Consider the following 72089-nt stretch of genomic DNA (forward strand, 5'->3'; position numbering starts at 1 on the left):
CTGAAGCATGTCTTCCCTGTCATTGAAGAAGTTCTTGCTCTGAGTCACTGGAATTAAACTTTATAAGAAGGCTTGGCTCAGCTTTTCCTTCTCAGAATGAAGGTCATTTCCTAAAGTCTGTCACTCCATAACCAAGCCACAGAAGACCTGGGTATGACAAATAAAGAAAGAAGAGTAAGCATAGTATATTATAATGATTTTTAAAACTTTTTTAGAATTTGAATTTCTTTTATCAACATAAATGCATATTAAAATATTTTTTAAAAGAGATAATCAGTTGTCTTGATTGTAGTTTCACACGTCTGTTCAGCTACCTCCTACCCTCTCCAGCTCTTCTCCTGCCTTAATCCCTGAGATACCAGCAGAATTCTGCACTTTGGATCATGGTTCACACAAAACTGGTGTAGAAAAAACATCCAAGGCTTTAGAAGAGCCTTTGACCTGCAGTCTCCTCAACTGCAAAGTGAGACTTGTCCCACCTACAGGGTGGCACTCTCCTGACATTTAATTTTAGGAAATTCATTGACATATGCTCAATTCAAATTAGTCTTTTGATTCCTATTTCTCATATTCTGATATACATGGTATTCTCAAGAATGCTGCCATATTCTGCATTAAGTTACTATAAAAAATATTTCCTTGGCCAACACATTGAGTATTGATTCCAGGCATTAGTTACCTCTTGCAGCTCAATGTCCAGGTTGCCTACATGAGAAGAGGAGCTTTAGCTTATACAAGTATCATATCTTCCTGCTTCCCTATTCTCTACTTCCAGATATGGCATCTCAGTCCCTGGCTTTCTGTGGATCCAAGAATGCCTGTTGACACCCACATGAAAGTTCATGCTACAATCTTGAAAACACACTTTTTATTACTTTGAATTGACTCGAGGGGGAAATGCCAATAATAAGGAGATTATCAGACCTCAGATTTGAAATTCAGAAACTTAGATATGTTCATGTTCTGGTGATCTATAAAGGAAATAGACGAATGTACAGAGAGAGGGCTTAGAAATCAGGGAGAAGTGGGTTTGAACTCAGGGTGTGTGAGTTACTAACTGTGTGACTATGTCAAGACACTGACTTTCCAAAGATTTAATCTCTTCCTGTTAAAACAGGGAACTCACTCCCACCTCATCAGAGTGTTTTAGGATCAAATGAGATAAAATATATGAACTCTGTTGGTTAATGGTAAACTATACACACATATACATGCACATATTATTATTCATAATAACAATATTATACATATACATATACATAATATGTATAATATACATATTATTTATTCATAAATATTATTCTCACACAATAACAGAAGTGATAATTAGTTTGTCTTAAGTGGTGTAACTTTGGTATATTACTTAGAGATGAAAATATAGATATAATAACCATTGTCTCATCTGAAGCAGTAATGACTTCCACAAATTAAACTGGACAAATATTTATTAATTTTACTGTTTGTCACTTACAACAAAATACAAAGATAAGTACACTTTAGGTCATATTCTCAAGAGTAACAGTCTAATAAGGGGGAATAAACACTGAAATATGGATAGTAAAGTGAGTGCTGTGGGAATTCAAAGAAGGAAAATAACATATCTGGATAGGATTCTCACAGAAGCTTCCTAAAGGTAGTAGCATTTCAGATGGGCATTGGAAGATGGATAAGATGTTAACAAGTAGATATAGGGAAAATATTTTAGGTGGAAGACACAAGAGGATGCTCAGGAAACAGTGAGCTCTACCAGAGTATAATTGAAAATAAAATAAAACATTCAGAGAAGACCATGCCTCAAGGGTGTTGTATAGTAAGTAGAATTTTGTGGTTGATACAGAAGGCAATTGGGAGTCACCGACGAATTTTGGAGTGGAAGGACAAGATCAGAGAAATGCTTTCAAGTGATTAATCAGGAAATGTGGTGAAAAAGTATCTGCTGTGAGTGAGGGTCAGTGCTGTGGTTAGGGTTTAGAGGTACATTCTTATGGTATAGGGTGGTGGCTACATGAAGTAGGACTCAAAAGAAGATGATTAAAATATCATAGGAAAAAAACTGAGGACCCAAGGGCAGTTAAAGCTACACTTTAATCAATAGGCAGCTCCAGAGTAATGAATAAAGAGAAGTAGAGTGCTCATGGAAGGAGAACATCAAAGCAATAATGATGGTAGAAGAGAGCAGGTTATCACAGTGTTTTGTTGGAATGGCTGAGAAGTACAAGAAGCTAAGATGCTGAAGAGAGAGAAAACTAATGGGCCAAAGAACCAGAGGCATAAGGAGGGAAAACAGGAGAAAAAGGACACACAGATGTGAACAGAAGAGAATTGTAGACATGAAAAAATGTTAATGATATGTGGAAAGTAAAATTTGTACCTACAGGGGCCGGCCTGGTGACATAGTGGTTAAGTTTGCATGCTCCACTCCAGTGGCCCGGGGTTCACTGGTTCAGATCCTGGGCATGGACCTGTGCACTGCTCATCAAGTCATGCTGTGGCAACACCCCACATAGAGGAACTAGAAGGACTTACAACTAGGATATACAACTATGTACTGGGGCTTTGGGGAGAAAAAAAGAAAGATTATGATGGGTAATAGATTAACATCTATTACTAATGCTCAGGGCCAATCTTCCTCACCAAAAAGTATACCTCAGAAAAAAAGAAAAAGAAAAACTTGTACCTACAAAATAGATATTATTGTCTAGTACTTTCAAATCACTTAAAATCTCCTTATGACTCCATTTGATTCTTAAAAAATACTGAGTCTAATGCTAAAATGAGCTCATCTGAATCTCTTGTCAAGAGTCAAATCACCTGTTCTGAGGACTAAACCCTTTTAGGTCAGCTTGGCTGCCCAGAACCACTGGGCAAATCCTCAGTGTGTCAGGTCAATAGAATTTCCAAGCATTTGAGTGACAACTATTTCCCCTACTTGCCTCTCTACCTTTCACCTCCCAAAACCCAAAAGTTCAAGCTTTTCAAACACAGAGGGCATATGACCACTGTTCCCTGATATGGTCCTCATCTGCTGTTCCAGTTCCTTCTTCATTATTGCTGGGCTGACTCTGGTTTTCTAGAAGAGTTCATTCTCTCAAAACCAGCCTCATGGTCACTGTCAAATGTGGAAGTGCAGCATTAGAAGATCCTTCCTGGACTTCATCCTAGAGACCCTTTTGATCCTGTCCAGTCACAAAATGATGAGGAAACTGAAACTGAATGACGGTAATTAGCCCAAGGCCACCCCATCAGTAAAGACAGAGACAAAGAGAGATCGTAGGTACCCCAATTTCACAACCCTTTCTCCTCCTATTTGCCTTACCTAATCATCTATTTCTTGTCCCAAGTCGTTTTCCTCTCCATCAGTCTCCTCACAGCATTTTTCACTTCAGCATTCTTGAAGGAGTAATTGCTGGGGTTTAAGAGAGGTGTGACCACCAAGTAAAACACAGCCATGATGGTGTCTGTGGGGAGAGTGGCACTGGGCCTCATGTAGAGAAAGGAACATGGAATGAAAGCCCACAACTGCAATGTAAGAAAGAGGAAAAATATAAATGGATGGTGGAGAACAAGAAGAAGAAATTTTATCATTGGTAGAAGAGAAAGTAGATCACCAAGAAACAACTCTGCTCCCACCCAGTGCCCTAAGTCGCCTCACCTTGCATTAGGAAACAAAGTTATCCAGCTCTTGTAATTTATTTGCAAGTTCAGTCCAGGAAAGTCAATGTAGTGCCTGAAACAGACATTCTCCACCAAGGAACTACATATTTATCAGAAGCGATCTGATAATTAATATGTATATAAAACTATTTTTGCATGCTGAATTAACATCTCACTTTTTTCAAATTCATTTCCATTTACTTTGTTAACTCATGTTAGTAAAAAGATACATATTAAGGAATACAATTTATTGAAACAATTTTTCTCACCAAGAATACCTTTTATACACTGAGCCCTGTGTTTGCCACTTTACCTATGTCATATCTTTGAGTTCAAATGACCGTTTCATTAGGTGGGTATTAATAATGCCATTTCATAGAAGAGAAAGCTGAAAGTCACAGAAGTTAGGAAGCTTGCCTAAGTTATACATATAGTGATTCTAGTGTTGACAATGACTGTTTCATTCCACGGTTTGTCTTCCTTCTACACATTTTCCTTACACTACCCTAAACTGAAAAGCAGAGAGTAGTATAAAGTGATGATAATGAAAAACATTTCTAATAGCTAAGTAATGGCATCTCATGTTGAGGTGCCTAGAATTTATGGTAAAATACTGAGGACGAGTTGAAATTCAGGTAGCCATAAGATTTATAGGTGAAAATTTTCAGTAGATAGGTTTCTTTTTTAAAATATGAATTTCAAGTTAGGACTGTAGAACTAGATTTGTGAATCATTACTGGTAAATGACAGCTTAAATCATGTGGTTGGGGAGAAACAGGGAGTTTAGAGAAGTGGACCAAGTACCAAAGGTAGGGTTACACCAACTTTAAAAAAAAATCCCAGAATGGCCTCAAAATGAATGTTCAAAAGTCATGCATAAAATCATGAAAGAGTAGTGATATGGTACCCAAAGGAATGGACTTTCCAATCTATGGGAGAGGGTCCTGCCTGAGAAGGCCACATGAGTAGTAGTGGCTAAAACACACACACAAATTCTGACTAAACAGATCAGTGACTAGAGAAATTCAAAATAGAAAAATATTGCATACAGGCTGGAAAATAGGTGTTTCATTTTTATTCCTCAGGCTCTCAGCCAGTTCTGTAAACGGTGGGAACTCACAGAGGACAGAGATCATGAGTGTCTTGTTTTCCTCCATATCTTTATCACAGTAAGTATTGAGCAAACAATGTTTTATAGCATGCAATTAGTAGTCAATTGTTTAGTAAGTGAATGAATGAATAAAGCAAATTAAACTCAATTAAAAAAGAAATTGAGTAACAGTTTATTATTATGTTTTACAAAATTATCTAGATAGTGGTAAATGAAATAAAATAAATTATTTTGAACTATCAAGACCACAAATTTGGAAGGATGGCACAGAGAAGTGAGGTCAGGTCTTGGGACACAACAAGTGGTCTTCTAGGAACACCTTACTTGGGTGTGACTTGAGTAGTTAGAATAACAGCACTGGGAGACAACAACAAATGGAACATTGAAAATGACAGGTTGTCTCTTCAACAGCATGCATATTTTTCATGATGTGGTGAGGAATGCGACATCAAGGAGGATACAGTCAACATTGGAGGACATCTGCTGTTTTGCTGCACAAATCTAAAAAGATTTTCAGACACATCTGCCCTGATTCATAATGATGGTTAAACATGAGATGCAGAAGCTGCCTTAGTGGGCCCTGATTGTTCATCCCTGAGAGGAGTCTATTTTCCTTCTTCAATAACTGAATCTTGATTTTCCTCTGAGAAAGTACAACTTCTCCACTTTTCAGTATATAAGGTGTAGGTGGAGTTATCTCACAAGGTTGAAATATGAGTTTGTCTAGATAGTTTGATCAGAAACATTTCCCCGAGGCTGTAATTGTGTCAGGGATCTGTTGGCAGATGAAACACAGTCATTACTTTTGTTTGGACTATTAAACAGAGTCATTCTTTTTTTTCCTAAAAGAGTCTTTGAGAGAACAGATCTGGATCTCCTGCTCACCATAAGTGGAGAAAACCAGCAAGAAGGAAGTGCTAACAGATAAGCAGAAAAAAAAAAAAAGTTTTATAGTAAAATTTTACTTGTAGAATTCACTAATATCCAAGTTATTTTTACCACATTTTATTTTACTCATTTTATATTTTATTCTTCTACATTTATTTAACTAATATCACTACTTGTAAATTTGCCAATCATCACAAGAAATAAAATATTACCCATAAGTACATCTATTTCTGAGCACCTTCTCTACCCTGCCCCTGCCTCAATTTTAAGATAACAGGTATCCTGATGTTTTTAGAGATCAGTTTTAGTTTTAAAGCAGAATGAATGAAAATTGTACTAAGTTCCCACAGTCCAGTGTCATAGTGTTATCAACATCTTGCATTATGTTATATAATGTTTTAAGTTATTGCTGAATCTAGGTTGACACATCATTATCACCCAAAGTCCACAGTTTCCATTAGAATTGACTCCTGTTGTTGCATAGTCTATGGGTTTTGACAAACATATGATGACAGGTATCCGCCATTACAGTATTATATAGAATAGATTCACCCTTCTAAAAATCCCCTGTGCTGTGTTTTATCATCCCCATTCCTTCCTCCTTCCCAACTCTTGGCAAACACTAATCTCCTTACTGTATCCATTGTTTTTTATGTCCTAAATACCATGCATTTGTGATCTTAAAGTTTGTGGACTTTCAGATTGTCTTCTTTCATTTAGCAATAGGCATTGAATGTTCCATCCTGTTGTTTTGTTTTTTGATACTTCATTTTTTATTGCTGAATAATATTCCACTCTATGGGTGTTTTGCAGTTTGCTTCTCCAGTCATCTATTGAAAGACAGAGTGTATTTTTAGCAGAGTCCTAAGCTTTCAATTCATTTGGGTAATACCTAGGAACACAATGCTGGATCACATGGTAAGTCTACATTTGACTTTGTAAGAAACTGCCAAACTATATTCAAAGTGACTGTATCATTTTGCATTCCCACTAGAGATGAATGAGTGTTCCTGTGTCTCCATATCCTCACCAACATTTGGTGATGTCAGTATTTGGGATTTAGTCAGTCTAATAAGTTTGTGTGGTATTTCATTCTCTAATGACATATGATAATAATCTTTTCATATGCTTATTTTCCATCAATATAACTTCTTCAGTGAATGTTTGTTCACATAGTTTGCCCGTTTTATTTATCGGGTTGCTTGTTTTCTTAATGTTGATCTTAAGTGTTCTTTGTACATTTTGGATATAAGTCCTTTGTCAGATATGTGCTTTGCAAATAATTTCTCCTAGTCTGTGCTAGTCTTTTCATTGTCTTAACAGTGTCTTTCACAGAACAGACAATTTTAATTTTAATCAGGTTCAAAACTTAACAGTTTTTCAATTCTTGATGCAAACATAACATTTGCAATAGACTATTTTTCAGAGGAGTTTTAGGTTCACAGCAAATTGGAGTGAAAAACAGAGTTCCCATATACTATCTGTGCCACACCCACCACACATATACTGCCTCCTTCTTTACTAATATCCTTCTCTAGAGATGTACATTTGTTACAATCAAGGAATCTGACACATCATTATCACCTCAAGTCCATAGTTTACACTAGGATTTACCCCTAGCCTGGTGCATTGTATGGGTTTTGACCTATGTATAATGACATTATCCACCATTATAATATTATACACAATAATTTCACTGTCTTAAAATCTTTTGTGCTCTGCCTATTCATCCTTTCCTTTCTCCACCCTCTGTCAACCACTGATATTTTTTATTTTCTCCATTTTTTGCCTTTTCCATAACATTATGTAATTGGAATCATACAATATGTGGCCTTTCAAATTGTCTTCTTTCACTTAGTAATATGTATCTAAGGTTCCTCCATATTCTTTCATTATTAGATAACACATTTAATTTTAGTTCTGAATAACATTCCATTATGGATATAAGACAATCTCCTCATTCACCTACTGAAGAACATCTTGATTGATTCCAAGGTTTGGAAATTATGAGTTATAGCTGCTATAAACATCTGTGTGCAGGTTTTGGTTTTTAGTTTTGTAAAAAACCAACAGATGTCTTGCTATGTGGTTTACCATTTTGCATTCCCATGGGCAATGAAGGAGAGTTCCTGTGCTTTACATCCTTGCCAGCATTTATTGTTGTCAGTGTTTTGGGTTTGGCTTCTGATAGGTGCATAGTGACATCTTATCATTGCTTTAACTGTAATTCTTTACTGACATATCATGTTGATCATCTTTTGTATGGTATTTGTCATCTGTATATCTTCGTTTTTATATTTTACTACTTTTATTATTTTTTGAGATAAAGCAATTCTTTTAAAATTTTTATTTATTTTTGTAATATTTTTATTGTGGTAAGAACATAACATGAGACCTACTCTCTTAACAAACTTTAAGTACACAATGTAGTATTGCTAACTATAGGCACAATGTTTTACAGCACACTCCTGGAAATTATTTATCTTGCATAAGTGAAAGTTATACTCATCAAAAAGCAACTCCTTGTTTCCACCTTCTCCAAGCACTAGAAGCTACCATTCTACTTTCTATTTCTAAGTTTTACTATTATACATACCTCATACAAATGAAATCAGGTAGTATTTGTGCCTCTATGTACAGACGTTATTAATGTCCTCCTGGTTCATCCGAGTTATTGCATATGAGAGGATTTCCTTCTTTTTCAAGACTGAATAATATTCCATTGTATGTAAACACCAAATTTTCTTATCAATTTGTTTGTCAAGGGTTGTTTTCATATCTTGGCTATTGTGAATAATGCTATAATGAACATGAGAGTGCAAATACCCTTTTGAGGTCCTGATATCAGTACTTGTGAATATGCAGACCCTGAAATAGAAAGCTGAATCACATGTAATTCTATTTTCAATTTTTTAAAGAGAAATCATCCTATTTTTCTTGGGGGTTGCTTAGTTTTACATTCTGACCATCAGTGTACGAGCATTCCAATTTCTCTATGTCTTCACCAACACTTCTTATCTTTGTTATTTTGATAAATCCATCTTAACAGTATGAGATGATATCTCATTGTGGTTTTGATGTGTATTTCTCCAATGATTAGTGATGTTGATTGTTCATATATCAGTGGGCAGTTTTCGTGTCTTCTTTGGAGGAATGTCTGTTGAAATCCTTTGACCATATATTGTTATTAGTTATTTGCTATTGAGTTGTAGTATTTTTGTATATTTTCAATATTAATCTGTTATCATTTATATATGGTTTACAAATGGTTGCTCCCATTATGAAAATTATTTTTTCACTCTTGTTTATTGTTTCCTTTGCTGTGCTTAGTGATGTTGTCTCACTTTCATTATTTTGATTCTGTTGCTTGTACTTTTGTGTCTTTTTCAGAAATTGTTGTCAAGCCTAATGTCATGAAACTTTTCACCTAAGTTTTATTCGAGCAGTTTTATGGCACTAGGTCCTACATTACAGTCTTTAACCCATTTGAATTGATTTGGTGTATGGTATAAGATCAGTGTCCAATTTCTTACATACGGTTTGGTTATCCAGTTTCTCAACATATTTGTTGAAGAGACTATCCTTTCCCCATTGTATATTCTTCTTACTCTTGTCAAAGAGCTATTTATAGGATATGCATGGGTGAGTCTGTAGTCTCTATTCTGTGACATTGGCCTATGCATCTGTTTTAATGCCGATATCATGCTGTTTTAATTACTATAGCTTTGTAATATATTTTGAAATCAGGAAGTCTGATGACTCCAGTTTTATTTTTATTTCTCAATACTCTTTTGGCCAATTGGAGATTTGTAGTTCCATGTGAATTTTAGGATTTTTAAAAAATTATGTTAGAGATTCCATTGGAATTTTGATAGGGACTGCATAAAATCTGTAAAGCACTTTGAATAGTATTAACATTTTAACAATATTGTCTTCCAATCCATGAACACATCCTGTATTTCCATTTGTTTTTAATTTCTTTCATCAATGGTTTGTCTTTTTAAGTGTAATAATCTTTCACTTCACTTGATAGGTTTATTCATAACTATTTTATTATTTTTATACTATTGTAATGGAATTTCTTAATTTTATTTTCAGAGAATTAGTTGTTAGTGTATATCAAAACAATTGTATGTGGTTTTGTAATCTGCAGCTTTACTGTATTCCTTTGCTATTTCTATCAGATTTTTATGGAATCTTTAGGATTTCTACATTAAAAATCATGTCATTTGCAAACAGAGATGATTTTACATTTTTCTTTGTGGTTTGGATGGCTTTTATTTCTTTTTATTGTCTAATTGCTCTGGCTTGGACTTCCAGTATAATATTGAACGGAAATAGAGAAAATGAGCATCCTTCCCTTGTTCCTGATCTTAGAAGAAAAGTTTTCAGTTTTTCACTCTTGAGTATGATGTTAGCTGTGGGCTTTTCATACATGGACTTTATTATGGTGAGGTCAGTTATTTCTATTTGTTGAGAGTTTTTATTATAAAAACATGTTGAATTCTGTTGAATGCTTTTTCTGCATCTATTGAGATGATAATGAGATTTTTAACCTCATTCTGTCAGTGTGGAGTATCACATTAATTAATTCGCCTATCACAAACCAGTCTTGCATCCCAGAGATTAGTCCCACTTGATCACGGTGTATGAGTTTTTTAATGTGCTGTTTATTTCAGTTTGCTAATATTTTGTTTAGGCTTTTTGTAATTAATTTCATCAGGGATATAAGCTTTTGGTTTCCTTTTTTAATGATGCCTTTGTCCGCCTTTGGAATCAGGATAATGCTGTCCTCATGAAAAACAGTTAGGAATCATTCCCTCCTCTGTTTTTGAAAGAGTTTAAATAGGATTTATAGTAATTCTTCTTTAAGTGTTTGGTAGAATTCATCTGTGAAGCCAGCTGGTGCTGGGCTGTTGTTTGTCAGAAAGTTTTAATTAGTGATTCAATTTCCTGTTTGCTATTGTTTTGTTCAGTCTGTTGATTTCTTCCTGATTCATTCTGGGTATGTTGTATATTCCAGGAATTTATCCATTTTTTCTACATTATCTATTTGTTGGTTTATACCTGTTCATAACAGTCCCTTATGATTTTTTAAAAAATTTCTGTAGCATTGTCTATGATGTCTCATCTTTCTTTTTAACTTTTATCCATTTGATTCTTATCTCTTTTTAAATTTGTTCATCTCCCTAAAGTTTTGTTGATTTACTTGTCTTTTCAAAGAACTCATTCTTGATTTCAGTGATTTTTTTATATTGTTTTACACCATTGTGATTGGAGAGCATGCTCTGTATTATTTTAATTCTTTCAACTTCATCAACAAGTTTTATGGCCTACCATATGGTCTTTCCTGGTATATGTATGGTAGGCACTTGAAAAAGAAATATATATTGTTGCTGTTAGATGGAGTGTTCTAAAGTGTCAATAGTAGATTGTGATATCCTTCTTTATCCTTGCTGATTTTCTGTATACATCTATTAATTTTTAAGAGAGGAGTTTTGATTTGTCTATTTCTGCTTTCAATTCCCTTACTTGTTACTTTTTCATATTTTGCAGTAAATTGTTTGGTGCACACGCATTGAGGATTGCTATGTTTTCTGGGTAGATTGACTCTTTTATCAGTATAGTGTTCCTCTCTGTTTCTGGTAGTTTTCTTTGTTCTGGAGTCTGCCTTACCTGATATTAATAAAGCCACTCTTAATTTTCTTTTATTAATACTTCTATAGTATATATTTGCCATCCTTCTACTTTATACCAACTTTATAACAACAATATGGTTATATGTCAAGAAAGTTTCTTGTAGAGAGCAGAAAGTTTTGTCATGTTTTTAAACCATTCTGACAATATCTATCATTATTTAGATATTTAAAGTTAAATTTATATTTAAAATCACATTTAATGTGATTATTGATTATTACTTTTAATGTAATTATTGATATTAATGATATATTAGGCTTTAAATAACTTCATTTCAGTGATGGAGACATCCTGTTTGGATATGATTTTATTTGCTGTGCTGAGTGTAATGACTGGCTAGTAACTTAGAATGAACTCGTTCCTGTAGGAAATAGTACCAGAATTGAAACTTGAAGGATTAATAGAACTTAAGAAAATGGAGAAATATTGAAAAGACACTCCTTACAGAGTGACCAAATCATGTCAGCATCATTGCTGATATTCTGTCTGCCCCTGGTTCATTTGCAAACATCTGATAATGGCTTATTGAGGCTTCATCTCTTAAATCCACATTTGCTCTCTTGGGCAAAACTTTCTCTTTAAGTTAATTCTTTTTCTCTTCTTTCTCCCTTGGAACTCAGGATTTGGTCTCTTTCTACCTTTCCACGTATCTTTCCTGGCACCTAGGGAACAAGTCTGCTTAGTGTCACAGTCTATAATACGGGCAGGGCTGACTGTTTATCTGGGAACTTGACTTCTTCTTCTCATTGTTTCATGTTTGTGGAGGTCACCTTTACTATCTTTGTCTTCCAAGTTCCAGTCGAGGCCAAAGGGCGAGGTATACTTTGGTCATTTAAAATAAGATATCAGAGAGTTATTGGGTCTAATATGGATAAGTATGAAAAGAATCATTGTTAATATCTAGTGAACCTCAGGTTCTGTTGAATATAATTAACTGAATGAGATGCTATCATCTAAATGATTATAAATGTGGAAAAAATCTCTTCTCACAAAGTTGTTCAGTAAAATAAAAAATACAACTCAACATAAAATTCAAGCAGTAAAAGAATGGCTAAAATACTGTTGTGCTTGGTAAGAGGAAACACTATACGTCTATTAAAAACAATGCCCTATGAAGGGTATATAATAACTGGGGGTAATGGTGTATTGTGATAGAAAAGTGAAAAATAAACAGAATAGATAATTGCTCCCATCAAAGGATAGTACTGCATGAAAATGCAATAAAAATTATTGGAAGCAAACACAATAAAAGCCACCTTTTTTTCACAGAAATAAAACAAAACAAAACTAACAAAATAAAATGGCTAGTACTATTGGATACTCAAGAAAATTTATTTCCCCAACGTATTATTATAAAATTTTTCAAACATTTAACATTTACAAATGAATACACCTGTATAACCTGGTACTTATCAAGATCTAGAAATTTTTCTTTACCCCAGAAATTTCCCTCATGCTGTCTTCTAGACAATACCCGCTCCCTCACCCCATATAGGCAATTGTTGTTTTATTTTACTTTTCCATCAAAGATTACTTTGCCTGTTTTAGACCTTAATATAAATGAAACCATAAAAAAATTCTCTTTTAAATAAGACTTTAACTCAGAAAAATGTTTGCAATTCATCAATGGTGTTGTGTGTATCAGTAGTTAATTCCTTTTTATTGTTAAGGAAGATTCAATTGTATGTATATACTGCAATTTATGCTTCTTTTTATTAATGCACACTTGGGTTATTTAAAGTTCTTGACTACCATGTACCAAGCTGCTGTGAACATTATAGTACAAGGCATTTGAGAACATATTATTTCTCCTGGATAAATAGCTAAGAATGGAATTGTTGGGGCATGTGATAAGTGTATGTTTAATTTATGATAACCATGTAGAACATTACCCAAAGTGGATGTACCATGTTACATTCTCATCAACAATGAAAACCGTATCCATAAGCAGACTTCTTCTCACCATATATTGCTACTCACTTGGTCTAAACTATCATAATCTCTTTTCTAGATTATTGCACTTTCTTCCTAATATCCAAGTTTTCACTTACAATGCTCAATAAGTCATTCAAAATTATCCTATGAAAACATAACTCATATCATGCCACAAATACTGTTTTCCTGTTTCACTCCAGATAAAATCCTGTAGTCCTATAAAATGAACTTCCCCACGATATTTTTGGTGTCATCCTCAAGTATTGTCTTTCTTATTCCCTTTCTCTAGACAGACTGGGATATTTGATTTTCTTTGTCTATAATAAGCATATCCTACTTATGTTTCCTGTTTCATCTACCCAGAACTCTCTCCCTGCTGATAGATTTAAGAATTGTTCATATTGGTCAGAGGCTCCCATATTTGGCACAATTGACATTTTCAGTATGATAGTTCATTGTTATAAGGATTTTTCCTGTGTGGTGTTGGTTGTTCAACAGGATCATTGAACTCTACGCGCCAGACGATAGTGGCAGTGCCCATCCCCCACTCCTATCGTTTTGGCAAACAGTAACAAGTCTAGACTTTGACAACTGTACTCTGTGGGGCAAAATGTCCCCTGGTTGAGAAGCACTAATTTTGGTCTTATTTGAAAAAGTCAACTAATCATTTGGACCTTCCTTGACCATCCTATCCTAAAATGTATGCATCTTTACCCCTAACTTTGCCACCATCACACTCTTCAATTACCTTGCTTTATGTTAACTCAAGGCATTATTTAAATCCCTAGTATATTAAATATTCATCTTTTTTTATTATCCATCTTCAGTACATCACACTGTAAACTCCATGATACCATGAATATTGTTTTTTCTTCACTATCATATTTTTAACTTCTAGAATATTGCATAGCAATAAGAAGGTGGTAGAATATACATGTTTTTGCTTTCATTTTGTATAAAATATTTTTCTAGTAAATTAAAAATTTAGTTTTAGACTCTAAGCTTTCTCAGACACTTTTAGAATGCAAAATCCTGCCTGAGGCTTTGAAAGCATAAGTTTTACATTTACTTCCTTTCAGAATATAAGATAAATCTAGATAGGATAAATTTGTAGTAAAAACTCAAACTCTTTTTGTTATTATTGGAGATTTAAACTATTTAAAAAATTATGTCATATTCTGTGTTTATTAACTGTAACATGTCCATGAATTTAGTATGTTGAAAAAGATAAAAAATAAATAAAATAGAGAAAAACTCCTTTTAGACATGTAACTATAAAGTATTAATGACTATCCTGTGTAATACAGATAGCTAAAGCCTTGTAATGCAAATTATTCCTGATCTGCAACAGCATTCAAACTAATGCATGCAAATTTAAAATAATACTCCTCAAGTTAAAAAAAATAATATGTCCCACAGAAAATATAATATTGTGTACTCATTAATGATATTTGTATAGCATACTAGGATAAACTGTAAAGGATTTGAGAGTATCAATATGTGGCTTAATAAAGTATGTAATTATATAATGAATTGTATATATATTCAAATAAAATATTTTAAACATGGTAGTGAATACTTGAACTTTCTGTTGCAAGTATAACTTTTTAAATAGATTTTATTTTTTAGTTCGGTTTTGATTTAGAGTAAGTTATGCAAAAAATGCAGAGTTCCCATGTACTCACTCTGCCTGCCTCACAGTTTCCCAGTTTCTGATATCTTGCATTTGTGCAGGACATTTGTTACAACTGGTAAACAAATATTGATACATTTTTACTAAAGTCTATAATTTTTATTAGAGTTTCCTCTTTGTGTTGTATAGTTTTATGTGTTTTGACATATACAATACATCATGTATCAACCATTAGGGAATAAAATACAGTAGTTCCCCTTCTCAAATATTCCCCTGTGTTCCACCTATTCATCCCATTACTTCTCCCTCTGAAACCCTGGCAACCATTATTATTTTTTTTCTGTTTCCACAGGGTTTTTTTTCCCCCAAAAGATAAATTCACAGTTCATATCTGTGATACAAATGTTTCTGTCTCAAGGTCTAAATATCCTCCTCTGAGCTATTTCATTCATTGTTCTAATCTACTAATATTCTGAAATACACTAACACCAACTGGTTACACTGTCTTCTTCCAGCCCATATAAATATATTATCCTTAATTTGGACCATCTATGCTACAATCATAACCTGATACTATTAAAAAATTACCATAATTGGTATGATTCAAGAGAAACCTTAATACCATCCCCCAAATTAGAAATAATTAAGTTAGAAGCATCAAAGTAGATTTTATTAATGATAGTATTCTGAGTATAAACCTAACAGTCAAAACCTTACTAAGATCAAAGATCTGTCTCAGAAGGATGAATTTCCTCTCTATGTTCCGTCATTTTCCTAGAAGGATCTAGGTAAACACATGGTAAGAATTTGGAGTAAATGCCCAATATTTTAAAAGGAGATTAGTAGATTATATATATCGTCCTTTACCACATGGAGCTTCTACAGTTATTTGAATCTGGTACTAGTCAGAAAGAACAACTAAGTTGAAAGTCCATGATCAAATGTGATGAGACAATTGTTTAATAAATGAAAAGGTTTGGAAGACTTAAAAGTTACAAGGCTGTGTAATATGCATAAAAGGTGAGAGTATCTGGAAGCAGAAACACCAGAGGCAGCATAAGAAAGGCAGGGAACACACTAGATGAAATCCACAGTGAGGCTAAGCAAGCGAGAGAGGCAGAAGCACAGCGGTGAGCAACATCTAAGGTAATGGGCTGTACAACTTGTTTATACTTCACGGTATATTTTCCTCTACATAAAATTGACTCAATACTAACTAGTATATGTGTTCACATTACTTACAGTCTTGAAGGAACTAGCTCTCATAGCCTGAGACGGTATTATATTAACTCCACAACAAGAAGATAATATTCTCTAGGGACTTCTTCTAGGTCAATTCAGACTATGAAGAAAACTGAGAAACTTCTAACCGTCTTTTGTCATCTGAGATCAACTTCTGCTCCATAACTTCCACACAGCGTTTTTCACTTCAGCATTCCTCAGTGTATAAATCAGAGGGTTGAACAAAGGTGTTCCAATTGAATAAAACACAGCTATCAACTTGTCCATGGGGAGCGTTGTTGCAGGGCGTGTGTATATAAATATGCAAGGACCAAAGAACAAGATGACCACGGTGATGTGGGAAACGCAGGTGGAGAGGGCTTTTCTCCTCCCTTCAGCACTGTGGTTTCTCAGAGAATGCAAGATGATAACATAGGAGAACATCAGCATGACAAAACTCACCGTACAGATGGCCCCGCTGTTGGACACCAAGAGCAGATTGACCACATAGGTGTCTGTACAGGCAAGTTTCAACAAAGGCTGCAAGTCACAGAAATAGTGATCAATCACATTGGGACCACAAAAAGGTAAATTCAAGGCCAGAAAAATCTGAGCTGAAGAATGCACACAGGACCCCACCCAGGCCACAGCCACCAATGCACCACAAACTCGATGATTCATGATGGTCATGTAGTGCAGGGGCTTACAGATGGCCACATAGCGGTCAACGGCCATAATAATTAGGATAAAGATCTCCAGACAGCCAAAGAAATGGAATGTAAAGACTTGGATCATGCATTCACTGAAAGAGATAGTGGTCTTCTTCAAAAGGGCATCCACAATCATTCTAGGAGCTGTGGAAGTAGAGAAGCAGGTATCAGATAAGGATAAGTGGAAAAGGAAGAAATACATTGGACTCCTAAGTACCTGGCTGGTCTTGATGGTGGCAATAATCAGCAAGTTACCCAACAAGGTCCCCAAATAGAAAATCAAGAAAATGATGAACACTATTTTCTTCCTAACTGGATCCTGGGTCAACCCAAGCAGAATGAACTCAGTCACATTATTATTCAGCCGCATGATTTCATGAATGAAGAGAAAGGATGAGTGTAAAATGGTTCATCTGCAAAAAATGAGGGATTAATTTATGATGTGTTAGGCAATGTTATGGAACATTTGAAGGAAAAATAAATATTCCTCTTGGAGGACATCCTATCTGTGATTTTTTTAATAATTCATGCTAATACTTTGTTCCTTAATTTTTAACAAACACTTTCAGAACTGTTATAAGGAGTTTCAAATAAGCTTATGATGTGATTTTTTCCTACAGGACTTTTGAAAGAAAAGTCTTTGTTAGCTTTGATATGATTTTGATTAACTTTGCCAATTTATTTAATGTATAATTGAGAGGGAGAGCTGTGTTTTGTTATTTCCTTCTTTTTTGTGTTATTAAAAAACCTCAGGGCCCATGTTTTGCATGGTGTGTCACTTGGCATTTAGGAAATATTTGAGTGCCCTTGGAGGTTTGTGATAGAAATATTGAGTCATACACCACTCTTAAACCCATAAACAATGTCTTATTTATACATATATTTATGTATGATGCATTTATTACACATATATAATCCAAAATGTATATTATATATATATACATATATGTATAAATTTAATATGTTCCAACTCTTCCCGAACACTTACTCTCAGACATTATAGCTTGAAAAAAGGAACTGGAAACACTTACAGCTTTTAGTAATCTGCTATACCTTCAAGAATGTTTCTGACGTTTTTTAATCAACAAATATCAATGAACAAAAATGAATATTCTTTCATATTTGACAATATATCACATTTCCCCATTTCTATATTTCTTTTTACAATTTCTGAAAATTTCCCTTTAGCACAGAGTCCCTGAAGTTACATTTCTAAAGAAAGGAGGGTGGTTATTACTCTATAGTATCTGTTTTCTGCTTAAGCATCTCAGATCTGGGATGATTGTTTGCAGGTTGTTTTACTAAGTGGTTAGTGTAGGGCGCAATCATAGTTGTATTCCAAATAGTGTTTGTATTTTTCAAGTATCTGCAAGACATGATTCCCAGAACAGAGCAAAGAAGGCAAAGAGGGTGGGAGATGTAGTTTTAAAAAAAAAGAGGTATAGTGTATAGAGTCAGTTACTGACTTCTTCATTTAATTTACTTTTTTTATGGCAAAGACATTGATTATTTAACTTGGGAATGTCACTTCTTTCAATGATTTTTTTTTCACATTTGAAAAAAATTATTCTCATGGGTTTCACTTCCAGAAACAAAACTTTTCTCTAGATCTTTCAAGTGAAGCTGATGCTGGAAGTGACAAAAATATAAACTGAAATATCATATATTTAAATATAATCTGGAAGACATTTATTCTATTCTGCTCCTCCTCAGTCCCATTCAATCTTCAAAACATTGTCTTGAAAGTTGTAAGTAGGAAAAGCACAGACTATGATAGACTAAATAGACATAAAATTTGCCTTACACATTTTTTCTTCTCCCTTGGTCAATTTTCTTCTCCTCAACAGAGCAGAAATATCACTTATTCCTGCAAATCCAAAACAATTCTAGGGAAACTCTTTCATGACATTGTTCAGTTTGGTTTTACAAAGCTTAAAAAAAAGATCTCTTTGCACTGTGAGATTTTGAGTAAAATCTTAAAATATAAGGGAACTGAGTCTTGGTATCTTAATTATTACAATAAGTTCACTGTTTCCTTTCTTCATTTAAAAGAGTGATGTATTGTAAAACATTGGCCCTTGAAAATATGGTAGGCATTGAGAGCAAGATGATGTGAAAGTCTCTGTCACTTCAATGTTCCATGATATTGACCACCGTTTTGGGTGTACAGTTTTGAATCCTATTCGCCTATTTTCTAGGACAAGCTTATTTATTCCTTTCCATTTGGACAAATATATTTAAGATAAATTGAGAATAATAAATATATGTGATTACTTAACTTGTTAATAATTTTGTGCTAATCAAATATTTAATCAATAATTTCAGATGACTTTAAAATTCTCCACCCATATCTGCAGCTGTAAAGCCAATTTCTATCCATTCGTGTTACAAACAATGCAGACTAGTTTAGCTACATATTTAGAAATTTCTTTGGAAAACCTGTTGTGTGCCCTCAAGTATATTTCAGTGATTTTCTTTGTATCTTGAACAAAGGGATGCATTTTGTAATCTATAATACTCCACCATCTAGAAAAGGGAGACTATACTTCCCAAGTCAACAAATATTTGTTGTAGTCTATGTATAGTCAGGATATGTTAATGAGGCAATTTGAGCATATAAAGATTAGTAAATGCATCAAGTGAAATGTCTATAATGGAATTAAAGTGGAAGCCAAAGATTAAAAATAAATAAGTGCAGCATATCCAAGCTCATCTTGCCTTCTCCTTTCTTTCTGGAACACCTTTCCATTTCTAGCTACTTCAATCTTCTGGTAATTTAAGGACAAAACTGCTGAGAAACATCCTCTAGCTGGCCTTCAATGATTGCCTGTGAGAAGGGAAAGTCACTCTTCTGCTCTCTGAAGTCTTTCTTTATAGCCCTTGCTATATTATTACATATTATTGCTTACAATGCAAGAATGTGTGTATTTATTTTAGCTTCTTTCCTGGATGGAAGTCTTATTACAAAATATAGTAGCATCATTAATTTACTGGGATCGTCTATCTATCATGTATAGTATCCCATTCTATAAAACCAAAAAAGAAAAAGAAAACAACCCTGAGATAAATTTTAAATAACTTAGTGAATCAGCTCCATGGCCTACTATATAAGATGTTATATTCTGAATAGCACTGCATAGCCGTATAAGACATTGGACTCTGATAGAATGATCTTAAAGCATTTTTTAAAAAATGAATCCTTGGCCCTTAGGGCATGCAAAAATAATCTTACATTCTTTGTATCATCCTATATTAATTCTTATTTTATGTAAGTTTAGGAGGATGAACATATGTCCGTTTTTTTTCTCCAGAGGAGAGTTAACAACTTTCATCAGGTTCTCTATGAATCTAATGCTAAAATGGTTACAAGAATATGGAGATAAAACTACACTAATCATACAGAAGACCTTCTAAAAACTACTGTGTTTACCTCAATTCTTTTGATAAGATAAGCCAACTTTAGAATGACTAAATTTGTCAAACTATAATAAACAGATAATCTCTTGATATTGATGGAGCAGAGAAGAGCCAAAAGACAGGCAGGCAAAGATGGAGAATAGATGAGGATGGAATGCAAGGATTGATAGATCTTCATATGCTTAAATAATCTGTTTTATTGCAGAGGTCACAGTGAGAAGCATTGCTTTCCACAAGGACTGTCTCATAAACTATCCATCCCTCCCTAATTCAGTTACAATTCTCCCTTTCTTTTGGAGAAATTCTATGCTACTTTATGTATATGCAGAATTTCACATTCTTTGTGAGAAGGATAACAGCTTGTCCCAAGATTTTTAACCCTCAAAAGCTCAATTAAAAGAGTGTATAATCCACTTTCCTTGAGTTCCTCATCCTGTGTAAATGAATCTCATATTTCCTGCTTCCCTGGTTCACAGATGCCCTAGAAAACAGCCTGCCTGCAATGAAAATGTCACCATAAAACTTAACACCCATTACCATATCTGGCTGCCCTATATATCTGGTAGTTAATATTTATTTATTTTCTTTCCAAATAGAGCAGGAACCTGGTGAAGGGAGGAGGATTGATATGATCACTTGTGTGAGAATTTGGGGCAGGAGAATTAATGATAAAAAAGGGAAGACTTTTACCCCCAAATTTTCAGGAACTCTCCTCCCCCATATATAGCGTGTGATCTCTCAACTTCATTACTTAGTTTCAAGCCTCCTCACTGCCATGTTTTGAGAAGTATTCAACTTTCCAAATTAAATTTCTGAAGTGTGCCAAATGCAAATTATATTCTTATTATATCCTTTTGGAAGAATACAAGAAGTAATATTTCTACACTGTAGTGTAGAATATTCTGTTCAAAGCCATTACGTGGAGATGGAAAAGCTAGCATTCTCCAGAAGCTATGTGAAGATCACTACCTCCATTAACTTTTTCTATAATTTCTAACCAGACATAATCTCTTCTAACTTTCTAGTACCTCGATCTTAGTGAGTACATATCTTGCCAACTACTTCACAGGAAATTATTTGTGAACTTTTCTACACTCTGCTCTCTCAAGAAACTGTAATAAATATGAAAATATGGACTGGATCCTTTTATCTAGTACTCATAAAATATTTGTTAAGTACTAGATCATTTTTCCTCAATGCTTATATTTTATTCTATTTCTTGTGTTAACAGTGAGCCTCTGAATACTTTTAGGTAGTTCATTTTTTTTCCACTCCTTTGTCAGAGAACATGGGAGCTTTGAATCACAATAAATATGGAAACAGAAAACCAAGTAGGATTATTTTGTAAAGATGCTTTTGTGAGTACAGAAATGGAAATAATCTGTCACTTACCTGTTGGAAGACTCTGAATTAGTGTCAAGTCTTCCTCTTTCAAGGCTTTTGATAGCAGTCATCTCAGAACACCGAAAAAAATATTTTCTCCAAATTCCAGGGGGAATACTTGACACAATGATGTAAGATTTAGCATCCTAGAGGATATTATTCTCCAAAGTTTCCCTTCCTTTGCTAATTAGAACTTCCTAGATGTTGCAACAAATTCAAAATTTGGTTCTTCTATTTAGCTTATTGCATAGAAAGTTAATCTTCCTCATATTCAGTAACCAGATACAAACAAAGATACCTGGAAGAAAGATGAAAAATACAAATAGATGAAGAGGATGATGCTCCTCCACTAAAGAACTATAGATTTATCATGAGTTGTTTTTGGATTAATATGTATGCCTAGTCTTTTTGCAAACTGAATTGATCACTCATATTTTTTCAAATTTATTTCCATTTTTTATGATAACATTAGTAATAAGATACATATTAAGGAATGCAATTTATTGACATATTTTTTCACACCAAATATTTATTTAATACCATTTGTACACTCTGCTTTGAGTCTGTCTCTTTACAATGTTATATCTTTTAATTCAGATAACTATTCCATGAGATAGGAGTTAACAATGATATTTCATATGAAAGACAACTGACTCAATGAAGTTAAAATAGCTTTTACAGATTACATACGTAGCAATTCCAATACTGGCATTGGTAGTAATAACTATTTTATTTTATTGTGTGTTTTGACCTTTTTCTAAACATTTTCCTTCTACTAGCCTAAATTGAAATCAAGGAGTCCTACAAAGTGATGATGCTGCAAGACATTTCTAACGATATCTCACGTTGAGGTCCTAAGGATGAATAGTGAGACCATGAGGACAGATTGAAATTCAGGTAGGAATAGGATACACGAGGGAAAATGATCAATAAAAAGTTCGATTTTTTAGAGTGTGACTTTCAAATCAGGACTGTAAGTCTAGATTTGGGGATGTTTACTTGTAAATAACAGCTTAAATCATGAGACTGGGGGAAGTAACCCAAGAAAACAGGGAGATTAAAGAAGTGAGCCAATTACAAATTGCAGTGTTACAGCAACACTAAAAAAATTGCAGAATGGTCTGCAAAACCATGTTCAAAAATCATGAGAATCTAATGACTAACTTCTCCCAATGGAAAAGACTTTCTTAAAGGTGTGAGAAAGTGTCCTGCATAACAAGGCCACACAAGCACTGTGTCCAAAACTCAGACGTATGCAAATCATGATTGAAATGATCAATGCCTAGAGAAATTTAGGAAGACTTTGCATAAGGGCTAGAAACCAAGAGTTTCATTTGTATTCTTCAAACTCTTAGCCAGTTCTGTAAGCTGTAAGAACACACTAAGGACAGAGACCATGATCCTATTGTTCTCCACCATATCTTTATCATGGTAAGTATTTAGCAAACAGCAGTTTATGGCATGCAATTAATAGTAAATTGTCTACTAAGTGAATGAATGAATAAAAGAAATTAAAGTTGAAAAAAAAATTGAGTAATACTTTATCATCTTTTTCAAAATTACCTATGTAGTGGTAAATTAGATACATAGAAGAAAATTTTTTGAACTATATTAAGACGACTAATTTAGAAGGACAGAGACAGAAGTGAAGTCAGGTCTTGGGACTACTCTTCTATCTAGGGTCTAATAATTTTCTGTGTAGAATGTCTGCCTATTTTTGTAAGTGAAATATCAACATCTCCTACTCTTATTGCATTCCTATTTATTTATCTCTTCATTTTGTCAATATTCACTTTACATGTTTTGATGCACTGATGCTGGATGCATATATATTAATATTTATTATAATTTCCAATATAAATGTCCTTTTTTCATATGTAATGACCATCCTTGTCTCTTTTGCCTATTTTTTGTCTGATACTGGTGTAGTCATCCTGCCCTCTATTGGTTACCGTTTGCATGGAATGTCTTTTTTCATACTTTCGCATTCAGCCTATATGTACCCTTAAATTTAAAATGGGTGTCCTGTAGACTGCATATAGTTATATTTTTTAAAATAATGTTTTACAGCATGGAGTTTCCTCAAAAATTAAAAATAGAACAGCTTTATCATCCAGCAATTCCACTTCTGGGTATTTATCCATAAAACACCACCAAAACACTAATTTGAAAAGATATATGCACATTCATGTTCATTGAAGCATTACTTATGATAACCAAGACATAGAAACAACCTAACCAATCGAATGGATAAAGAAAATGTGTAAATATATGTCTATACACACACACACATAAACACACACAGTGGAAAACTATTCAGCAATAAAGAGTGAAATCTTGTCCTTTGCAACATGGCTGGACCTTAGGCGCATTATACTAAGTGAAGTAAGTCAGACAGGAAAAGACAAGTACCATATGATCTCACTTACGTGGAATCAAAAACAAGCAAACAAAAAAGTTTCATGGATACAGAAAATAGACTGGTGGTTGCTGAAGGTGGGAGACTGGGAGGTGGGCAAAATGGGTGAAGGGGGTCAGGAAAAAAAATATTTTGTTATTGGTGACAAACTATTTTAAAAAATCATATCCTCTTCTGTGTTTATTGAAATGAAAATGTCCAAGAAGGTGATACATTAAAAAGAGAAATAAAATAATGAAAAGAATAAGAGAAAAATACTTTTTAGATATGTAGACATATAGTATTAAAGACTATCCTGTGGAATATAGCTAAAGTCTTTTAATGAAAATTCTTCATGATCGGTAACATCTTTTAAATTAATGCTTGCAACTTTATAATAATATCTCAGTTAAAAATTGTTTTCACACAGAAAATATGATCTTGTATATTCATTAATGATATTTGTATAGCATATAAGAGCAAACTGTAGAAAACTTGAGGATATCAATAAGTGGGTTAGTAATAGATATATTTATATTATATAATGAATTAGCATCAAAATTAAAATAAAATATTGTTAACCCTGCTAGTAAAAAGTTAAACTTTTTCTTGTTAATAGAATTTTTTAAAATAAACTTTGTTGGGGCCGGCCTGGTGGCTCAGCGGTTAAGTTTGCACATTCTGCTTCTACAGCCCGGGGTTCACTGGTTTGGATCCCGGGTGCGGACATGGCACTGCTTGACAAGCCATGTTGTGGCGGGCGTCCCACATACGAAATAGAGGAAGATGGGCACAGATGTTAGTTCAGGGCCAGTCTTCCTCAGCAAAAAGAGGAGACCTGCTGAAATATGAATTCAGTTATAGGTCTAAAGAAAAAGAAGGTGGTGGGTGTTGGTCCTGAGAGGAACCAGCATTGCCTTTTGTGGCACCTGCCTCAGGAGAGGCCGTTGCAGTTTCCTCAGGCTATGCAGGGTTAATCCTTCAGATAACTGGGGAGATGCTGTTTGCACAGCGGGTGGAGAGGTTCTTACACTAACAAAGAAGATCCATCTCTTTGCTTCATCTTCTCAGTTTCCTCATCCATCCAGCGATTTAAGCCAGAACATGGATTCTTTTCATAGAATATTAAGTTCTTTTGTTGATAATTCCTAAATATTTCTTTATTCTTTCTCTATTTCTCCATGGTAGTTTGTGTACCTAAATGCAGAAGTTTTTCTGAAAATGATTTATAATGAGAAGGAGTTGAGAGAAGCTGACTATGGTAGGGGGAAAAAGATATGGTCTCAGCTAGAGTTTGGCTTCAGGCTGGAGCCACAGGAGCTCGGGGATATACATCATACTACAGAACTGATCCCACCTTGAGGCAAGGAGACCGGCCTGTTTTACCCCGTGCCAGTCAGTCATTGATCACTGGTAGACACTGGGATGGTGGGCGTAGTACTTGAGGTGAGACAGCTTAATTTTCTCAGGTATGATTCTCAAGAGAAGGGTGGGGCTGTGAGCTCTTAGCTGCCTAAACACACAGCAGCTGGGGCCTGGATGCACTGGAGCACTGAAAGGAATTTGCGCTGACTGCAGCAGTGTCCACAACATAACTGCATCCTCACTAGCACCACTCGAGTTCAGACCTCTATCCTTTCACACCAAAATCATTACAGTAACCTCCTAAATGCTCTTCTGCTGTCAGTCTTGTCCCCTTCAATGCATTTCCCATACTGTAGCTAAAGTTATCATTCTAAAACTCAAATATAACTGCATCACTTACTAGTTTGAGAGACCTTTCAATGTTTTCCCCATGGTGCTTAGCTTTAAGCTTTGAAACACTTATGATACCCTTCTTGATCATTCCTATTCCTATCTCTCCAGTTTCATATCTTGCTATTCAGCCTTTTAGCAACTCAGTATTCAGAACTTTGCCTGGCACACAGTGGAGATTCAATAAATAATCATTGAATGAAAGGATGAATTAATAGCCACAGACATACTGAATTGATTTGGTTTCCTGCATACTCTTTTTCAGCTCCTGGGCTTTGCTATGTATTGCCTCTCCGAGGAATGTTCTCATCCCAGTTAATGCCTCTTAGCTGTGCTGGTTCATTTACATCCTTTGGGTCTATATTTTTTATGTATTTTCATCTATGGAGCTTTTCCTGATGCCCCAGGTTTGTTGTGTGTCCCTCAAACATGCTTTCATAACATACTGTGCTTCCACTATCATATTATTTATAATGTTGTGTTGTAATTGTCTGCTCTTTTCTGGCAATCTCTCTGTGGGTCTTAAGCTCTGAAAAAGCCTGACCTGGTGTCTCTTCATGCATCACTGAAGCAATGTACCTGATATATTCCTTGGGCTCAAAAATATTTATTGATTAATGAATGAAGGATAGAATGAATGGATGGAATAAATTTATCCTGAAATACTTTATGCATAGATGTGTCTATATTTTTAAAAAACAAACTTTTCATAATGAAATGTTACCAAAAAGTAAACTGATCAACAGAGAAATACAGCATAAACAGCCCACATTCACAAGATGATGAAATCTTCCTGAGAGGAGGGAGGATATCAAAGTAAACTACTTGTTCATTAGATGACAATCTCAATTTCAATTTCTTTCACATTCCTCAGTGTAAGCAAGAATAAAAACCAGTTGTGATTTCCCAAATAATAATTCTCAGAGTCTGAAACAGATAAAAGTGGAAAGAAATACTCCCTAGTCTCCAGTACTATTCATTTTCTCTATATTTTAATGACTTTATTCATCTTTCCTTATACCTTTATTCTTTCACTCGATATCAGGAGTGCACCAGACATTGTGCTGCCTTGTAGATACTATTGTTAGTCAGCAGGCAAGCACTTTACAGAGAATGACTGTTTACTCAATAAATAGACATTGCTATCTGAAATTTTAATATTCTTTTATTTGAGTCATCACTCTTTCCAGTGGTTTGGCAGCTTAATAATGGTGATATGAACAAAACAAAATGACTCTGAAGCATACAAGGAAATTTGGAACCATGGAGTAATCTTTGTTAATTACCCCTCAGAAGCTAAATGGCCCATTGCTTTTATAGCCCTACAGTAGTTACACAAAATAATAGTACAAGAAACATATTACTATCAGCTATGATGTATAAAAATGAGCAGAATTATTAATAAAAAATTATTATACTTTAGTTATAGACAATGAACTAATATATACAGTATGCTTACCATAGTCTGTGGCACAATAAGTAATGACTAGTTTAATTATCTTACTTTTCTATCAACATTACCTGGCCATGTATCAACATTTAAGAGCAAGGTCTAAGACATCAGTTAGGTTCTGGCTACTGGCTCTTCAATATAGCTGTTTTGATGCCTTCTCCTATCAGTCAGTTTTCTCCCTTACAAAGTGGGGATAGTAACAGTGCCTACCTTTATTAGTTGTTACAGTGGTTGTGGTTTAATACCAATATATTTTATTATTTCAAAAATGATCTTTTGACTGATGACTCAGTTGAACAAATGTCAGGCTCCAGGCAAATTTATATCTCACCTGAAATAGCTTCTCTGCTACACAATTTTTTAATGGCATTTTTCATCTGATCATTTCTCAAGGTATAGATCAAGGGATTTAACATGGGGGTTATCATAGTATAGAATACAGCAACTGCCTTATCAATTGGTAACGTAGCTGCAGGTCTCATGTACACAAAAATGCATGGCACAAAGAATAAGATGACCACTGTGATGTGGGAGACACAGGTGGACAGTGCTTTGCGCCTTGCCTCTGAGCTGTAGGTCTTTAGGGAGCGCAGGATAACCACATAGGAGACCAACAAGAAGAGGAAGTTTAACACACAGATTAATCCACTGTTGGCAGCAACAAAGAGCCCTAGAGTGTGGGTATCAGTGCAGGCAAGATTGAGCAAAGGATTCAGATCACACATAAAGTGATCTATGACATTAGGACCACAGAATGGTAATTGGAAGATGAAGAGCATCTGTATGTTCGAGTGAACAAATGCTGCAACCCACACCACTCTCATTAGCAGGCCACACATCCGCCAGTTCATGATGGATGTATAGCGCAAGGGCTTGCAGATGGCCACATAGCGGTCATAGGCCATCACAGTGAGCAGGATGATCTCAGCAGCTCCAAAGAAATGTTCCCCAAAGATTTGGGTCATACACCCATTGAATAGGATGGTCTTCTTTTCACAGAGTGAATCTACAATCAATTTGGGGGTACTGACAGAGGAATAGCAGGCATCAATAAAAGAGAGATAGGCCAGAAAAAGGTACATGGGAGACCCTAATAATGGGCTGGCAGTGATGGTGACCACTATGAGCACATTTCCTGCCATAGAAATGATGTAGATGACAAAAAACACAGCAAATATGATTTTCTGCATCTTTGGATTCTCTGTGAGCCCCAGTAGAACAAATTCTGTCACATTGTTCATGTTCTCCATGTATTTCATTTCATTGTGTTAATTGCATTACCTGAAAAAAATAACTTTTTATTTTTATTAATGTAATCTAAATTAATTGAACTTATCCATTCTAAAAAATATTAAATGTGTGAATCCCATTGAGTTGTAAATTCTTCTGATTTTTTTGAGATAGAAAGAAAAGTTTCTGAATGTGGGAAGTTTACTCAAATTGACTCCTGGTTTAAGATTCTGTTAAGAGTATAGACTTGAGGATCTTTTTTAAACACATAGGAGACCATTTGTGCACACTTAGTCATCTGAGATGACTAAGAACAAAATGTGAAGTAGTATATCACATACAGAGTGGCAGCTAAGCAAGAAAAGAGAGGTAGAAGATGCATGTAAAGGATATGAATGGAAAGTTAAGGGATTTGCCCTTTATCCTTAGAAAAAGGGGAACCACGGAAGATAATCGAGAATGTGAGTGTAAGAACGAAGAAGAATTTGAGGAAGGAGGAATCATGGCCATTGCTCTAGTAAAAGATCTTTTTGTGTTTTGGATGAAGTGGACTGAGTTTCAGTAAGAAGGTAGAAGCCAGGCACAGGAATCCCAGGTAGGAGATGATTTATAATAGTTGACATAAGCAGTAAAAGGTCATTGATGATGGGAATGTAGAGAAAGTATACAGGAGCTTTTATAAAAGAATTCATATGCTTTTTGACTAAGTCTAATAAATTTATGATAACTAAAAAATATACTTTTTAACAATTAATTGCTATCTACATGACATAGTAGCAGTGCTTTGCACACATGAGCCCATTTAATACTGATAACAGCCAGTGTGTTTGGTATGCATTTCATCCATTTGGAAGATGAGGAAGTAACCTCAGAGACTTATGTCGACATTATAATAATTATAAAACTGAACACAGTGTTTTTAAAGACATCTGCTGATTTAGTCCCTACCACAAACCTACAAGATGATTACCATTATAATTTTTATGCTTAACTTGCACATTAGGAAATAGAAGCATAAAGAAATTAAGGACCCCACCAAAGATTAAACAGCTAATAAAGGGTAAGGCCAAGATCAGGTTAACTATTTTCCCCTTCGTATTCTAAATCCGTTCCCTATATTGTTATAACTAATAACATTGAACTAGTAATCTCTTTTTTATATCATTCTAGTAATTATAAGTACTTTAATATTACTTCAGAGGCAAGTGTATATGAAACATTTTTAGCAGACACACACATGCAAAGACACACAGACAGATGCACACACAGTGACATGTTTGATCTTGCAAATATCAAGTACAATGTGGTGCTGCATTTGTTGAAAACATTTTTATCTTGACTTCTCCCTCAGATACAGTTCACCCTTTTCCAATCCCCCTGCAGACATGGGCGCTCAGACTCCTGCAAAATATTGAAAATGACTACCACAGTGGTTAAGTGTTTTGGTTTAAGAATCAGAAAGAACAGACCAGAATCCTAATTCTTCCACTTACAGCTTCTTTTATCTGGGGTACATTTTTTTGGCACCTTACCTTCATGTTTCCTAACCTATAAAGCAAGAATAACAATATCCACTTCTTGGATTTTTATGAGAATAAATAAGGAAACATACATGAACATATTCTCTTCACACAGCTGTAGACACACATAAGCCTTTCATCTATTTTTATGACTCTGTATGCACAGATAAGAAGAATTGACATTTTGAGCCATAATACAGAGAAATATTTAACCATAAGTAAGCTCGGCAAGAATCATCTCTAATTTTACTGTTAGAGAAGCCACAGAGACTCATATTGTCTATAGCAACTGATCCCAGGAAGGAGGCTCCATGTTCGTGCTTGGAGTAAACAGTTGATATTTTATGGCATTCAAATTTGTTATTTATGTAACACCTTTGAGAATTGTATTTAAATTTCATTTCATTGTCCTACTTAGTGTTGATTGCTAAAGGAGATGTCTTACGGCAAAAGCATGGTGGCTGGTGTCAGAGAGCTGGTCCTACTATCTGCTTAATCTTTATGACCCTCAAATTTTGTACCTGTCCAATTAGTTTACCGATATTTACCAACTATCTTTTGAAGAGTGTGTCGAGGATGAAATGCTCTGTTACTATATTTAAAAAGTGTTGAAACATATGATTACTATATATGGAAAGTAACAATCTTTGATAAGTATCATCACTGTTTAAAAACTTACCTTATAGCGTTAGATGATCTTAATAATATTTAGGGGTGTTCAAAACATTCCCATATTCAAAGTGACTTCCTCTTGTAATAAGTCCTCTTTCAATATGAAACAGAGGACATACTAAGAACGAGACTTTTCAGAAAATACAATATCAAATAAACAGTTGTTATAAAAGTTTTTATAATTGCAAATTTTTCCATCTTGATTAAACCCTCAAAGAATTTTCACATGAAATCTGGGACTGAATTTAGAATGGATTCATTTTAAAATTATGGGGAATTAGTCATCTATAGCTGGCTCTGGTCACGTAGGCAAGAGGCAGAAAGTGTGGAGGAAACATATTCAAACAGGTCAATCCACACATGATGAATCTTGCTGTGGAGATGTAAACAACAAGACACTTTCACCTTACACTGCATGGATATTAAAAGAGGTTCCCATGAAGGTTCATTGACCTATTCTTGTATCTGCTATTTTCTCTCCTAGGAGTTAATTATCTCCTTTGATGGAAAGGTTTTGTCTTAGAAGCAGGTATTCTGGAGAGACATGTTTGAGAAACATCCACTCATGAATGGGGAATTTGATTCCCTGCCCTTGGGAACCAAACATGTGAAAGTCCTCTTTCTCTACCCAAATCTTGATTTCTAAGAAAGCTGAATGCCATGTGGAATAGCAAAGTGGCATAATTCCAGTGTGGGGATGTGTGATATAGTTTCCTTGTTGACTCTTGTAAGAGACAGGACTTTTGTCTTCTCATCAACATTAAACATTTTCTGGAAAACCACTCTTGATTGCTTGAGAATTAGAGCAGTGAAAGCATAAAATTAATGGCATCTAATTTAAAGTACTTGACTCTAAAAGCCATTTTTGACATTCCTCAGAGGGGTATGGAAGTAGACAGAGACTCTGAAAGATTCCTGATTAGTTATCTCTGGGACTTGTGATGGCCAGTATGGAATAACAGGCAGCATTAAAATGAGGAGAGATATCTAAACACAAGAAGAGTGTTCAGTTGTTCCACATCTTTGTTACTTTGTATAGTTACTTATTTTCTTTTTCGCCATTCTAAGATCTATGTAGTGATAAATTATTGTGGTTTTAATTTACTTGCCCTGATCACTAGTGATCTTGTTTTTTAAAATTTCCTTGTTAATATTGGCCTTTTATATATCTTCCTTTGTGAAATTCCGGTTCAGGTCCTTTGTACAATTTAAAAATAGTCTGGAGTTTCCTTTTTTTTTTTAGGAAGATTAGCCCTGAGCTAACCTCTGTTGCCAATCCTCCTCTTTTTGCTGAGGAAGACTGGCCCTGAGCTAACATCCGTGCCCATCTTCCTCCACTTTATATGTGGGACACGTACCACAGCATGGTTTGGCAAGTGGTGCCATGTCCTCACCCGTGATCCCAACCGGCGAACCTGGGCCACCGAAGCGGAAGGTGCGAACTTAACCACTTCGCCACCGGGCTGGCCCCTGGAGTTTCTTATTACTAAGTTGTAAATGTTCTTAAAATATTATAGATATAAGTCTTTCATCATATCTATATAAATATCTATAATATATTTCATACATAATTTTTATATAATGTATATTTTATGTATACAAATATATAAATTTGCTATATACTTTAAAATTTTATATGTAAAATTTCTCGTAGTCCATGAAATATATTTTAACTTAAAAATTGTGACATCTGAGGAGTAGAAGTTTTAAAAATTCGAAAATGTACGATTTATTATTTTCATTGTTCATACTAAATATGTCATATCAAATGAATAGTGATCTATACCAAGGTCCAAAAAAGTTTCCTCTAGAATTTTTGTAGATTTAGCTTTAACATGTAGATTTTTAAGTCTCTTACTCATTTTGAGTTAATTTTTTTATATGATGTGATATAGTTAGTGGTTGAGGTTCACTTTTTTCTCACATGCATAGTCAATGGAGCCAGCATGATTTGTTGAAAAGTCTATTCTTTAGCCACTGAATTATCTTAACATCTTTGTATAAACTTCATATATTGAGATCTTTCTGGGTGTTCTATTATTTCTCAGCAATCTATATGTTTATCCTTATGTCAATGAGTAAAGCATTGATTACGGAAGCTTTATAGTAAATCTTAAATTTAGGTAGAATAAGTCCTCAAGCTGTGTTCTTTTTTTGAGAGTGATTTCCTTCTCCAGCTTCCTTTAAATCTGTATATTAATTTCAGAATATGATTGTCTATTTCTCCAAATATCCCATTGGGATTTTTGTTGGAATTGAATTGAAATTGTAAAATTGAAATGGTAAAATATTGTCATTTAATCCATCAACATGCATATCTCTCCATTTCTTTATATTTTTAATTTATCTCACCAATGCTTTTTGGCTTCATATATAGGCTGTTAACTGGTTTTTGAAATGTATCCTTCAAATTTCATTATTAGTATTTTAAATAGCATTATTTTCTATTTTCAATTTCCACTTGTTGCTCTTATAGGCATACATTTGACTTTTTTGTAGTGACAGTGTCTCCTGTAACCTTGCTAAATTCAATGATTAGTTCTATTAGATTTTTTGTAGAGCACTTAACATTTTCTACCAACACACTCATGCTATCTGCATACACATATATTTTTACAATTTTTCTTTTTCCTTTATAGTCTGTATTTCTCTTATTTTTTTTTCTTAACTTATTGAAATGTCTACAAGCTAGGGTACAATGCAGAACATAAATGGTGAGTGGACAGCCCTGTCTCATTTCCAATCATTGAGAGAGATTATTTACTATTAAGCATGATGATACTTTTAGGTTTTATACAGATGTTCTTTATTGGGTCGAGAAAGTTCCTTTATTTTCACCATTTGCTGAAAGATTTTTCTAAAATATCATAGGTCTAAATTAAATCTTATAGATTTTTATGCATCTCTTGACATGATTGTGTGATTCTTCTCCTTTATTTTGTTAATTTATTGAATTACGTTGATTTTTGAATGGTAAACCAGCCTTTTTTTTTCCTGGAATAAACTGGAAATGGTCATGGTGAGTTATTTTTTAAAAATGAATGAGATTTCATTTACTTGTATCTTGTTTAATATCTTTATACCTATGTCCATAAGGGATATTTGTCATTTTCTTCCTTATAATGTGACTTAGCCTTTAGGCAATGCTGGCTTCAAATAATGAATGGGGTAGAGTCCTCTCCTCTCGTTTCTGAAAAAAGTTATATAATTTATTTTTAAAGTATTTTGTGGAATTCAAAAGTAAATTAATTGGACCTGGAGTTATTTTGGGGAAGGATTTAACTACAAATTTAATTTCTTTAACTGATATAAAACTATTCTGGTTTTCTTTTCTCTTTCTGTCAGGTTTTAAATATTTTTACAAACAATTGGTTTGTAAGTTGCAAAATTTGTTGGCTTGAATTTGTTCATAATATTTCTTACTGTCCTGGTAATGTATAGAATCTGTAATGCTGTAGGCTCTTTCATTCTTTTTTTTTTTTTTTTTGAGGAAGATTAGCCCTGAGCTAACTACTGCCAGTCCCCTTTTTGCTGAGGAAGCCTGGCTCTGAGCTAACATCTGTGCCCATCTTCCTCTACTTTATATGTGGGACGCCTACCACAGCATGGCATGCCAAGCGGTGCCATTTCCGCACCCAGGATCCGAACCGGTGAACCCCGGGCCGCTAAGAAGCGGAAAGTACGAACTTAACTGCTGCACCACCGGGCCGACCCCTTCACCAGTGATTTTATTACCTGGTTTTTAAATATTTTGTGTGATAATTTTCTTATCCCTGTTTGTGGACTCCTCTTTCCCACCTAAATAAATCCCTTCAGCATTTCTTGTAGAACTGGTTTTTTTGTGATAAATTTCTTTAATTTTTGCTTGTCTAGGAAGCTTGTTGTCTCTCCCTCTATTTTCAATGATAACCTTGCTGTATAGAGTATTCTTGACTGTAGGTTTTTTCCTTTCAGCACTTTAAATATGTCATACCACTCTCTTCCAGCCTATAGGGTTTCAGCTGAGAAGTCCACCAATAGGCTTATGGGTTTTCCTCTATATGTCACTTGTTGCAGTTCTCTTTCCACTTCTAGGATTTTCTCTTTATCTTCCATTGTGGACATTTTAACTTTAATGTGTCTTAGTGTGGGCCTCTTGGTGTTCACCTTGTTTCATGCTCTCTGTGCTTCTTGTACTTGGATGCCTGTTTCCTTCCTTAGTTAGGAAAGATTTCAGCTATTATTTCTTTAAATAGATTCGCTGCTCCTCTGTCTTTCCCTTCTTCTTCTGGGACCCCTATGATATGAATTTTAGTGCACTTGATATTGACCCAGAGTTCCCTTAGACTGTTTCTCATTCTGTCTAATTCTTTTGTCTTTTATCTGTTCAGCTTGGGTGATTTCCTCTGGTCTTTCTTCCAGCTTGCTGATCCATTCTTCTATATCATCTAAACTGCTATTGAGTCCCTCTAGTGAATTTTTCATTTTCAGTATTGTATTCTTCATTTCTGATTGATACATTTTTATATTTTCAAATTCTTTGTTGATGTTCTCACTGCATTCATCATGTCTTCTCCCAATATTTGTGAGCATCCTTATGAGTTTTTTTACTCTTTGTCAGATAAATTTCTTATTTCTGTTTCATTTAGTTCTTTTTCTGGGTTTTTTTTTTTTCCTGTTCCTTTGCTTGGGATGTATTTCTTTGACTGCTCATTATGCCTCTTTCTCTGTGCTTGTACCTATGTATTAAGTGAGTCAGCTATGTCTTCTGATCTTGGAGAAGTGGCCTTATGTAAGAGATGCCTTTTGATGCTCAGCAGTTTGCTTCCCTCTCATCACCAGGCCAAATGATCCAGGAGTGACCCCTGTTTGGGCCACCTGTGTCCTTCTGCTGTGGCAGGGTTGCTCTTATCAGAGGTATCGAGGAAGTCTAGTCTTTCTTTCCCTGGACAGCTGTTTGTAAACTGGGTTTGGGGTGCCCAGCACCATTGGCTGCAAGGTCTAATAGCACACTCCTCTTACTGTTTTCCTGTTAATTTAGTATGTACCCAGTGTAGCTGGTTGCTAGGCTGAGGGGCTTACAGTTGCTATAGGTCTCAGGCCTGCAAGGCTGTTGTCAGCTCTCTTAGGATTGCAGCTGAGTGGGGCTGGCCTTCTCACAGGAGCACCCAATTGTTTCAGGCTTTGGAAGGTGGGGCTGATCATTTTTGGGTTTGATTGTAAATCACAGGTTCTGCTGCTGATAAGCCCCAACTCTTACAGGTCCAGACACACAGTCAACACAATCCTGGTCCCTGCAAAATTACCGACCCCTTGGAGTATACCCAGTTGCCCCACTGCAGAGGTTCCCACCTCTCCAATAATGTCCCCCACTGGCCCTGCCCCACAGAGGTGGGCATACCCACCTGCCTGTAGAGGATCAAGGCATCTAGTGTATGCAGGCCAACAAGTAGCCTTAGGGCTTGATGTTGGATGTGGCCAGTCTCTAGGGTGGGCTTCCTGCCCTGACTGAACTGGATTAAATCTGTGCTCTAGAGGGTGTGGCAGACCCCTGGGCTATCAGGCCAAGGGAAGAACTTCAGTGGTGTCTGCCAGCATCTGTGTCAGCATGCCTGTACTAGGTCACAACAATGGCCATCACCAAAGTTTCAGTCTCTGGAGTGGTCTCACTTCTCACTGAGATGCACCAAGAGCCTACCAGGTGAGTCTCTTTTCACCAAATGACAGTGCAGCTGTCTTTTTGGTGATTTTAGATTGCATTCTGAGACAGGTTAACTTGTGCATGGGCCCTTTAAAGGCCAAGCTTTTTCGGCTTTCCTCTGATGGCTTTTCTGGGGCCATTCCATGTTGCATTTAATAGCCAGTGAAGCTAGACAGTAGGACACTCATCTCAGTTGTCCTGAGTCTGAAGGATGCTTATAGCAGTAATGTGCCCCCTGCTATGGTCCCTACTTCTCCAGGGAGGGCTGTGTATCTTAGAATGGCTCCCACCTAGCCAGCTGTGAAGTTCTGCTACTCATGATGTTGGCTTTTTTCACTCCAGAACTAATTTCTGCCTCTTCTGCCTCAGTCAGGACTGTCCCTTGTTGTGTGGGTTCTTTTTATCCAGTTTTCACTTTTCTCTCTAGGGTAATTTTTCCAAGAATAATTGTAACCTGTTTGTGTTTGTGGGTGAAGGTGAGTTCAGAATCTACCTAAGTTGCCATCTTGATGAGATCCACAGTTGATTTTTTTGTGTCAACATTGTATCCTGTGACCCTGCTAAATTAATGATTTTTTTCTATGAGATTTTATGTAGAGCACTTATATTTTCTACCTATATTATCACACCATATGCACATAAATATAGTTTTAGAATTTGGCTTCTTCTTTTCCAATGTTGTATGTCTTTTATTTCTTTTTCTTACCTTATTTCAATGGCTAGAACCTAGGGTACAGTACAGAACGGAAATGGGGAGTATGCATCCTTGTCTTGTTGGTCCAATCTTAGAAGGAAAATATTAACCTTTAAATAATATGGCAGTCGTAGGTTTTATATGGATCCAATTTATCTTTGAGCAAGTTCTTTTCTAGTCTTCATTTGTTAAAGAATTTTTGTAATGCAAATTGAAATAAATTCTACATAACCCTGGTAAATTATTATTAAAAGAACAATAATGGGGGCCAGCTCAGTGGTGCAGCATTTAAATTTGCACATTCCACTTTGGCAGCTGGTGGTTCACCAGTTCAGATCCCAAGTGCAGACCTAGGCACTGCTTATCAAGCCATGCTGTGACAGGCATCCCACATATAAAGCAGAGGAAGATGAGTATGGATGTTAGCTCAGGGCCAGTCTTCCTCAAAAAAAGAGGAGGATTGGCTGCAGATGTTAGCTCAGGGCTAATCTTCCTCAAAAAAGAAAAAGAGATGGATTTGCTTACCAGTATTTTATTTAGTATCTTTGTGCATATATTCATAAAGGATAGTTGTCATTTTCTTTATTGTAATGTGATTTGGCATTTAGGCAATGCTGGCTTCATAATTAAATGTATATATAGTGATCTTCTACTTTCTGAAAGAATTTGTGTAGAATTTGCATTATTTTTTAAATATTTTGTGAAATTCAAATTGAAATAATTGGCTACGCAGCAATTTTTGAGAATGGTACTAACTACAAATTTAATTTCTTTAACTGATATAGGGCAATTCTGGTTTTCTATTTCTTCTTGTATCAGATTTCATAATATTTTTTAGAAATCCTTTTTAAGTTGTCAAATTTATTTAATTTGTTCATAATATTTCCTGCTATTTGTTAATGTCTATAGAACTTGAAATGCTGTATGCTCTTTCATTCTTGGCATGAGTAATTACCTCTTTTCTTTCTCTCTTGTTCTTTCTCACCTTTCCTCCCTCCTTATCCCCCTTCTCAATATTCTAAAAAATCTGATAAGCTTTATCAGTTTTATTAATCTTTTCAAAGAATCAGTGTTTTGTTTCATTGTTTCTAGTTTTTAAATCACTGAATTTTTTATTATCCTTATTATTTCCTGTCTTCTATTTACTTTGTGTTTAATTTCTTTTCATTTTTCTAGCTGTATAAGTCAAATCTTTTATAATTGGTTTTAGATATTGCTTCTTTTTCTAATATGTATATTCAAGTTTTCCTCTAGGGTCTTTAATGACATCCCAGAAATTCAGATATGTCATGAATTAAATTTCATTCATTTAAAAAAGTTGTATTTCTTGTTGTTTTCTTTTTTTTAATTCAGGTAAATTCACATGACATTATATTCACCATTTTAACCAGTTAAAATATAAAATACATTGGCTTTTGGTGTATTCAACAATGTTGTGCAATCATTGCAACTATCTGACTTCAGTAAATTTTCATCACCCTTCTTCAATTAATCAGTCAATTACCATTTTCCCCTTCACTTAGCATCTGGAAACCACTAATCTATTTTCTATTTCTATGGATTTGCTTATTCTGAACAATTCACAAACATAGAACCATAAGTGTATGGCCTTACATGTCTTTTTTCACCTAACATGTTTTCAAGGTTCATCCATATTGTAGCATCTATCAGTACTTCATTCCTTTCTATGGCGGAATAATGTTCTATTGTATGAGTATACCACAATTGGTTATCCATTCATCAGTTGACAAAAATTTGGGTTGTTTTGGCTATTATGAATAGTACTGCTAGGACCATTTGTATACAAGCTCATCTGAACATCTAAAATCCTACATCAAGAAATTTCTTGAGTCACTTTTGGTAACAAATTTTTCTAGATGTATTTTTTTTGGTCTGTGTTTTCAAAATTGTTGGCATTTAGTTGCTGATAACATTTTATAGTTTTATTTTGATTTCGTCTTTTATAAATAGTTATGTCCTTCATTAATATGAGTAGTAGTTTTTCTTTTATGTTGATCCATTTTACTGAAAGTTTCTTTATGTTGATGGTGTTTTCCTAAGACATAACTTTTGAATTTGTGGCTCTTTCTTTTTTATTCTCTTTCATTAATTTTCACTATCATTTTTGTTGTATTTTTTCTTTTTATTTCTCTATAATCTGTCTTCTAAAGACAGAGTTCTTTTCAGCTTTTCTTTTCTTCTAATGTAAATATTAAGGTTATGTATATTTTTAAAGTGCCACAATTCCTGCATCTTATAAAGTTTGATAAGTATTATCTTCCTTAAAGTTCAATTATAGGTAGTTTAAAAATTTTCCAGTATGATTTTTTTTAACTTACTTATTTTGCCAGGTATAGTTTTGTTTTGTTTTTTGAGGAAGATTAGCCCTGAGCTAACTACTGCCAATCCTCCTCTTTTTGCTGAGGAAGACTGGCTCTGAGCTAACATACATACCCGTCTTCCTCTACTTTATGCATGGGATGCCTACCACAGCATGGCTTTTGCCAACCAGTGCCATGTTCACACCCGGGATCTGAACCGGCAAACTCCAGGCCACTGAGAAGCAGAACGTGTGCACTTAACCACTGTGCCACTGGGCCAGCCCCAAGCAAGGTATAGTTTTATGGGTATATTGTTATATATATATAGTTTTATATCTAGAGATAGATTTAGATAAATAATTTTTTGTTCTCAGATCTCTGAGTATAACCACTTCTTTAATATATCTTGAGCCTTCTTTTCAGATATAACGTTTAATTTTGCAAATATCCCATGTATGCATACAAAGAATATGTGTTCTTTGGTAAATAATTTTATACATGCCTCTACGTATATTTAAAATGTTTTGTCCAGATATTTTATATTCTTCCCGACTTATTGCCTGCCTTACTCATCAATAATGAAAAAGAGCATTAAAATCTTCCATTGTGAACGAAGATTGATAGTTTTCTTTGTGTGGATTTATTTACCTTTGTTTCAAGTCTTTTGAGGCAATATTTTTAAGTGCATGTATAAGCCAGGGTAATGGAGGAAGGAGAAGCTGAGTCAAATGCCATAACTTAATGGGAACATTGTAAAATATTATTTTCAATATCTGGACAGCTGTAGGAAAACCACTAGGTGTACAAAACTCTGGGGCTAGTAAGACTTGAATATATCAGAATACAGTGGATGTCTAGAGGAGTAAACAGAGTGGGAATAAGCAAATAAAAGAGCATAAAAATATTATAAAGTAAAAGAAACTTTGGAGATACATTGCATGGACCCATGAAGATCATTTGCTATGAACTAAGGACTATAATTTACACAAACTGTTACCTTTAGGTTCTCCTGGCACTCCTCTCCCTGTCTCATGCCAGTAGGGGAAAAAAACAAAACAAAGCTAGTCAAAGGCAAACTAAAATACAGGGGAAAATATGCATTGTGGCATTTCCTAATTCTAACCAATATCTTAATATTATATGATATCTAGTAACATAAAACAGTGTACATGGCTTCTATGTTTCCAATGGGTATAATTAAATATTAAGAAATTATTTCCAGGAGGAAGAGCCAAGATGGCACCATGAGTAGTCCTCTTTGTCTCTCGCCCTTCGAGTCTACAATTATTTGGACACTTATCGCTTGACAAAGGATATCCAGACAGCATCTCAGGACGTCTGAGACACCCACGCGACTATACATCGGAAGGCGGATGGACTTTCCTCCGGGAGGATGTGGAAATAGGTGAAAAATCTCCGACCCCGATGGGAAGCCTAGTACCCGCAAGCGGCTTTCTTCCAACGGACGCCCCCAGAGGATCCACACACATCTAGGGCAGGAGCGAGAACACAACAGAGGAGCGACGGTGGAAACAGGTGACCAGAACCCTACCTAAACCCCCTGCAATAACTCCTAAACGCAGAGGGAAACTTTGGAGTTGCACACCTGAGCCCGCGGGGAGAGTCTCTCCCCGCCATTGGCGGGGAGACCCAGCCTGGTGCTCGGGGCACCTGGAGGGTCCCAGAGAGAGACACAGAGGGCACAGAGATCTCCCAGCTGCCGTGGCCCGCCCCGTGGGACTAGGGATTGCCGGAGATCTCGGAGAGGACCGGGGCCGGGGGAACTTTCAAAGGCCGGTTCTGCGACCCGGAGGGGAAGCGCCGGAGCTCTGCCCGGGCAGCAGACAAGGCTCTCTGTCTGCCGTTAGCAGAGGGGCCACGCTGAGCATTCACGGCTCCGGGAGAGGCCCGGAGAGAATCCCAGAGGGCGGGGCGACCCCCAGCTGCCGTTGCCCACCCCGTGGGGCTAGGGATTGCCAGAGATCTCGGAGAGGACCGGGGCGGGGGGAACTTTCAAAGGCCGGTCCTGCGACCCGGAGGGGAAGCGCCGGAGCTCTGCCAGGCAGCAGACAAAACTCTCTGTCTGCCATTAGCAGAGGGGCCACGCCCAGCATTCATGGCTGCGGGAGAGGCCCGGAGAGAATCCCAGAGGGCGGGGCGACCCCCAGCTGCCGTTGCCCACCCCGTGAGGCTAGGGATTGCCGGAGATCTCAGAGAGGACTGGGGCTGGAAAGAGTTCCAGAGACCCAGCTTAGTAGCCTAGGGGGAAACCCTACAGGCTCACAGCAGCCTTAGGGAAAGCCTCTGCACAGCACCAGTAGAAGGCACCCAGCCGCCAGCCACAAGGCTGGAAGACCCCAGGTCAAAAGCAGCATAGCTAGGTGTACTAACCACAGACTGTAGAAGATGCCAATAGCTCTCCTGCGACCCATAGAGGACAAGTGAGATTTGGTGGGTGCCGACAGCAACGGAGCGACAAATATAAGTGATCCCACCCCTGGCCGCTGGAAAAGCCCATAACACCGTTGCAGACCCCAAGGAGAGAGCACATCTAGGTGGGCTGCAACAGTAGGCACCTGCAGCCTGAAGCCCCCCTGTGACGGCCCCCATGGCAGAGGAGGGAATCCAAAGGGCCACTGTGGCTACGAAGAGGGGCCCAGGCCCAGTTAGCAACTACAGACAGGGTTCCTGGTTGGTGAAGTATAAACAGCTGCTCCCCCCACCGCAGCAGCTGAAACAAGTGAAAGGAGCAACTAAACTCTATCTCCATGCGGAGGCACAAATCAACAACATCAAGCAATATGAAAAAATACATTAAATCTCCAGAACAGAAAGAAAGCAACAAATACACAGAAAACAATCCCAAAGAAAATGAGATATATAACCTAAATGATCATGACTTCAAAACAGCCATCATTAAGATTCTCAATGAGTTAAGAGAGAATTCTGACCGACAACTCAACGAGTTCAGGAGCTATGTCACAAAAGAGTTTGATACGATAAAGAAGAACCAAACAGAAATATTGGAAATGAAGAACACAATAGAGGAGATTAAGAAAAATCTAGATGCGCTGAACAGTAGGGCCGATAATATGGAGGAAAAATTAGCAATTTGGAAGATGGCAATATAGAATTGTTGCAGGCAGAGGAGGAGAGAGAAGCAAGACTTAAAAGATATGAAGAAACTCTCCAAGAATTATCAGACACAATTAGGAGATGCAACGTAAGGATTATAGGTATACCAGAGGGAGAAGAGAAGGAGAAAGGGGCAGAAAACCTATTCAAAGAAATAATGGCTGAGAACTTCCCAAATCTGGTGAGGGAGATGGATCTTCAGGTGACAGAAGCCAATAGATCTCCAAACTTTATCAATGCAAGAAGACCAACTCCACGGCATATAGTATTGAAGCTAGCAAAAGTCAACGACAAGGAGAAAATATTAAGGACAGCCAGGCAAAAGAAACTAACCTACAAAGGAACCCACATCAGGCTATCAGCAGATTTCTCAGCAGAAACTTTACAGGCTAGAAGAGAGTGGAATGATATATTCAAAAATCTGAAGGACAAAAATCTACAGCCGAGAATTCTATACCCAGCGAATATATCCTTCAAATACGATGGAGAAATAAAAACTTTCCCAGATAAACAAAAATTAAGGGAGTTCATTGCCACAAAACCTCCTCTTCAGGAAATCTTCAGGAAAACCCTCATTCCTGAAAAATCCAAAAAAGGAAAGGGGCTACAAAACCAAGAGCAGAGGAGATAAGTAGAAGGACAACAACAGAGAGTAGCAGCTCTACATCAGAACAGATTAAACCATGGGACGAGAAACAAAGGAAACTGAAGAAAACCGGAAAACAAGACACAAAATGGGAGTGGTAGGCCCCCACGTCTCAACAATCACTCTAAATGTAAATGGACTGAACTCCCCAATCAAAAGACACAGAGTGGCAGGATGGATCAAAGAACAAGATCCAACAATATGCTGCTTCCAGGAAACACACCTCAGCCCCAAAGACAAACACAGACTCAGAGTGAAGGGATGGAGAACAATACTCCAAGCTAATAATGAACAAAAGAAAGCAGGTGTCGCTATACTAATATCAGACAAGGTAGATTTCAAAGCAAAACAGATAAAGAAAGATAAAGAGGGACAGTATATAATGATAAAAGGGACTCTCCACCAAGAAGACATAACACTTATAAATATATACGCACCCAACACAGGAGCACCAAAATTTGTAAAGCAACTCTTAATAGAACTAAAAGAAGACATCAACAACAATACAATAATAGTAGGGGACCTCAACACACCATTAACACCAATGGACAGAACATCCAGACAGAAAATCAACAAGGAAATAATAGAATTAAATGAAAAATTAGACCAGATGGACTTAATAGATATATATAGAACACTTCATCCAAAAACAGCAGGTTACACATTCTTCTCAAGTGCACATGGAACATTCTCAAGGATTGACCATATTTTGGGAACCAAAGCAAACATCAATAAATACAAGAGAGTTGAAATAATATCAAGCATCTTTTCTGATCATAACGCTATTAAACTAGAAATCAACTACAAGAAAAAAGCAGAGAAAGGTGCAAAAATGTGGAGACTAAACAACACGCTTCTCAACAAACAATGGATCATTGAAGAAATTAAAGAAGAAATCAAATATTATCTGGAGACAAATGAAAATGAGAACACGACATACCAAATCGTTTGGGATGCAGCAAAAGCAGTCCTAAGAGGGAAATTCATTGCAATACAGGCTCACCTCACTAAACAAGAAAAAGCTCATGTAAGCAACCTCAAACGACACCTAACGGAACTAGAAAAAGAAGAACAAACAAAGCCCAGAGTCAGTAGAAGGAGGGAAATAATAAAAATAAGAGCAGAAATAAACGATATTGAAACAAAAAAGACAATAGAAAGGATCAATGAAACAAAGAGTTGGTTCTTCGAAAGAATTAACAAAATTGACAAACCCCTAGCCAGACTCACCAAGAAAAGAAGAGAGAAAGCGCAAATTAATAAAATCAGGAATGACAGAGGAGAAATCACAACAGATACCAATGAAATACAAGAGATCATAAGAGAATACTATGAAAAACTATATGCCAACAAATTGAACAACTTGGAAGAAATGGACAAATTCCTAGACTCCTACAATCTCCCCAAACTGAATCAGGAAGAAATGGAGAATCTGAATAGACCAATCACAAGTAAGGAAATAGAAACGGTAATCAAAAACCTCCCCAAAAACAAGAGTCCAGGACCAGACGGCTTCTCTGGAGAATTCTACCAAACATTCAAAGAAGACTTAATACCTATTCTCCTCAAACTGTTCCAGAAAATTGAGAAAGATGGAGAACTCCCTAACACATTCTATGAAGCCAACATCACTCTGATCCCCAAACCTGACAAGGACAACACAAAGAAGGAGAACTACAGGCCGATATCACTGATGAACATAGATGCAAAAATCCTCAACAAAATTTTGGCAAACCGATTACAGCAATACATCAAAAAGATTATACACCAGGATCAAGTGGGATTTATACCAGGGACACAGGGATGGTTCAACATCCGCAAGTCAATCAACGTGATACACTACATCAACAAAATGAAAAACAAAAACCACATGATCATCTCAATAGACGCAGAGAAAGCATTCGACAAGATCCAACACCCATTTATGATAAAAACCCTCAGTAAAATGGGTATAGAAGGAAAGTACCTCAACATAATAAAGGCCATATATGATAGACCCACAGCCAACATCATACTCAATGGACAAAAGCTGAAAACCATCCCTCTGAGGACAGGAACAAGACAAGGGTGCCCACTTTCACCACTCCTATTCAACATAGTACTGGAGGTGCTGGCCAGAGCAATTCGGCAGGAAAAAAAAATAAAAGGAATCCAAATAGGTAACGAAGAAGTAAAACTCGCGTTGTTTGCAGACGACATGATCTTATACATAGAAAACCCCAAAGAATCCACAGAAAAACTATTAGAAATAATCAACAACTACAGCAAAGTAGCAGGGTATAAAATTAACGTGCATAAATCAGTAGCATTTCTATACACTAACAATAAACCAACAGAAAAAGAACTCAAGAACTCTATCCCATTCACAATCGCAACGAAAAGAATAAAATACCTTGGGATAAACTTAACCAAGGAAGTGAAGGATCTATACAATGAAAACTACAAGACTTTCTTGAAAGAAATAGGCGATGACATAAAAAGATGGAAAAACATTCCTTGCACATGGATTGGAAGAATAAACATAGTTAAAATGTCCATACTACCTAAAGCAATATACAGATTCAATGCTATCCCAATCAGAATCCCAAGAACATTCTTCACAGAAATTGAACAAACAATCCTAAAATTCATATGGGGGAACAAAAGACCACGAATTGCTAAAGCAATCCTGAGCAAGAAAAACAAAGCCGGCGGAATCACAATCCCCGATTTCAAAACATACTACAAAGCTACAGTGATCAAAACAGCATGGTACTGGTACAAAAACAGGTCCACAGATCAATGGAACAGAATTGAAAGCCCAGAGATAAAACCACACATCTATGGACAGCTAATCTTCGACAAAGGAGCAGAGGGCCTACAATGGAGAAAAGAAAGTCTCTTCAACAAATGGTGCTGGGAAAACTGGACAGCCACATGCAAAAGATTGAAAATTGACCATTCTTTTTCACCACACACCAAAATAAACTCAAAATGGATCAAAGACCTAAAGATTAGGCCTGAGACAATAAGTCTTTTGGAAGAGAATATAGGCAGTACACTCTTTGACATCAGTTTCAAAAGAATCTTTTCGGACACTGTAACTCCTCAGTTGAGGGAAACAATAGAAAGAATAAACAAATGGGACTTCATCAGACTAAAGAGCTTCTTCAAGGCAAGGGAAAACAGAATTGAAACAAAAAAACAGCTCACTAATTGGGAAAAAATATTTACAAGCCACTTATCCGACAAAGGGTTAATCTCCATAATATACAAAGAACTCACACTGCTTAACAACAAAAAAACAAACAACCCGATCAAAAAATGGGCAGAGGACATGAACAGACATTTCTCAAAAGAAGATATGAATATGGCCAATAGACACATGAAAAGATGTTCATCATCGCTAATCATCAGGGAAATGCAAATCAAAACTACACTAAGATATCACCTTACCCCCGTTAGATTGGCAAAAACATCCAAAACCAAGAACGACAAATGTTGGAGAGGTTGTGGAGAAAGAGGAACCCTCATACACTGTTGGTGGGAATGCAAACTGGTACAGCCACTATGGAAAACAGTATGGAGATTTCTCAAAAAGTTAAAAATAGAAATACCCTATGACCCAGCCATCCCATTACTGGGTATCTATCCTAAGAACCTGATATCAGATATCTCAAGAGTCCGTTGCACCCCTATGTTCATCGCAGCATTATTTACAATAGCCAAGACGTGGAACCAGCCTACATGCCCAGAAACTGATGATTGGATAAAGAAGATGTGGTATATATACACAATGGAATACTACTCAGCCATAAAAAAAGACGAAATTGGCCCATTCACAACAATGTGGATGGACCTCGAGGGCATTATGTTAAGCGAAATAAGTCAGTCAGAGAAAGACGAACTCTATATGACTCCACTCATAGGTGGAAATTAGCATATTGAGAAGGAGATCTGATCGGTGGTTACCAGGGAAAAGGGTGGGTGGGGGGAGGGTACGGAGGGGGAAGTGGTGTACCCACAACATGACTAACAAAAATGTACAACTGAAATTTCACAAGCTTGTAATCCATCATAACATTAATAAAAAAAAAAAAAAAGAAATAAAAAATAAAAAAAAAAAAGAAATTATTTCCAGGAGACTGCCCCATGGCTGAGTGGTCAAAGTTCCACGGGTTCTGCTTCAGTGGCTCCAGGTTAGTGGGTTCAGATCCCAGGTATAGACCTGCTCCACTCAGTCATGCTATGGAGGTATCTCACATACAAAGTAGAAGAAGATTGGCACAGATGTTAGCTCAGGGCTAATCTTCCTTAAGCAAGAAAAAAAGAGGAGCACTGGCAATGGATGTTTGATCAGGGCAAATTTTTCTCCAAAAAAAAATTTCCAAATCTCCATCCTAATGGTGATGTTCTATGTGGGTGAGAGAATTATTATTTCGGTTCTGATGTTCTCTTATATTTGCTTAATTGGATGGTAAAGAATTCAATATCATATATATAAATATACACACATGCACATATAAAACCATGGTAAACATCAGGAACTTCAGACTTTGAGAAATTATTATTATTCTGGGACAATAGAGACATAAAACAAATATTGAGAATATTTCATCAGTGTCTAACATTACAGAAGTATTGAATCATTCCTGTGGTAACCCTCCAAAGATAAATAGTAGAAGTAAGCCTCAAGACCCTGAATATGACCGTTATAATAGTATTAGCTTTATTTCCACAGTTATAACCACACTCATATTGGCTGTTGTAAAATTCTTGTGGGAGTTTTTCCCTCTGGTCCTTCTTATGCCTTTTAATTTAAGGTACTGCCAGAAATGCTTTCCTAAATGGTTCTTTTGAATGAAAGACTCATGAGAGAGTCAGAGATGTTCCACATCTATTTGTGGTTTCATAGCAGTCTCTGAAAAATAAAAAGAATGATCCTGAAGCATTTCCTTGACATTCCAAAGAAATGTAAAATCTTTCAGCAGTAAGCATTATGATTTGTATATATATGGAAAAAATAATCGGGATTTTGAAAATCTCTATTTTATATAACAATTTGATCTTATTAATTCTAATTTTTAAGTCTAAACTTTTCTGGAATAATGTTGTTGGTGCCTATTTCAGGGGAAGGCATTCAGGAAAATCTGGATGATAATTTGAGGGTAAATTGAGGGTTTTAAGCCTTTATTTATATATGTGACAAGTCATTTAAGCATAATGAAAAAAGTATGATCTTCCAACTCATACAGAATAGGTTTAGATATAGACTTTCCTCTAGTACTTGTGTAGCTTTGGCTTCTACTTTCCTTATTTGCAAAACAGGAAACTCATACAATAATTATATCCTATCAGGTCATACTGAAGATTAAATCATTGGTAAATGAAAAGTATTTGGTAGTGTGCCTGGAACATATTATACTTAGCATATGGTATCTAAGCATTTTATTCTAAATAAATACAATAGTAAACTCATATCTTTCAGTTTCACAATTTTTCTTTATTATACATGTGATAAATAATTAAAGAAATGGAAAAATTACATCAAATTCCCTTCCTAATAACCATTTAATTTTGTTTCCCTTTCAAACTGTAGTTGTCATGTGTTTGCAAACAACTCTTCACAGAGAATTTACTTAAGGAATTTAAACCTTAAGAGACTGATTTTGATGAGACACTCTTTTACTGAAAGTTATGTGATAAGTTGGACTCAAATTCTTCACTCTAAAAACTCTGCATATCTAAACCTGTATATGGTGGGGTGTGAGAGTGTGTACGTGTGTATGAGAGAGAGACAGAGACAGAGAGAGAGAGAGAGAGAGAGAGAGAGAGGAAAAGGAAACAGTCACAGGGAGATTTTATGGTTTAAAAGAAGACTGGAAGGAAAATGATCTGAGGATGTGACTGGGGGCTATTTCTGCATGAGGTAGCTTACTAGTAGAGACTCTATGGGCACTGCTTTGAAAGATCTTTTTTCACATTGATCTATACGTTCCCAAGTGATGTTCAATCATCGTAAGCAGCACTAGCCCAAATGTTAATAGCTGCTGATGCTTGCATCAAAGTTCAGGAACATTCTAAACCAATAATTCCACATTCTATGGTTTTGATTCTCTAGTCTTTCTACTATTTTAATGAAAAGTTTTCATTAGATTCATATATGTGCTTTAAACTGATCAGATTCTTCCAAATAACAAAGACTAGGTATGGATAATCTCAATTTATACAAAGAAAAGTACTTTGCTAAGCTCTATTTAGAACCTGGAATAAACTTATACCAATATCTATGTTTCTTCTTTATACATAATGTATGTATAATATGAATTCTTCAACTCATTTCCCTGTGGCAGAACACAAAATCCACAGGTAAAACCAATTAACCAATGAAAATGTTGGTATCTATTTTCTTGTACAACAGTTTTTTCCTCTCCAAACATTTTGGGGAGTCCTGTTATACAATTTTGAGAAGTTAGAATAATAAGTTCTTTATACTGTATATTCTTTACAGGAATTTGATGTCTTTTGCTCTTGGTATAGGGCAAATAGATCCATACTATTAGTTTCACTCACCAGCTGAAGAAGAAAGATCAGAGAGAATGAATTTTTCAGTGTTAACAACAAAAAACTCACAGGACATGTGAGACTGGATGCTCATCTTTAAGATCATTAGGGATCTGTCCATATATCATATTGTTCCCTCACTTATATCACTAAAAAAACAATTCATTGAAATTTACAGTCTTTTAGGAAGACCATAATTTTGCTGTGGAGGACATTTGGTTATGGGTAAAATATTCACTCTCTACCCCCAGGTATATTACATCAAAATGGCAGCACTGTTTTAAATGTGTCTAAATAAAGAGGTCATTCTTCAATCACGTCGGATTCATCAATGTTTCAACAGAAAACAACGAGCTCCTAAAAGTGTCTCTAACATTTCAACAGCCTCTAAAATATATCCTTATAATTATTAAGAAAAATGTGAAGCTTTTATTTAATAACAACTTGTCTTTCTATATTCAGATGTCCAACCTTCTACTTCCAGTTGCTTTTTTCCGGCCTCTCCATGTTCTGAATCTTGACTAAATCTACCGAGGAGGAGAGTCACTGAAACTACTATTAACAAGTTAAGGTAATTTCTCCACTACAGTTTTGAGGCTTTGTTTTGTTTTTCAGGAATAAAAGTTTAGTTCCACTGGATATATAGAATATTGGTATGTGATTGGGATTTTATCATCAATTGTATGTAGCACAGAAAGGAGGGACTTGCTTAAAGTTATATAGTTAATGGCAGGAATGGAGAATGACCTCATATTTTAAGGAGGAGAAAACAGCTGGAATTTCATTTGTCAGTGAATTATGTGGCCTACTCTGAAACAATGGAATATAGAATCATATAAAAGTTCCTATCTGAGGTTATTACTAAATATCTTAATGATTTGGTATAATTAAGTAAATCCACATCATTTTCTGTTTCCCCATATGTAAAATGAGCACCAGAATAGTACCTATGGGTTCTTATGTGTTAAGTGCATGTTAATGTTTATGAAAGTTCCAGACATAAAATATGCTCCCATTAAATATCATTTGAAATATAATGATACACCAAATCATAAAAGGATTTAAAATGCTAAGTGTAATAAATCCTATATGACCTATGTCTTTTTAAATGTTTAAATCACTTCCCAACTTAGAAAGTGCTATCAAAGATATATTATGTTCTGTAATATTTCAGATGAATTAAGTTTCTGTTGTGTACTGAACTCGACTCAACATCGTGGAAAAACAGAACAAAGTCACAGAATTTATTTTTATGGGATTGCGGGGAAATAAGCAAATTGAACTACTGTTCTGTTTCTTGTTACTGCTCTGTTACCTGGCAGTCTTAATGGAAAACTTTATCTTACGCGTGATCACCTGTATCCAACAACCAATGTATACTTTCTCCACCGCCTTTTTTTCATGGACCTCTGCTAAACCTCCACTGTGATCCCATGGCTAATAAGAGACTTCTCTGCAGCAAAAAAAAAAAAAATATTTCCTGTAACAACCATATGGCTCAGCTCTTCACTGCACACAGGCTGGTTGCTGTGGAAATATTCATCTTAGTGTCCATGGCTTTTGATTTCTATGTTGCCATTGTAAAGCCCCTGTACTACACGGTCATCATGAATCGCCGGAGGTGTAACATGTTGATCATCATGGACTAGGGCATGGGTTTTTGGCACTCAATTTCTCCATTGCTCATGGTACTCAGTTTACCTTTCTGTGGTTCTAATCAGATAGATCTCTACATATGTGATGTGAAGACTTTTATGAAACTAATGTGCAAAGATATTCATGTTATTGATATCTGAATGATTGCACATTCAGGGATGGTGGTGGCTGTCATTATTTTTGTCTTAGTAGCTTCTTACATACTCATATAATCTTAGGACACTCCGCTGCAGGGTGGCACAAAGCTCTCTCAACATGTAGCTCTCACATAATGGTTGTAGTTTTATTCTTTGTGCCCTGTATCTATACTTATGTTATGTCTTCAGCAAATGAAAACAAAGATAAGGATATCTACGTGTTTTACACTGTGATTGCCATCATGCTGAATCCTCTCATCCATACTCTGAGAAATGCGAAGATGAAAATCACCATGGGGAAGGTATAGTCTCAAATGGCACATTCAGATTTCAAGTAAAGAAGGTAATATTCAGTGCATTTCTTTTTTTTAAGTAATTTTATTGGGGTTATAATGGCATATAACATTGTGTAATTCCAGGTATACAGTATTGTTTATCAATTCCTGAATACATGTCATCGTGCTTATCCCCAGTAGTCTGATTTTTCTCTATCACCATACGTATGTACCTCTTTGTCACTTTTGCTCACCCCACAACTCTTTGTTCTGTTTATCCATATATTTGTCTTCTTCAACATATGAGTGAAATCATGCAGTGTTTATCTTTCTCTGTCTGGCATATTTTGCTTAACGTCAAAAATTAAAAATAGAGGGGCCAGCCCAGTGGCGGAGCAGCTAAATTCGCACTTTCTGCTTCAGCGGTCCAGGGTTCGCTGGTCCCGATCCCTGGAGTGGACCTATGCACCGTTTGTCAAGCCATGCTGTGGCAGACATCCCACATATAAAGCAGAGGAAGATGGGCATAGATGTTAGCTCAGGGCTAACTCTCCTCAGCAAAAAGAGGAAGATTGGCAGCAGTTAGCTCAGGGCTAATCTTCCTCAAAAAAACAAAATTAAAAATAGAAATATCATGTGAGTCAGCTATCCCACTACTGGGTATTTATCGAAAGAACTTAAATTCAATGCACTTCTGATCCTGTGTCCCCAGGTCATTTTTTGTTTGAGATGTTATAGAAAGAATAGCTTTCTTTGGGGAGTTGGAATAAATGACCTGACACTATATGAACCAAAGACAAATGTTACTGTGATTTAGATTGCAATCTGCAGTTTATAAAAAGTTCAGCTAGCTCCAGATGTGACCACATGGATTGGAGGAATGCAAGAAATGTCCTTCTAAAGCACGTCTCTCATTATATTACCATCTTCTCTGAAAATTGATATGGAACCCTATTTTCTTTGGAAGAAAATCCAACTCTCACTTGTTTATCAGAGTCTTCCTCTCTGACTCTCTGGTCTTAGAAGTCACTGCACTGGAAGAAAGTATAGTGTTTCAGTGATAGGCTTTGGGTCAGAGAGACCTAGGTGGCTACTGATTCTGTGAGTTTTTATCTCTGTGTCTTGGCAATTTGCTTTAATTCTATGAGTCTCTGTTTTTAAAATATCTAACAAAGGAGGTAATATTATACTTCATAAAGATGTAACATTACTTTGGCAAACACATGAAGTTTTAGCACAATGTATGGCATACAGGAAACTCACGTTAGGTCATTTTTCTCTAGCCCTACTTTTCTTCCTATGTTTCTCTTTGTTTGGATGCTTTCATCCATCTACACTGGGTCCTTTTACATTCTCCAAACATTCTCTTAAATCTCTCACCTCTATGGTTGTATTTCTGCTTTCTCCTCTGCTTACAACACCCCCATCCTTATGCTTTAGGATCCATGTCATACATTCAATTCACACTCGTGATGTTTTCTTATTAGGAAGATCTTACAGATCTCTCAGCTGACTCAAAATATTTCTGATTTTTGTCCTGCTCTTTTATTTCTATTCAGCTATACATTTACTCTATTTCAAATAGTCTTATGCCCTATAGCAGTGTTTTTTCTTATGAATTGTGTCTTTCCAGTTTGACTGAGCCAGAAGATTATGTGCTATCTTTACTTTTCTTTGTATCTCTCTTTTTTCTAGCAATAAAACTGGCACAAATTAATGTGTAAACAAAGTTATGAATTACATTCAAAGATATTACCTTTTCTTTTTATTTGACTGTATACATTGTTTTCATATATCTAGAATTCCCCCTTGTATTATTAACCACCTGTGCTTTAATATAAAATATATACAATGCAAGAATGGTAAAAATTTAATGTAAGTCCTATGTGCCTATCTGGCGTAAAATGAAATTCGGAAGACTCTTAGCCTCCTGCAGTCGTCTTACGTATTTATTTTTTGCCTTAAGGAAGTATTATTATTTTAATTATTGTTTACTCCCATGTCCATTGAGTCATGTGACCTCTCAGCTCTGTGCTTTGATTCCCATGTGTCTAGGCATTTCTCTCTGACCAGGCTCTTGTTTCTCATCAGAATGATTGCAGTGTTCCACACAGAGTTTCCTTGATTGAGTTACTCCTTTCCCACAGGCAAATGCAAAATACAGGAAAAAACATAGAAGCAGTAGTGTTTGTCTTTAGGACAAGACATCCTTCTTTTCATGTTTCAACTTTTAAAACCTTTCACACATCTAATAACTTTTTTTGCTCTCCTGGATCCATGCAAACCACTGGTATATAATAGGGAAACATTCTGTCCATTCCATAGGAAATTAACTTTGACAAATTGTTAATAGTTCTGTTTGATCTGGTTTAATGTTGAATTTTTCTAGAGAGTATATGGATTTTTCTAAAGTATAGAAACATGGTGTGTATATGCATGTCTGTGTATGTATGATGATTGTGTCTGTGTATTTATGTCATGTGGGGTGTTGTAGATCTTATGGATGGGTCAGAGGAAATTCGCATGCCATCAGAAAAATACTATGCAACAAAACTAAAAAATATTTTATTATCATTTGTTTCTTTTCTCAAGTGTCTTCAAGATTTTTGTCACAAATTTAATGATATAATACAATAAGTTCACCAAAAAAATATATTTAACTAAGATTAGTTATCTACTTGCTAGATGCTATTTCTAAGATTCACTTTTCCAGCCTGTAGCACAGTATCTAATATCTTAAAACTTTTTTTCAAGTTGATGCAAATAAGAATTTGATAAAATATTTTTCTCAGCATGTGAGTGTAAGCAGAATGCTTAAGAAATATCTCTGGTAGTAAATGTGTAATAAATCCTATTTTTATGGGAATTTATGGCTAATTTAAAAATCCACCTTTACTAAATGTTATTAAAGGAATACCTTGGTCAGTTAACGCACACTCACATTACACAGGCCCATTATTTAAGCTCCATGATTGTCAGAAAACAGGCCAGAAAAAGCTTAGAAGTCTTTGATGAGTCTGATGGAAGGATTGGAGGCCGTAAGTAGCTGAGAGTGCTGTAGTCCTTTGTGACGTCCTGTATCACTCACACTCCCTGTCCTTCACTCTTTCCTCAGCCCTAGACCTACCTCTGAGCATCCATTGAGAAGGATTATTTAGACACTTCTAGGCTATTCTAGTATTCTCTTCAACACCAGAGAGAAACCTATGATTATGGTGTCACATATCCTAGCTATTTCAAAGCAATCTTAGTTTCAAATAGTTCTTCCCTTTCTCTGTACCTAAATCATAAACTTTCCCAGAGCATTTTGATTTTTCTAAATATCTCTTAGGCCAGCTACTTTATCTGAAACTGCACAAAATACTCTTATTTTAATTCAAGTTCTGATATTTGTACTGTACAATGAGCCATAATGTGAATTGGGTTCACCACAAAGAAAAGTGGTCCAGCAGCTAAATATATCAGAGAAGGACCGAGGGCCTTTCTTAAGCATTGGGCCTCCTCATTTCTGTCCAGTTTATATATTAGAGCCACAGTGATTCGAATGTGTTCTCACATGTGGGTGGTTCTGAGGGGATGTGATGTGCCAGGTGCATGACAGTGGCCAGGAATCTCAGCTCTCCTGTCAGTAAGGCCTGTTTATGATAGGCTAGCTGGGTGACTTTGAGCAGAGTTCACCCACAGTTCCTAGTTTAATCTTTGGTATATAGTAAGCATTCTATGTGTGCTTGTAGTAGTTGCTCTTGTTATCAAGATTTTAGAGAATTTAAGTCCCTTGTGTCTCTTAACCAGTGTGGCTAGTAAGAGGTTCTATCCAGGCTCTCTGAGTTTGAAATTTGAATTTTTCAAAAACTGTGCTGCCCACCTGTCCAGTAGCAGGAGCAAAGGTCTGTTCTTAATTGTGAGTTCATAAAAGAAGCACTGAAGTTTGGTTCTTCCCTCTGCTGAGGCCATCTATTGATGAGGAAAAGAAGGAGGGGTTGGTGATTTCCTCTCTGAAGGTAACTATGAGCTTGCATGGATCTTCTTTCCAGAGGAGCAAGGGTGTGTCCTAACTTCACTTTTTCCTTGGAAGAAAGAAAGAACCTTGGAAGCCCTTGATTACCCTGCCCACTGTCCTAACTTGATTCACTGAATATCCTCAAAGTCAGTCAGTGCCCGCTCACACACACCTTCATGTGTGTAAGTTCTTGCTGATTGAATTCTCAAGCACTGTTGGTATTTTATGCTCCCCAAATTCTTTAACTTCAATGTTTTGCTTTCAAAAATCTTATGTAGTTCTACCCCCAAAATATTGTAAATTATATAATAAATTTATGAGATGACATAGATATAATAATTTCACAATGCAACAATTAATCTAAAATATGAGGATGGGCAGGACATCATATATTTTCCTTAAATATATTTTTCTTCCCACTGCAAAAGCTTTGTTACTGTATCAAGACTTTCTTGAGGGCTCCTTATTGCTTACAGTTAGCGCTTTTTCAAGCTGCTTCTTATTTCCCATGCAAATATACTTTCCTCAGGCTGTCTGTTCAATTTATCCAAACTACCAAGCTGTAATTGAATGCACTTCTGAATCCAGCTTGAAGGGTTTTACTCACGAGACTTTAGGCCCATTGCAAGTAGGCTTCTGACACATTATATTCTCCTAAATCCTGACCTGTCCAGTTTGTTGAAACTTTTGCCCCCTGTGCCTCCTCTAAGTGGGTACATGTTGCAAGAAGACTTGCTTTAGAGTTTTTGGATTCTGATGCAGAAATGGCTATTAAATCTCACTTTAAGTCCAAAGATAACATTTATTTCAAAGAGCTTAATTTGAGCATCTGTTCTTTGATATTTATTACAGAAAACATCTGGGTGCTCTAAGTGTGAGTCATATGCTCATTCAATGCATTATTTCTCTAAGACCAGGTTTAATTCCATGTCTAATGATATCATATCTACATCTAATTGATGAAATCTGACTGATAGTCATGCAATTTTATGGTATTGTAAATAAATACCTAGAAGTAGAATTGCTGGAAAATAGCATATGCAACCTTGAGTAGATATTGTTAACCTCTATTTCAAAGTTTTTGTACAAATTTACACTACTATCAGCAATAAATGAGTTCCTGTCCTCATTTTGGTAATTTGAGTTTTTCTTTCTTTCTCTTCTCTCTTGATTGTTCTTGATAGAGCTTTCTAAGTTTATGCATCTTTTCAGAGAGCCGTCCTTCAGCTTTTTTCTATTCACTGTTTAGAACTGTTTCTTATGTCAGTGATTTCTTTCTTTAATTTGTTATATCATATCTCCATATTGTTTGGATTTATTTTTTTTTATTTTCCTAGAACTTGATTCCTGGGATGCTTATAGATAATTGATTACTAAACATAGTTGGTTTTAATGATAGAGGTGATATTGTTACACATTATACAGATTTTAAGAAATAATAAAGGTTATAATGGTTATATTAAGGTCAATAAATTCGATACCTTAGATAGAAGGGATAAATTCTTTGAATGACATAAACTACCAAAGCTCATTACAAAATAAATATAGATATTTTCAATAGTCCTTTATATCTTAAACAAATTTAATTTATTGTTTTGTCTCTTCATTCCCTGTCTAGATAGCTTAAGTGGTGAATTCCACCAAAAATTAAAGAAAAAAATAATACTTATTCTACATGAACTCTTATTAAAAGAGAAGAGAAGTGAATACATATGAACTAAATCTAATAGTCTAGCCATTCTCTAATGCTGATAAATTATGCTGGCTTATTATACAGTCCTTAGAATTTTCTATATAACAATTTTTTAATTATGAAAACAGACAGTTTTAGTAACTATATTCGAGTTGAGTGACTTTCATTTTAATGTGAGTTTAGCATGGTTGTGGGACATAAGATGAATAAATAAAACTCTATTGCAAAGGCTGGCTCACTAGTGTAGTGATTAAGTTTGTGTGGCCTGTTTCAGCGGCCCAGGTTTCACCAGTTTGGATCCCGTGCATGGACCTATGCACTGCTCATTAAGCCATGCTGTGGTGGCATCCTACATACAAAATAGAGAAATATTGGCACAGATGTTAGCTCAAGGACAATCTTTCTCATACACACAAAAAGTCAGTTGCATAGTTTGTACTAGACACTCACAGATATTGGATTTTTAAAATTCCCTTTATAATAGCATCAAAAATATAAAATACTTGAGGATAAATGTGGCAAGATATGAGCAATATATGTGCTGAAAACTAAAAACCATGTTGAGAGAGTATAAATGCTTCAATTTATAGAAAAACAATATTGTGTTTATGGGCTAGATGACTCACCATTATTATGATGTGAATTCTCCACAAATTAATCTCTAGATTGAAGTAATCCCAAACAAAATGTGAACAAACATGTATTTAGAATTTGCAAACTGAACTTAAATTTATATGAAATGCAAAGGACTCAAATTAATTCCCAAAACACTAAAATATAACCAAGTTGGAGAACTTACACTATCTGATTTCAAGGTATATTATTTCAAATTTGCTGTGTACTAAACTGTGTGATGTTTCCATAAAGATATACAAGTATATCAATGGACCAGATTACAGAGTCCAGGAGAAGTAGATCTGCACATATTGGTCAACTAATTCTCAACAAAGGTCTGGCAATTTAGTGGACAAAATGGTTTTTGCAAGAAATGTCTAGTGGCAGTGTTGGACATCCATATGTACAAAGAGCAACACAAAACACCTTTCATCTGTACATCACACCACGTAAACATTTAATTCAGAGTGTATTTCAGACCTATATATAAAATACAAATGTGTAACACTTTTAGGATAAAACATAAGAAAAGATCTTTGTGACTTTGGATTAGACAAATATTTTTTAAATACAGTACAACAGTGTGGTTCTTAAAAATATAAAAATAAAAATAAAATGTGCTTCATCAAAATTAAAACATTTGCAGCATAATAATTATATGTCCCCAGGTGAATTCAAGATTTGAGGATGTAAATGCAATACTTATATATCTCTCTAAGGGGGCTCCTAGTGTGTGCTTATTGGAGAAGCATGTTAGAGATACGACCAACTGTCTTCTTCTGTGGATTGATACCGGCCAGCTTGAGTGTAGTTTGGTCAACACTGGGCATAATGCTGAAGAGGACAACCAGTAAAACACTGGGTTTTGACATCTTCTATGATGAAGTATTAGGGTCTTTATCTACTTGTGGTTATTAAGCTTTCAAAGTCTGGAAGCAATCACTAAACTTAGAATAACGTATTTGCTTGCTTCTGCTGCTTACTGGATATTTGAACTAGTTATTTAGCCTGTAGAACCTTCCGTGTTCTTCTATGCATAATAGAGGTAATATATTAGAGGTAATATAATAGAGGTATGTATGTCAAAATATGCATTATGAGTATTAAATAACATAATAAACACCAATCAATAATCTCTCAATAAATTATTGTTATTCTTATCATTTTGCTAAGTAGTGTGAACCAAATTAGATTAGATACTGATGTGAATTAAGGTTGCCCCAGCTAGAGAAGCCCAAGGTGACCTGGCCTACATGCCAAACTATATGACCCAGTGGACTTTTTTTATGATATGAATTAGGACTGCCCCAGGGAGAGAAGCCCAGGGCATCCTCACCTACATGCCGATCTATATGGCCAGATTCGTATCTAAAGTTATATGACCACACAATAACCAGACCCCATCTGCACTGAAATCATTTAATGACTTTTACATCATCTTTTCTTTTTTCCAGTAAAAATAAGTCACGTACCCATGCCTTATAAAATTAGCCCTAACCCTCAACTCAGGGCAGCAGCAGGAGCTCTGACTGCCCATGGGTCCTGTCCCCATGCGGCAGCAGCAGGAGCTCTGACTGCCCGTGGGTCTTGTCCCCACGCACCAGCTCTGCCTGCCCATGGGTCCTGTCCCCATGCCAGCGGGGGCAGCAGCAGCTGCTCTGCCTGCCCATGGGCCCTGTCCCCATGCCAGCGGGGGCAGCAGAAGCGGTGGCAGCAGAAGCTCTGACTGCCCATGGGTCCTGTCCCCATGCTATTCCACACTATTCTCTAAATAAAAGAGCACTACTGCCAGATCTTGAGAGTCTAAGAAATCTCTTTCGAGTCGTCAGCTCACCGATCCCGCATCAATACCATAAAATTGGATTTAATAATGTTTTAAATGCAAGAGGAAATGTGATGTATGGATTTGTACTTGGTAGAGAGAGACTAGCCGAACTGCAGTGTGTGCCGATGAGGCTGAGCCTTAGCAACTTGTGACTATTCAGTGACAGGAGAGGGAACCAAACGGCAAACACAATAAAAGCTTTGTTGTACTTTGAGTGCTTTCTTCTCTGATTTTTCCATATATTTTTACTTTTCCTACTTGCCAAGCTTATGGGGAAAAGAATGTTTATTCTTTGATCTTTCTTTTTTTTTTTTCTCTCCCATCCTTCAGCCATCTATTCCATCAACATTAGTCCTTAAGAGTGAGTAACTTTGTACAAATTATGATATCACAGGCCATTGATTTTGTTCATCTATCTGCTTTAAACATTTAAAGTCTTGATAATGGTCCTTTCTTGGACTGAAAATGCCCATATTTAGTCCTCTTTGTCCTATCTCATGTGAGATTGTGCTGAAACCTAAGCACATACTATTGTGGGCTACATCAATTTTGTCCTGTTCTTCAGTAATCTGGAAGAACAGAGAGCAGTCAGAGTTTCCTGAGCTGCTCGGACTATAGACTTTTAGGCCTCTGGGGAAATAGTGCCAGTTTTTTCCAGATAGGAAAAAGTGGAAATTAGCTATCCAGGAGCATCAAGCACATTATTGTCAACCTGGGCTGAGCAACATTTGGATGGAGCTATTCGGAAATGCTTTTGGGAATATAATTACTTAGAGCTTTCAAAGACCTATGAATTCTTGCGTTGCCACAAGTTTAAATTCTGTTCTTCTGAACCAAATTTTCTTCAGGCATAGGCATAAAATAGAAATTCCTAGGACTTAAATACTTGTGTTAGCTTTTGCAGGAATTTAAAAATACTTTTGTTTATCTTTTAGTTTGAGCTTTTATTAAGAGTGTTAATTGGAGTTCAAAATTCCTAGCCTGCTTTCCTGAGGAATAAAGATTCACTTCTTGCATTGTTGATAATTTTATTGAATGTTTGAAGTCTACTTCTGGTGTAAATCTGTAGGAGTTTTAAAGCATGTTGAGATTTTTAAAATATTTACACAGAATTAATCTGGATGTGTTTGAATTACTGGTTTGTAATTCTCTGCATTTTATTCCAGATTTTGGTACTGGAGGTGTATTGGCAGAGTGAGTATCTGAGGGTGGAATGCTTCCTGATGTAGCCTAAAATTAACCTGAAAGATGCTCACATCTGGTAGTTAGTGCATTATCCATGTCACCTTCTTTTGGGAAGGGTCCCATCAATCATGCGCTTGGCTAACTATAGGATTTTAATATTTGTTCTATATATTTTCATTTAACAGGCTGTAACTTCTTTTGTAGCCTATGGTAATTTGATTATTATAAAAATGTTTTAGCATACCTTAGTTTCAATTATGCATTAATTATAAGCAAAATTCCTGTTAAGAAAAATAGAGTTAAAGTTAAAATATTTTCAAGTTAGCAGTGAATTTCATGTGTCCCATTCTTGTGCTTGTATGCAATCTTCCATATTGCTATTAAGAAATAGCCCAGTTAATGATGCTTCAATATCTAAAAATATGAGGAATTTCAAATATTTCAAAACACCTGCCATACTAAAATAGACTAATTTCATCTGAGTCAACTAAGGTAAGTTTATACCATGCTGCATGTTGACACATTAAGAGAAAGTTTGAATATGCAGTGGAAAGTTTAATTTAAATATAAGAGCTTCTATTGTTATGCTAATAGCTGAATCAAAAGAGCTTTCAGAACTTTCCTTCAGTACTATCAAAGAAGAAAAGTAATTGTTTACACCATTATAGTGCAAAAATTCTGGCTAGTTTTAGTGTTAAAAAATTTCCTCAGAGAACCAATCTATCGTCAAACTAACTTAAACATTTTCACTAATAGATGCTGATGTTAAAGTTTACCTGATCAGTTATTAAACTCATGTTGTAAATGTTTTTCTTTATTTTTCCATTTTACGTGATTGTATATTTGTCCATGACGATTTCTGTGATTCTAAACTACTCACTCAAAGAAGAAAGACTGTAAAAGGAAAATGACCACCTATTTTAACCGCGTATGTCACTGGGGTATTTCACATTACCTCATGTATTCTTCATTAAACTTCTGAATTATGTAATGACATCTTAATTGTATAGATTAGGAAAAAGAGGCTTAAAGAGATTAAACAATGAGCTAACAATTAGATTAAACAATAGCTAACACTGGTCAGTTTAACTAGCATTTCTCAATGTTTCTACCTCTTTCTGTGTCGCCAACTGTTCTAACTTTTCGGTTTGGTGGTTGCCTGATATTCTTTATTTCACCAGTTGAGACATCAGTTCTTATACAGGAGGTTTCGTTTATATCACTGTGTTGTTTTATGACAATAGTTTTCCTCAACTGACTTTTCTCTTTTCCCTTTTACATCTGCTAACAGCAGTGATGATACAGCAAATTCCCTCAGATTAAAAGATAGGATATTAAGAGCTATTGTAGATTAAATATCAATGATGATCTAGAAATCAAGCAAGAATACTGATTTAAGCAAGTTATATTTTGGTAAAACTGAAGGAAAATTATTTCAACATGATTTAGAATTGGAGACTTGCAGCATGCACATTTGTACTAAATATTCCACTACTCTTTATGTGTGTAAGTACTCAGAAGCGCAGACTGGGTGTCTGGTAACCCATCATCTTATGTATTCTTTTCTCCTCAGATGAGGATTCAAAATAGTCTTTTCATTAGTGTGTTTCATGACACCCTTCTGCCATCTACCTCAGCTTTCACACATTAAATGTAGCCCTAGATTGAGGGAGAATCAGGAATTTTGTCTTCTAACACTCCAATCCACAGAAATGCTTAGATTCTCTTGATCTGAGTCCCTTCTATTTAAAATCAGAGGTATGGATGAGTCTTGTGTTTTAATTGTTCAAAGTCTATATATGAAATATTTCTGTCTAAATCAATATGTTTTGGTTAAACCAACATATTTGAAAAATTAACATAATTTCACCTCATAAACAAAGAATAGGTATTAGTTGCAATAAGTAGAAGATAGATCAATGATCCCCACTCCCCTAATTTTTTTCAATATGTTTTAGTTACTGTTAACTGGGGAACACTCTGTGAATGATAATTATTCTCAAAATTAAAAAAGAATACACTGAAAATTTATCCTTGTAAAGTTAGATAAACGAATAATAATTTAAAATACGATTGCTGTCCTATAATAATTTTTTTTTTGAGGAAGATTAGCCCTGAGTTAACATCTGCGGCCAATCCTCTTCTTTTTGCTGAGGAAGACTGGCCGTGAGCTAACTTCCATGCCCATCTTCCTTTACTTTATATATGGGACACCTGCCACAGGATGGCTTGCCAAGAGGTGCCATGTCCACACCCAGGATCCGAACCAGCAAACCCCAGGCCGCCGAAGCAGAACGTGCAAACTTAACCACTGTGCCACCAGGCTGGCCCCTACAGTACATTTTTAACTGCTAACTATCGGGCATCTATAATAGCCTCCAAGACTATAAACAACATAGTGATTTTAAGGATCATTGAGGTGGACGTTTTTAAATAACCTTGCTGTAAAACCATTCTTTATTTTTAAAATGGACATCTAGGGGCCCAGATATGACTGTCACATCAGATCCAGACAAAGGTAGAAGGTGTACTAACTTTTGCACAGCAAATGTCAGTTAATTCCTCATCAATAAGCTCAATAACTCCCAGAAGTGCATTCCCTCTACATATAAAACATGAAATTTCTAGCAAGAGGCATAATATATGCACAATTCAAATATTTTTGGGCTATCGAATGATTTTTATCTATCTTTTAAAGATGACTATTACAAACTTCCATGATGATATATATTGTTTTTAATTGTATTTAACACATGGAATGTAAATATGAGAAATGAATGAACTTGCTGATTTTCCACAGTTTCAGTCATTAGCTGACGTTCTTTTGCTACATAGTTTTCCACCATTCTTTGCTTTTGAATACAACAGCAATTACATTGGTTTAGCATGATCCATTGAAAATGCTTGATCACATGGCAAGGAATAATATGCTTTAGACAAATTAATATTCAGCATTTCAGCCTAGAATGTTTGCACTTTCTGAGGATTTATTTCCAGACAACTCAGGGTATTTGGACAGATAATGGCAGAAAAAGGAAAGTTGACCTATGAATAAGGCACGCACATTTAAAATATAAGCAAAAAAATCTCTTTTTACTTAGGTCAATTTTAAAAAAATCTTTGTTATATAAGTAACGCAATTAATGGTAATAAATAGCTTTTAATATTTAAAATATCGAATATTTAAAGCATTACCAATAAAATACATAATTATTCCCGTTATCCCCACTGTAAAATTATTCCATTATAGAGTTATCAAATAAGACAATAAAAATTAAATTACTAGTAAATTCCTATAAAAATTGTTAGGATTTATTAAATTACACATTTACTACCAGAAATATTTCTTAAGTGTTCTGTTTACACTCACAGGCCGAGAAAAATATTTTATCACATTCTTATTTGCATCAACTTGAAAAAAAATGTTTTAAGATATTAGATAGTGTGCTACAGGCTGGAAAAGTGAATCTTAGAAACAGCACCTAGCAAGTAGATAACTAATCTTAGTTCAATATTATTTTTGGTGACCTTATTGTATTATACCATTAAATTTTTGACAAAAGTTAGTTACTCTAACTGACTCTTCAAAAGGCCATTTCAACATTCGATCAGGCCAGCTGCTTCAGGCAGGTGGGGAATAGGGTAAGACTAGTGAAAACCATGAGCATGAGTCCATTGCTGCACCTTATTTGCTGTGAGGTGAGTTCCTTGTTGAGAAGTAATAGTGTATTCAATACCACGATGGTGGATAAGGTAGTCTGTTAGTCCGTTGATGGTAGTTTTGAAAGAAGTATTGTACGCACTTAAGGCAAATCTATGTCTATGCCGTTGAAGACAAAATGCTGCTCCTTCATAATGAAAGAAGTCCAAAGTAATCCCCCTGCCACCAGGCTGATAACCCCAAGGAATGATACCATACTGGGACTCAGTATTTGATCCCCACGCAAATTTATTTCTCATCGTCCTGGTGAAAGGTATGTCTACTGGACCCTCCAAAGGAGGATGAAGAAGTACTAAACAACATATCCACTCTAACATTCCAATTTCCCTAAGTGCTTGAATCCCTTCCTCTACATTAAACCAGGGCAGGTCTGTCATTTCTAATTCACACACTCTGGGCCACCTTTTGGTTGTTCATGTTTCAGGCAAGCTGTTGGGCCTTTTCTAACATGATAAGCTCTGGAGTTAAATGTAGAATCTCTCCTTAGTGAAATTCAATATATTTAGACTGAAAAACTTTACGTACCTTCAACTACTATCCCATATCTTAATTTCTATTCTCACAAATATTCTCCAGATTCCTGTTTCTATAAATTAGAAAACTCAAATAGTTCTTTTGGAGTGCAGTGCACTTCCCCATGTGTTACACTTTGTACCTCACCTTTAGGGTTCTGTTGAAAATTGTGTTTAGTTTAAGTCTAGAAGCAAAGAGAGTGGTGGGGGTGAGTCCCGAGAAGAATCAGTTTTGTCTTTCATAGCAATAACCTCAGGGGAGGCCATTGCATTGTCCTCAGTTTGAGTGGGGTTAATCCTCCACACTAGAAGGGAGAAGCTACTTCCACAATGATCCAGAGGTCTCTTGCACTAAACAAAGATGACTCATCTTCTCTTTGTTCCATCTTCTCAGTTTCCTCACCCATCCAGTGATCTAAGCCAGAATCTAGGTTTCATCCATAATTCTTCTGTTTCTAATCTTCATATATTATCAAGTTCTTTTTCATAACTTCTAAATATTTCTTGTACATTCCTCTATCTCTCCATGTTATTTTTGGTTCCATAGCTGCAGACCATGAGTTGAATATTTTTATTAAAGTGATTTATACTGAAAAGAGGATGAGAGAATCTAACTATGGTAGCGGAAAGAAGGATGTGGTACTGGTGAAAGTCTGGCTTCAGCCTGGAGCCAAGGGAGCTCTGGAATATACACTGTACTACAGAACTGGTTCTACCTTGAGGTAAGGGGACCAGTATTTTTCCCCAATGCCAGTCAGTCATTGATCACTGCTGGGCCCTGGGATGATTGGCATAATACCCCAGTGAGACAGCGTTCATTTTCTTAGGCATTATTGTCAAGAGCAGGGTGGAGCTGTGAGCTGTTAGCTGCCTAGACACACAGCAGCTGGAGCCTGGGTGTACTGGCCCAGGGAAGGGGATTTGAGCTGAATGCAACAATGTCCACCACATTCTGCATCCTTACTGGCACCACAATAGTTCAGTCCTCCATCTCTTCATGCCCAAATCATTACAATGACCTCCTAACTAATGTTAGCACACAGACAAGCACTTTATGGAGTATAACTGCTTATTTAATAAGTAGAAATTTCTGCCTAACATTAAATTGTTCTTTTATTTGAGTCATCACTCTTTCTGATGGGTTAGTAGCCTAGAATGGTGACATGAGCTATCCCAAAAGGTTATAAAGCCTACAAGGAAATTTGGAAACATAGTGCAATCTTTGTTACTTACCCCTCAGAGGTTCAATGGCCTATTACTTTTTATAGCCCTAAAGTAGTTAGATACCATATTGTTACAGAGACCATATTACCATCAACTATGATAAATAAAAATGAGCAGGATTATTAATGAAAAATTGTTCGAATTTAGTTACAGATAGTGAACTAATATATAGTGTACACAACACAGTCTGGGCCCAATAAGTACTAACTAGTTTAATTGTCTTACCTTTCAATCATCATTGCCGGACAGTGTATCATAGCACTTACAGAATGGTCTGAGAAATCAGTTAGATTCTAGCTCCTGGCTCTCCAATGTATCTGTTTTGCTGACTTCTTTCTGTCACTTTCCTGACATGTAAAACAGGGATAATAGCGGTGTCTACCTCTTTGGAATGTTGAGGAGATTACTGCTCAAAACCAATATGTCTTATTATTTCTTATATTTTTATTGGAAGGAAAGCCTATGAATCCATATACATGGATGAAACTAGTAAAGCTAAGCCCCAATATGGTAAATTTTTCCAAATGTGCAAAGAGTGGTTTTGGGTTAATTCTTCTCATTTTCTTGAACCCATTTCTGCTCCCCTCAATGCAGAATCTATGAGTCATAGCAGTTAATCTAGGTCTTTATTCCATAAGTATTCCTTGCTGAGGTCATCCAAAAAATCCATTTGACCCTTTCCTCGGTTGAATCAATCTTGGTCTCCAGGGACATTTATTTCTCACCTGGAATAGCTTTCTGACTACACAATTTCCTAATGGCATTTTTCATCTGGGCATTTCTCAAAGTGTAGATTAAGGGATTTAACATGGGAGTTATCATAGTATAGAATACAGCAATTGTTTTGTCAATCGATAAAGTAGCTGCAGATCTCATGTACACAAATATGCAGGGCATAAAGAATAAGATAACCACTGTGATGTGGGAGACACAGGTGGAGAGGGCTTTGCGCCTTGCCTCTAAGCTGTGAGTCCTTAGGGAATGCAGAATAACCACATAAGAGACCAACAAGAGGAGGAAGTTTAACATACAGATGAAACCACTGTTGGCTGAAACGAAGAGTCCTAGAGTGCGGGTATCAGAGCAGACAAGATTGAGCAAAGGATTCAGATCACACATAAAGTGATCTATGATGTTAGGGCTACAGAAGGCTAATTGGAAGATGAAGAGGATCTGTATGGTTGCATGAAGAAAGCCTCCCACCAGCAGGCCACACACCCTGCAGTTCATGATGGTTGTATAGTGCAAGGGCTTGCAGATGGCTACATAGCGGTCATAGGCCATCACTGTGAGAAGGATGATTTCAGCACCTCCAAAAAGATGTCTTCCGAATATTTGGGTCATACACTCATTGAACACAATGGTCTTCTTTTCACAGAGTGAATCTATGATCAGTTTGGGAGTACTGACAGAGGAATAGCAGGCATCAATAAAAGAAAGATACACCAGGAAAAAGTACATAGGGGACCCCAATAATGGGCTGGCAGTGATGGTGACCACGATGAGCACATTTCCTACAATAGAAACTATGTAAATGACAAAAAACACAGTGGATATGATTTTCTGCATTTTTGGATCCTCTGTGAGACCCAGTAGAACAAACTCTGTCACATTGCTCATATTCTCCATGTGTTTCTTATGATGGTTAATTGCATTACCTGAAAAGAAAACAATTTTTATTAATGTAAACTTGAATTCATTAAACTTATCTATTCTAATAAATATTAAATGTGTGTGAATTCTATTGAGTTGTGAATTCTTATGAGATTTCTCTTGAGATAGAAAAAGAGGTTTCAAGTTCTTGTAGGTAACTCAAATTGCCTTCCTGATAAAGATCCTACTAAAAGTATAGACAGGAGAAACTATTGTAAACAAACAGATAGGAGACCATGTGTGATGACTGAGAGCCTGATGTGAAGTAGTAGATCACAGACAGATTGGCAACTAAGCAAGAAAAGGGAGGTACAACATGGATGTAAATGATGCAAATGTAAAGCTAATGGATTTTCCCTTTATTCTTAGGAAATGAAGAACCATGGAAGGCGATTGAGAATGTGAGTGGAATGATGGAGAGGAATTTGAGCAAGGGGGAACCATTTATATTGCCCTAGTAAAGATCATTGTGGTCTTGGATAAAGTGGGCTGAGGTTCAGTAGGGGATGGAAGCCTGAGACAGGAATTCCAGTTTGGACATTATATATAATAGGTGACATAAGGACTAACAGGGCATTGGTGAAGGGAGTGTGAAGAAAGTATCCAAGAGGTACCATAAAAGAATTCATTTGCTTGTTGTCTAAATGCAACAACCATATAATAGGTAATAATACATACTTTTTAATGATTGATGGCTATATGTATGGCATAGAAGCAAGTGCATTGTACATATGATCTCATTTATTACTGATAAATGAGATCCGATAAATAACAACCTGTGTGGTTAGTATTACTTCATCCATTTTGCAGATCAGGAAACAATCTCAGAGACATATTGATAATAAAAACAATGATATTATTAAATAAAAGTGAACATTTAGTGTGCTCTAAGGGTTTTTGCAGACACTCAGTCATTTCATCCTTACTACAAACCTATGATATGATTACCACTTTGATTTTTAAACTTAGTTTGTATATTAGGGAAAAGAAGCACAGAGAAGCTAAGGATCGTGCCCAAGGTCAAGCAGCTAATAAAGGGCAGAGGCAAGATTAGGTCAAGTTATACTTGTTAACTCTTTTTATCATATAAACTCTCAAACTTTGCCTTATATTGTTATAATTAGCAATGCTAAACTAGCAATCTATCTTTACATCACCATAATAATTATGATTACTTTAATCCTTTTTCACATACAAGTGTATATAAAGCAATTTCATCAGCAGACACACACACATGCATATACACACGCAATGCCATGACTGAACTCCCAAATATCAAGTAAAATGTGGTATTGAACTCATTGGAAGTATTTTTACTTTTACTTTTCCCTCAGACACAATTGTCCCTTCTCCCTACCCCACCAATTGCCCACAGCATGGGCCCTCAGAATCTTCTGCAAAATGTTGAAAATGACTACCATAGTGATAAAGTGTATTCATTTGAAAATCAGAAAGACCAGACTACAATGCCAATTTCTCCACTTACCATGTCTTTTATCAGAGGTACATTTCTTAGCACCTAACTTATTTATTTCCTCCCCTATAAAGAGGGAATAGTAATGTCCACCTCACAAGTTCTTATGGTAATTGATTAAGGGTACATATATGAACATATCCGACATAGTGCTATAGACATACATAGGATATCCATCTATTTTTGTGACTTTGTAAGCACTTAGGAGATAAGAAGAATTGGCATTATGAGCAATAAAATAAAGAAACATTTAAGCATACAATAAGCTCAAGAGGAATCATCTCCAATTTTGCTTTTAAAGAAGCCACAGAGACTCATTATCTATAGCAGTCAATCCCAGAAAGGGTCCTCCGTGTTTGTGCTTAGACTAACAGCTGATAATTTATGTCACTTAACATTCATATTTATGTCTTCTGTGTGTGAAGTATATTTAAAATTTGGTTTGCATTTTCATGATGAGTCAATTACTAAAGGAGATATCTCATTGCAAAAGCATGGTGTCTGGTGTCAGAGAGCTGGATCTTACTATCTGCTTAATCTCTATGCATTTCAAATTTTTCATCTGTCAAATTGGGTTAATGATATTTACCAACCATCTTTTGAAGAATTGGAGTGACTGTAAACTATTTGATTACTATATTTCAAAAGTGTTGAAACATAATGATAATTATATATGGAAAGTAACAACCTTTAATAAGCATCAGCGTTATTGAAAAACTTACCTTATAGTCTTATATGACATTAACGATATTTGAGGATGTGCAGAAACAATTCTGTCTTCCAATTGACCTCGTCTTGGGATCAGTAACTGTCAATATGAAATACATGACACATTCAGAAAGAGGTTATTCTGATAATTCAATATCAAATGAACTGTCGATAAGTGTTTTTGTTAGTCTAATTCTTTCCTTCTAGCCTAAATCCTCAAAACATTTTCACCCCAAACCTGGGATTTGAATTTAGAATGGATTCATTTGAAACACTTTGGAGAAATAATCTTCCATAGATGACTCTGGTCCAATGGCAAGATGTAGAAGTGTAGAGGAAACATATTCAAATGGGTCACTCCACCCGTGATGAATCTTGCTCTGGAGATGTAAACAGCAAAAGATATTTTCACCTTGCACTGCATGGATATTTAAAGAGCTTTCCATAAAGGTTCAGGCACCTTGTCTTGTATCTGCTACTTTCTCTCCCAGGAGTTAATTATCTCCTTTGATGGAAAGGCTTTGTCTTAGAAGTAGGTATTCTGGAGAGACGTGTGAGAGGAACACCAATTCATGAATGGGGAATTGTATTCCCTGCACTTGGAACCTAAACATGTGCGTGTCCCCTTTCTCTGTCAGAACCTGGGTTTCTAAGAAAGCTGAATGCCATGTGAATAGCAAGTTGGCGTAAATCCAGTGTGGGGACCTGTGATATAGTTTCCCTATTGACTCATGTCAGAGACGGAACTTCTGTTTTCTTATTAATATTAAACCTTTTCTGGAACCCACTATTGTCTGCTTCAGAGCTAGAACAGTGAGGGTATAAAACTAATAGCATTGGTTTTAAAGTGCTTGACTCCAATAGCTGTTTTTCACATTCCTCAGAGGGCTATAGAAGTAGACAGAAACTCTAAAAGACTCCTGGTAAGTTATCTCTAGGTCTCGTGTGATGGCCAGTATGGAATTTCTGGCCACATTAAAATGTGGAGATGGGCCGGCCCAGTGGCGCAGCGGTTAAGTGCTCACCTTCCCATTCAGCGGCCCAGGGTTTGCCGGTTCTAAACACCGTGTGGATATGGCACTGTTTGGCAAAAGCTATGCTGTGGTAGGCGTCCCACGTATAAAGGAGAGGAAGATGGGCATGGATGTCACCTCAGGGCCAGTCTTCCTCAGCAAAAAGAGGAAGATTGGCAGCTAGCTCAGGGCTAATCTTCCTTAAAAAAAAAAAAAACGTAAAATGTGGAGAGATGACAAAACACAAGAACAGAGTTCCAATTGTTCCAAATCCTTGTCACTTGATATTGTTCATTATTATTCTTTAGCCATACTTGGAAGTATGTAGTGGTAAGTTACTGTGGTTTTAATTTGCTTTGGTTGGTGACTAATGATGTTGAGCACTCTAAAAATTTTCATGTTATTATTGGCAATTTGCATATCTTACTTTTTGAAGTTTCTGTTCAAGTCCTTTGCACAATTTAACACTAAGGACTCTAGATTTATTATTACTAAGTTTCAAGTATTCTTTACATATTCTAGATACATATCTTTTGTCATATGTATGTGTTATGTATACAATTACAAAATACATGTTTACTTAAAAATTTTATGTATAAATTTGTACATATTTCTATTTAAAAAAGATTATACATGCAAAATATACACATGCATTACTTTGATCATTTTATTTATATATAAATATATGTTTATATATATAAT

At 35.8% G+C, this 72089-nt stretch overlaps 3 protein-coding genes and 1 pseudogene across 3 annotated transcripts; 1 reads left to right on the forward strand and 3 right to left on the reverse strand.

Moving 5' to 3' along the window:
• Positions 1 to 16307: 16307 nt before the first annotated feature.
• On the reverse strand, positions 16308 to 17219 carry LOC139040724 (olfactory receptor 4C16-like). Its single transcript, XM_070487487.1, has one exon. The coding sequence runs from the start codon at positions 17217 to 17219 to the stop codon at positions 16308 to 16310; it is 912 nt and encodes a 303-aa protein (XP_070343588.1).
• Positions 17220 to 27575: 10356 nt separating this feature from the next.
• LOC106829623 (olfactory receptor 4C46-like) lies at positions 27576 to 28505 on the reverse strand. Its single transcript, XM_014838830.2, has one exon. The coding sequence runs from the start codon at positions 28503 to 28505 to the stop codon at positions 27576 to 27578; it is 930 nt and encodes a 309-aa protein (XP_014694316.2).
• Positions 28506 to 28861: 356 nt separating this feature from the next.
• LOC123277884 (olfactory receptor 4P4-like) lies at positions 28862 to 55095 on the forward strand (annotated as a pseudogene).
• A 12158-nt stretch (positions 55096 to 67253) lies between these two features.
• LOC106829665 (olfactory receptor 4C46-like) lies at positions 67254 to 68168 on the reverse strand. The gene has a single exon (XM_014838893.1). The coding sequence runs from the start codon at positions 68166 to 68168 to the stop codon at positions 67254 to 67256; it is 915 nt and encodes a 304-aa protein (XP_014694379.1).
• Positions 68169 to 72089: the final 3921 nt, after the last annotated feature.

The sequence above is a fragment of the Equus asinus genome, chromosome 17, assembly GCF_041296235.1.
Source record: "Equus asinus isolate D_3611 breed Donkey chromosome 17, EquAss-T2T_v2, whole genome shotgun sequence".
Taxonomy (NCBI): Eukaryota; Metazoa; Chordata; class Mammalia; order Perissodactyla; family Equidae; genus Equus; species Equus asinus.

Bases quoted from the DNA above. Each gene is read 5' to 3' on its own strand.
- LOC139040724 (XM_070487487.1), bottom strand. From the start codon at position 17,219: ATGCGGCTGAATAATAATGTGACTGAGTTCATTCTGCTTGGGTTGACC.
- LOC106829623 (XM_014838830.2), bottom strand. From the start codon at position 28,505: ATGGAGAACATGAACAATGTGACAGAATTTGTTCTACTGGGGCTCACA.
- LOC106829665 (XM_014838893.1), bottom strand. From the start codon at position 68,168: ATGGAGAATATGAGCAATGTGACAGAGTTTGTTCTACTGGGTCTCACA.